Source organism: Trichomycterus rosablanca, chromosome 20, assembly GCF_030014385.1.
Source record: "Trichomycterus rosablanca isolate fTriRos1 chromosome 20, fTriRos1.hap1, whole genome shotgun sequence".
NCBI lineage: Eukaryota > Metazoa > Chordata > Actinopteri > Siluriformes > Trichomycteridae > Trichomycterus > Trichomycterus rosablanca.
The window spans coordinates 23,815,730-23,872,136 of record NC_086007.1 but is presented as its reverse complement, the minus strand read 5'-3'; the positions used below and the strand labels follow the sequence as shown (position 1 = coordinate 23,872,136).

At 38.4% G+C, this 56,407-nt stretch overlaps 2 protein-coding genes across 7 annotated transcripts; one reads left to right on the top strand and one right to left on the bottom strand.

Annotated features, from left to right (window-relative positions):
- The first annotated feature begins 680 nt into the window (after positions 1-680).
- Positions 681-18,193, top strand: picalmb (phosphatidylinositol binding clathrin assembly protein b). Of its 6 annotated transcripts, XM_063016384.1 has the most exons (23): positions 682-1,177; positions 4,412-4,554; positions 4,665-4,740; positions 5,199-5,301; positions 5,904-5,997; positions 6,104-6,215; positions 7,261-7,367; positions 7,456-7,497; positions 9,223-9,308; positions 10,977-11,100; positions 11,845-11,978; positions 12,596-12,687; positions 12,852-13,001; positions 13,723-13,806; positions 14,051-14,134; positions 14,910-15,020; positions 15,160-15,267; positions 15,408-15,438; positions 15,519-15,618; positions 15,699-15,758; positions 16,135-16,239; positions 16,380-16,488; positions 16,925-18,193. In XM_063016384.1, exons 1-22 carry the CDS (start codon positions 1,048-1,050, stop codon positions 16,470-16,472), a joined length of 2,169 nt encoding a protein of 722 aa, XP_062872454.1. In that variant the 5' UTR covers positions 682-1,047; the 3' UTR covers positions 16,473-16,488; positions 16,925-18,193. The 6 variants fall into 6 exon arrangements, with proteins under 6 accessions (XP_062872453.1, XP_062872454.1, XP_062872450.1 ...); XM_063016380.1 differs by lacking the exon at positions 13,723-13,806 and having other exon boundaries at positions 683-1,177; positions 11,851-11,978; XM_063016379.1 differs by lacking the exon at positions 13,723-13,806 and having other exon boundaries at positions 683-1,177.
- Positions 18,194-37,428: 19,235 nt separating this feature from the next.
- On the bottom strand, positions 37,429-41,871 carry si:dkey-4p15.5 (zona pellucida-like domain-containing protein 1). The gene is made up of 9 exons (XM_063017113.1): positions 41,769-41,871; positions 41,269-41,495; positions 40,688-40,872; positions 40,523-40,595; positions 40,329-40,426; positions 40,133-40,213; positions 39,584-39,755; positions 38,297-38,396; positions 37,429-37,588 (listed from the first exon to the last, which is right to left on the bottom strand). The coding sequence occupies exons 1-9, from the start codon at positions 41,869-41,871 to the stop codon at positions 37,452-37,454; spliced, it is 1,176 nt and encodes a 391-aa protein (XP_062873183.1). The 3' UTR covers positions 37,429-37,451.
- Positions 41,872-56,407: the final 14,536 nt, after the last annotated feature.

Here is a 56,407-nt window from a genome sequence, read left to right as displayed (position 1 = left end):
TATCTGGGGTCACTTCAGGAAAGGTCAAATCTCAGGTTAAAACAAGACTGAGGGGATCTTATCTGGGCAGTTGTAGCCTAGTGGTTAAAGTACTGGACTGGTAATTGAAAGGTCACTGGTTCAAACCCCACTACTGCCAGGCTGTTACTGTTGGGCCCTTGAGCAAAGTCCTTAACCCTCAATTGTTTAGATTATATAGTGTCACAGTACTGTAAGTCACTTTGGATAAAAGTGTCTGCTAAATGCTGAAAATGTAAATCTGCTAATAATTATATTTGTGGGTCTTTTTTGACCAGCAACACAAGGGTTAATTTTAAACCCATCTACAATCAACTAATGTTTAAAATGTTTTGTATGAGAGCTAAAATAAGTTGTTGGGCAGTCTGGAGGAATTGAGGGTAACAATATATTGTGATGAATGCTAAGAGCAAGTGCATTAATGATTTCCTTCCTGGATAAGGTGTGGACGTTAGATACCGCGACCGGTTTCCAAATACGTCCATGTGTAGGATTTAGTGGACCACATAGGCTGCACGAGCCATTATCCCTGTCATAAAGTAGTGCACCTTTGTTACAGCCATGGAGTGATTTGGGATGCGGCCACAGCCTGATCCAGGATCAGCTTGAAGCGCAGTATCTGTGTGTGTGTCCTATATTAAAGGCCCGCCATTTCACTGAACGCTTTTTGGTCATTTAACACGCCTGTAAGGGTGGCGAAGAAAGAGGAGGAGGAGACGGCCGGATTTCGGGAAGAGAAAGCGGATGAGAGATGAATCAACCAAGTGGTGAAGCGTTTTCTGGTGGATTTATTTAACGATGTAACGGTTTAGGAGTAGATCTTTATCGTATCAGTTCGGGATTCATCGTGTCGGCTTCGGCTTGGCTGCTCCTGACACGGCTCTATTTCTCGCTTTTTCCTTTAACGTAGACTGTTCTACGAGAACACGTCGAGAACGGACTGCTATCCAACAACACGAAATATCAGTGTTGTTGTTTTCAGAAAACAAATCCGACATTTTCCCCTGATATCGCCTGTAAGAGCTGAAGATGTCGGGCCAGAGCATAACGGACAGAATCACAGCCGCTCAGCACAGCGTTACCGGCTCAGCTGTGTCCAAAACCGTGTGTAAAGCCACCACACATGAAATCATGGGTCCCAAAAAGAAACACTTGGACTGTAAGTATGTGCTTGGATTGACATGTCATTATGGGGTGCATTCGCTATATGAAGATGCTCTCGATTCCCGGTTTGACTCGTATTGTTATGGCGGCGTCAACGCAGCCCGTAATAGAAGCCCAGCAGCCTAATCTAATAGTAACGATTGTGATTCTGGCTTTAGTTCAACATTGATCTACACGCTTACCAAGGGCAGACAAAGAAACACCCCCTCCAGATCAGCTTCTATTTAGGGCTGGGCGATATGATCAAACATTTGTATCGCGGTATTTTTTTAATATTCTGACGGTTTCACGGTATATCACGGTATGTTTCTTTTTTTGTATGACTGGGACTTTTTATATGTTGGGCAGTTGTAGCCTAGTGGTTAAGGTATTGGACTAGTAATCAGAAGGTTGCCGGTTCAAGCCTCACCTCTGCCAGGTTGCAGCTGTTGGGCCCTTGAGCAAGGCCCTTAACCCTCAATTGCTTAGATTGTATACTGTCACAACTGTTAGTCGCTTTGGATGAAAGCGTCTGCTAAATGCCGAAAATGTGAATATAGAATATAAAGAAGTTTTAATTTCACCATGAACATATTTATGTATTAGGATCTTAACGTCATGTTTTACATTTCATTTCATTTTCATTTTCATTTTTAGCAGACGCCTTTATCCAAAGCCACTTACATTACAGTTACAGTATACAGTCTGAGCAATTGAGGGTTAAGGGCCTTGCTCAAGGGCCCAACAGCGACAACCTGGCAGTGGTGGGGCTTGAACCAGCGACTTTCTGGTTACTAGTCCAGTACCTTAACCACTAGGCTACGGCTTGTCCTACACACTTTTAGGGAGCACGGTGGCTAAGCGGGTAGCACTGTCGCCTCACAGCGAGAAGGTCCTGGGTTCGATCCCCAGGTGGGGCGGTCCGGGTCCTTTCTGTGTGGAGTCGGCATGTTCTCCCCGTGTCTGCGTGGGTTTACTCCGGGTGCTCCGGTTTCCTCCTACAGTCCAAAGACATGCATATAAGGCGAATTGGAGATACTAGATTGTCCATGAGTGTTTCGATATAACCTTGTGTAACTACCGTTTCCTGTCATGAATGTAACCAAAGTCTAAAACATGACGTTAAAATCCTAATAAACAAACAAACAAACACACTTTGGTAACATACATGACAGGATAGATTGTTACTCATTACACATGATTCAGATCAGTTCACAAGTTTAATATCGAACACAGTCATGGACAATCTAGTATCTCCAATTCACCTGTGGGAGGAAACCGGAGCTCCCGGAGAAAACCCACACAGACACGGGGAGAACATGCAAACTCCACACAGAAACGACCCAGACCACCCCACCTGCCGACAATTAACAACATTGGCATTGCAGGAGGGCACGATACTGAATCCCTTGCCCCCATGCCTAGCTAGACAGGACCTGTTAAAATTAGTACTTTGTTGCAGCACAGTTGTTAGAGCAAATCCTCCATGTGTTTCTAAGAGGATTGAAGTCATGAGACCATCTTGGCCATGAAAGTGCATTAACCTTCCTCTCTAGGATCCAGCTGCAAGTTATCATAACTTTATGTTTGGGTTGGGGTCGGTTCTCGTTTAAATGTCCAGATTTAGCTTCCTGGCCAATGAGATTAAATTCTCCCTTAGCATGTCTCGCACAGTGTTCCAGTTTGGTTTCCTTTGTAATTGACGCGTAATGCCCAAATGAGAAGCACACTCACATCAAGGTGCTTCCACCACCATACTTTACTGTGGGTATGCTGTACTTGGGGTCATTTATTCAAGTCTTTTTTCTCCTTTTGTTCTGATCATTGGTGGAAGTTGGAAATCTGTTGGAAAATTCTTCTCTAAAGAATCAAGATGATGTATTATTGATAGGATTTATTGTTGTTTATTGCTGTTTGTTTGCTTATTGTTCTCTGTATAACTGTTGCTCCTGCTGTTTTCAGGTCGTCTTGCAACTCTTTTAGAGTGACTGATTCTCTCTTGCCTTATTCTTGGTAGAAATTTTGAGAGCATGTTGCAAAACCTGACTAGTGACGATCACCTTCAATAAATCTTAAAGCTTATTTTACATTTCTGCTAATGCATATTCTCATATAAGAAAATAAACAAGGCAGAAGCAAAGAACTTCACATTGCAAAGGGAATCTCAGTATTTTTGAACAGGACAGTGTAGCTGCTGTTACTTTACTCACGGCTTGATCACTTTTTGTTTCCTCTAGCTGAATGGTACTCCCTTTACCCGTTACCATCTTTTACCTTGCTATGGTTACATATCAACAGCTTTAAAATGCTGGTTTAGGTTGCATTTCGTTTTTATACCCTGTAGCCTAGAAATGATCATTTCATGTGTAATTAACATTAATAGCGGTTGTTTTGATTTATCAGTGCTGCTCCACTGGCCTATATCCATTCCAGGCTTTAAACAGAATAAATCTGACATTTAATCCATGACATTTATTTCTTATTAATTTTCTTTAGCAGCTCTAAAGCAGATTGTAATTACAGGTCTACTATAAAGCATAATAACCATTATAATGTTTCTATGCAAACATTGTTATGTTCCACCGTGTGCAATTTAGAACGGGATTAAACTTTTGACCGGATCTACATATGAGCTGTCCCGTTATATAAATTGTGTACACACCTGCCAGATAATCAGAAACTAGGATTTTCAGAGCCCATGATATAACACAGTATGGCACCATAAGTTTCAGTGATAGTGTAGTGATTGTCTGATATGTTTCTTTTTTAACTGTTCATTTTTGTGGGACTTTTCAGTCAGCATTCCAAGTATTTGTTTGCGCTGTTTATTTGTAACGGGGTGTGTTGCACCTCGCCATTAAGGCTCCAGTTGTAGCAGGATACTTAACCATGGTAGAACAATACTGTGGCTAAAAAGGGGTAAAGGGGAAATAGGGGGGGGAGGGGAAATAAAAAAGGGTGGCCCTTTCCGGAAAGACCCGATGATGGCCGAAAAGTGCCTCCACGCCCCCTTTGCTAGCCATATTTGGCAAGGCAAAATGACATGATTCTACAACTAAGCCCAATTGCTGATCTCCACAGCAGGAGGGCCCATTATATTATATATTATCCTACCACATAGGGCATGTATTGGTGTATAGTAATAGTTAGTAGTAGAATTTGCAATGCTTTTAGTACTACATATATATTGACCTAGCAGATTATTATTATCTCTTAATGACTGTTTACCTTTGTTCTGTCTGTTTTGTAGATCTCATCCACTGCACCAATGAGATGAACGTAAACATTCCTCAACTGGCTGACTCGCTGTTTGAAAGGACCACCAACACCAGCTGGGTGGTCGTCTTCAAATCCCTCATCACAACACACCACCTCATGGTCTATGGCAATGAGGTGAGTCCTAATCAAAACCACTACCATAATTCAGCTTTGTTTATTGAAATGTTTATTCAGTGTGTGAGGGAACACTGGGATGCTGAACTCTGTTTTATGTTGTTTCGCAGCGCTTTGTTCAGTACTTGGCCTCCAGGAATACGTTATTCAACCTCAGTAACTTTTTGGACAAAAGTGGGCTGCAAGGTACAGTGTGACTATTCTAAATCAAAATTTCTAAAACAAAATTTACAGTCAGTTTTGGACCCTGGATATAAATGGAAAAAGTACAAAAATATTGTGGTTAATTAGCTTAATCTAATTAAAATAAAAGATATATATAATCAAATTAATTTAAGCAAAATAAATAAATTAAATATTTTGTTAGGTCAGGTCAGGTGGTGCTGTGTTCTACTATGAGAATCAGGTTTGAAATTTAGCAAGTGCTATCGACTGGGCACCCATGCAGACATGATTGGCTATGTCTAGGTGGGGGGTGGTGACGGCTGTAGCCCTGCGATAGATAGATGGGCGGGCGGGCGGACGGACGGACGGAAGGACGGACAGACAGACAGACAGATAGATAGATTAGATAAGGTGGTGGTAAAAAATAAAAATAAATAAATAAATGTGGTATTAATATGTCTTTATCTGTTGTCTTTTAGGCTATGACATGTCAACATTTATCCGGAGGTACAGCCGGTACCTGAATGAAAAAGCAGTGTCATATCGACAGGTGGCTTTTGATTTTACAAAAGTAAAGCGTGGGTAAGAAATTCAATCATTTTTTTGCAATCTTGCTTTAAAAACATGGGCTGTTTTATATAGTTTATATATATTACGAAAGCTTGCTTTAGAATTATAAGTTCAGTAGACTTGTGTGGTGGTCATGAGTTCAAATCTCAGGTGTGTTATCAACCAGCCAGGCACCCACTAGACATGATTGGCAGTGTCTGATGTAAGGGGGAGGTGCTCGTGCTCGGAGGTGCTGGTTCCTGATTGCGGGTGCAATTGTCCGATTACGGTCTCTGCTGGCTGGTCATGAGTTCGAATCTCTCATGAGTTCACTTCATCTCAGTCATTTGGCTGTGAATTTTTGGGCCCTATCAGAGTCACTCAGGTGTCTTACCCAAGTCTGCTGCATTCAACACGACTTGTGTAATACGAGTAACTACCATCAACTAAAGATTTAATATTTAATCCCGGACTGTGACATGCACAGTTGGGGTGTCCACATACTTGTTCTTGGGCTTGTAGTGTATCTGCTTAATAGACCAATAGGTCCTGACTGAAACCTGCACCCAAACATTTGAGCTGGTCAGCAGTCCTGGTGCAATGTCAAATACCATTTTTGTTTAATATGTTTTTAGGGTTGATGGAGTGATGCGAACTATGAACACTGAGAAACTTCTGAAAACCATTCCAATCATCCAGAATCAGATGGACGCCCTTCTCGACTTCAATGTGAGTTTCAACTTTGCTCTTTGGTTTCTGTCCGGAAATGTGTGACTTGAGCTTTTTAACATCAGTGTTACTGTCCGTTTGAAAATTTGAAATGTTCTATGTCCAGGTCAATGCCAACGAGCTCACCAATGGGGTCATCAATGCAGCCTTCATGCTTCTTTTCAAAGATTCCATCAGGCTTTTTGCAGCTTATAATGAGGGGATAATCAACCTGCTGGGTAAAATTTATTACACATTCACAAACGTCATCATTTTCATTTTTTTATTTCATTTTCAGCAACCGCTTTATCCTGGTAGGAGTCGCAATGGGTCAGGTTCTGGTCGGCTCACTGATCCTAAGCGAAAAATGAATGTACACAGAAGAGTGAGGATCAGAGATGGAATTTTAATAGACATTTACATATTACATTTTTCATGAAGAGAGCTGTCTAGATGTATTAGCAAAGCGACCTTCTACCTTACCAGCTGTGTCTAACTCAGGCAATGACTCAGCAACATACTGACCTCCGGGCTTTGCTTAAATACCGGCTGTGGATGATTAGTGCTAATAAGTGCTACGCTCTTGGGGTTTGTAGTTCTACTACAAATACTACTACTAGGACCGGTTTCAAGATATAATGTCACGGACCAGCGGGGGAGGGAGGATTTAAAATAAAATTATACGACAAGCATAATGAAAAACACAAAGTGCATATAATACTACTTACCAGTGATGGAAAATTAGTGGAAAACCTAAACTTTTTTCGCTGCAATGAGACGCTCCCACCTAGGGGTGATAGGAGACAATAACACCTGAAGTTTGTTCCTTATGTCCAGTCTACTCTGTAACTTTGTTTTGGTTGCCGTCACTGCAGAAAATCCCTCTTCACAAAGATAGGATGTTGGAAATAAGCAGTGTTTTCATTGCTTGTGTAGCGATGCCTAATTATTTATTCTTTCTGTGCGGCCCGGTAATAAATGAACCACGTACTGGTACTGGTCCGTGGCCCAGTGGTTGGGGACTACTGGTTTACAAGATGTAATGTAAAGCCTCTACAAGGGGGCAATTGCATACAAGTTAATTTTGTGAATATTTGCCTGTTAAAATTCATTTACTTAATTATTATTGTTCATTTACTTAATTATTATTATTCATTTACTTAATTATTATTATTCCGAACTGCAGCTTTAACTTTACATATTGCTTACTTAAACTTTGCTGCTTTGAGTCCAGATATGAAGTTTGATAAAGACACTAACAAAGTTATTGCCTTACATCTACAGAAAAGTATTTTGACATGAAGAAAGTCCAGTGCAAAGAGGGCCTGGATATTTACAAGAAGTTCCTCACCAGAATGACCCGTATCTCCGAGTTCCTCAAAGTAGCAGAGGTGACTTTCTTCTGCTGTAGTAGGATTAATGAATCATTGTTAAATGGGATCAGTGTCGTAACACTCATCTTTTTCTTTCTCCCAACAGCAGGTGGGGATAGACCGAGGGGACATTCCTGACCTCTCCCAGGTAAATCCAGGGGTTTGTTTTCTGTTCTATAAAAACAGAAATTTAGAACTGGAGTGCTCAGTCTTTAAGGGTCAAACAGAGTCGGACACAGATCTTCTGAATCTGGGCTGGATTCTGGACCGCACTGGTTTTCCTGACTGTTCTGGGGCTTCTGTACTTTGCATTTCCTCCCAGATACTTTTATTTAATTTAATGATTTCTGTAATGCTAGTCAATGACACTGGTATTTTTTCAACCTTTGCTCTTTTTCTTCTTTGTGCCGTTACATGCATGAGGCTTCTAAAGGCATGAGACTGAAAGTTCCTCACTTTGCTTTCTTAACTTTTTACAGCAAATAAAGGTGTTTGGTTGCAGATTTTATTAAGTGATTGGAAAACTAATTAATTAAAGGCATTTTGTCATTTCATTCATAAGCCCTATTCGGATTAGATAGATCAGGGATATTGAGTTTCCTACAAGTCTCCTAGTGATCATAGTCATATGTTCAGACAGGAAAAGAATGATCACATGAGGAGCGAGTCTGGGTCTGGGTGGTGTTCCTACGAATCTGGATGTTTGGTCACATGACCGTATTTGACACAATTACAACATGAAACATTAATAGCATGTTACATTATGCTTTATTTTCATCAACTACTTTATACTAAGCAGGGTCATTTAGTCATCTCCAAAACCCAGTTACATGTACACTTATGGCATTTATCGGGGCTCTATAGTGGCAGCTTGGTGGTGTTGGGGCTTGAACCAGCTACCTTTCGATTACTAGGCCAGTGGCCTGTACTTTAACCACTAAAACAACCACCAGGCTGGCTGAGGAGAGCTGCAGACTAGCACCCGCCCCCTTTGACACATGTGACGCTCTCGCTCACTTCTTTACACCAGCCAGCAGTGGATTTTCACAGAGAGCCACAACCGCTGTCTCAACCAGACAGCAAAATCGCACTTGCAGGGTCAGTCAGGAGAAACCCTATCCAACCCGGCCTTCCACAGACCCAGCCAGTTGAGCGCCTGGTCAGGCCGGTAGCACTCAAATTTGAGAATTACTTAAAAGTTTTCTGTGTACAAAGCATCTAGATACAGTTCTATAAACCAGATCATGAAAAAGATGGACAGTTCCAAACTTAACATCTTATGTTTTGGAAGCTGTTTACTAAGGATACACTTGATATGTGATTCCCAAACACATGTGATTGTAGATACTAAATTCATCAAATCGCCCCTGAGTTTGCCAAAAAAGCTGTTAGTAATTATCCAAGTGGAGGAGAGAGAAATGCTCTGACCGACTGATTTAGACAGAATGAAATCAAAACTTGGTCCTACTTAATAAACGACTCTAATCCGAATAGGTCTAAAGTGGAATATTTAGTTATGATGCAGTTATAACCCTCTAATCAGACACTAATACTAAACTATTATAGTCATATTAAGAATTACAGTATTACTGTATGGGCTCTGTAGAAATGTGTCTGAATATAAGAGATGAAGTTCTTATTATGGATTTCTGATCAATACCACCTTTATATTCTGTATCTATCCTCTATCTTTCCACCTCCTGTCCACCTTCAGTTTACAGTATGTGTAAGTACTCCTTTACTTACTATTTCCTGCACTTTGGCGGATTTCTCGTCTTTTTCATGTTTCCTGATATTTTCGGTGCCCTTTTGTTGTCTGGTTGATGGATGCTTAACACACCATTTAACCGGATAATTGCTTGCTTTGCCTCAGGCTCCCAGCAGTCTTCTGGATGCTTTAGAGCAGCACTTGGCTTCTCTGGAAGGCAAGAAGGTCAAAGACTCTACTGCAGCCAGCAGGTAGGCTCTGTGTCCATGATGCTCAGGATCAGGGCCTTATACACTGATAAGTCTGTACTTAATTGACGTCTGTGAAAATTACATCATGGACCGTGGAATGAGCCATTTTCCGTGCAATATGCAATTTGCTCCAGCGTCGAGATTCTGAACTCCTCGGTTCAAAACTCGACGTTGCCACCGGTCGGCTGGGCGCCATCTAGCGGGCATAATTGGCAGTGCCTGCAGCAGACACGGTTCTGCTAGGGCGGGATGACCGGACTGTGTGGGTGGGGTGTTCAAACGCTGTGTAAGGACCCTGATTAGCAGTTAAAGAGGCGCCTGGGCAGAATGCATGGGTGAAAAGGAGGAGGGTCGGAGGAGGCGTGAGCAGCAATTTAGCCACCTCGACTGCAGTCAGGGATCCCCCAGCAGCAGAAGACAAATTGACTACACTAAATTGGGACAAAATGGGAGAAAATGTATAAATAAAATAGAAAAAAATATGTAATTTGCTGTGAAATTAAAAATTTACATTATGTATTTAGTGATTTAACATTTTTCATTCGTATAGCATTCAAGTGTCTCACATTTACTGGTTAATTTGCACTGTGGGCGGTTCTAGCAATCCTAGGGCAATTCAATTAGCACTCGGTTAGTAAAAAAAGTGTAAAGCAGCTCAAAACACTCAGGGAACTGAGTTTGGAAAACTCCCAACCAATTCTGGGGCGTGTCAAAACACGGTACACGTATTTGAGACAGAGCCTCGCACTGTTGCTAAATGTTCTAGGTTTACATTCCAGTAATTAAGGTAGGCTGTGCTGTGTATTGTAGCTTCAGTTCATTCTGTCATTCAATTTATGAGTGTAATTTAATGACTGCTGTGAAATGTGGCACTTTTCTTTAAAAATATTGAACAAGGTCCGTGATATTAAGCACATTTTCCCGTGAATTTAGTAGGACCCTAATGATAGGTCTAACTAGCCACAGCTTGTCAAGTGCAGCTTCTTTGCTTCACGGTTGTAAAATAATGTTTGCATAATATTTACATTGTACATTGGTGTTTGGATCTGTGCAGAAGGATGGGAATAATCAGTCAGTTGCCATGGTGATTTTGCTGTGCTCTTACATCAACCACTGACTGACTGAACCATGCCAGAGTCTGGGAACTGTAAAGCTAAAGGAAAATGTGCAGCATTGAACCCTTGTTAACCTTTGGGTCAAACTATGTGTGGGAATCATTTTTTCTACCATGAAACATGAGAAAATGTCTTTGTATAGCCTCAACTGTATACATACCAACAACAAGCGAGTCAAACTGAGTCCCACTGAGTCAAACGCAGCTACGTCAGGTAGAAAAAAGAAGGTTGAACTCTGTGTTCTGCCATTATAAGTAATAAAAAGATTCTGTTTCTATTGCTGTACTTCTTCATGTATCAGTGCATTTTTGTGGCTCATTAAATTGATTGAGTATTTTTATCTGGCTATTGGTGTAGCCACACCTTAAGTTTTGTTTAAGAAAATAATAGAAGCCAATAGGTTTTGAAATATTTCTGAAGGGTTTGGCTGGACTGTAACTATTTATAGCCTTTTATAGGTGTTGATGTGCATATATTCCATAACATGAGAAAATGACTCAGTTAAAGTAAACACTATACATAGAGGCTCATTTGAACTGTTTGGTTATCACAGGGCAAGCACGCTCTCCAATGCTGTGTCGTCACTGGCCAACACTGGCATGTCCTTTACCAAAGTGGATGAGAGGGAAAAACAGGCCGCCTTAGAGGAGGAGCAGGCACGACTGAAGGCACTTAAGGTAATATAACAAAAATATACAGTTAAAGCTCCATGTATGATGAGCCCAAATATTAGGACTTGAGTGACTTCACTGAGGCCCGGATTGAAGCATTTCAGAAACATCAAGGAGGGGTTGGTTAAAGGCAGTTGTGGTGTGAGTACCTACTGAAAGTGGTGCGAGGATGGACAACCCACACACCACCAGCAGGTTGTTGGCAGGCCAAGACTCGTTGATGCCAGAGGACATGAGGGACATGAAGGCTGTGGTATCTGGTATGGACCAAAATAGCTACAAAGCTACTTTGGCTCAAATTGTAGTTCATTTTAATACTGGTGATGAAGTAAACATGCCAAAACACAGTGCATCAAAGCCTTCTGTGTATGGGACAGTGCAGTAGCAAGTCAGTCAATGGGCATGCAGGCTTCAGAACTGGAGCAATGGAAAAAGGTCTGGTCATGTGGACTGCCAGGTAGATGTGCATCATTTGGAAGGTCATGGAAGGTCAAATATAATCAGAGAACCACCAAAAGCAACCCTTACACTGCCATGCCACAAGGAATCGCTGCTCCAACATCGGCTTATTATATCTCGACTAAAGATTGTTCAGTTAAGCATGCTTGACTGTCGACAGTCTTACATATTCCAGCAGCCTCTGATTCTGTGTATCTAAACTTTTGACTTTTAGTCTAGCTAAGTGTACAGCTTAAATGATCTGAAATGAATGCATTGCTGCAGTATCTAAACTATCTTGCTTTGATCTAGGAGCAGAGGTTGAAGGAGCTTTCTAAGAGGCCCTCGTTTTCTACCACTGACACGTCTCCGGTCTCCACCACAGCAGCCTGCATCAGTACAGCACCTGCCATCGACCTGTTCTCCACCCCTAGCTGCTCAAATGGGTAAGCCCTGTGAGAACATCTCCAGACAATTATTTTATTATTTTATTACCATAAAGACACAAAACCACTCAGTTCTTTATTTGTAACATGTCTCACTTGTACTGTTTTTTTAGCTGTTTCCACAATAAAGACACTGGCAACATTAATAACTGCTGCAATTTTAAATCATATTATTAAACATTATTAAACCCAATTAAGTATTTTGTCCTAGTATTCATTACATTTTGTCAATTTGCTGTAATATGAGAAGCACAGAACCAGCAATCCACATTTTCATTTATAAATTTTCAAACAGGTTTGACTAATTGGTCTGTATTTTCACAGAAACAGAAGTACTAAGTTAATAAAAATGATTGGTTTTATGTTTCATCAGCAGCTGAAATGATTATATTCTGTGGCCCTACAAACAGTTGCATGTACAGTACATGAAGGATAGGCAGGCTAACAATGAAAGCACTGTGTAAATGTCTGGCTCCATCTGCTGGTAAGGCAGTGGAATAGCATAGCAATTCTGCAGTGATTTCTTCTAAATCCATCACAAAAGTTGATTTTAGTGCATTTTAATATTTCAGGTTTTTAGTAATTAATAGTTTAATTATGTTTCCTTTTATTGTCAGTGCTTTGAAGATGGAAAGTGACCTGTTTGATCTGAACAGCACCTTCAAGCCGCCCATGCAGGCCGGCCTCTCAGGATCCACACCATGGGGAGGTAGATCTCATGTCCCTGCGTCTCTGTGTGTGCTGGTGTCTGAGATTCTGCCTGATCCAGTCTTTTCAATGTTTTTCAGTCAGTCTAACGTCCTTTCTGTTCGACTATATTTTTCTTTTTTCTTTTCCTTCTTGTTTCTCTGTCTTTCCTCTCTGCCTGCTCAGATCCTTTCTCTTCTTCTGAAGCTGTCGATGACTCCATTCCAAACCTAAACCCTTTTCTAACCAAACATGTCGATCCTGCTCATCTACCCGCTGTATCGTCTGACGGTGTTAGTTTTCCCTCTAGGACGTCTGGTCATGAGCTGTTCAGTGGTAAACACACTTTGCTCTCCTCTTTCTGTTACTGTTAGTTATTTTCACCCACTGGATTTTCTTTTGCTGTTAAGCGCATAGTGGTATTATATTATCACAAAAATTACTGGCTAAAATAATTTTTTCTATATACTGTAACACCAGTGTTGAAATAATTACCTGTTTATTTCAAAAATACTGTAACAATATGTTCAGCTAATGAGCATATATACCACACAGCCAAAGGTTTTTGGACACCTAAGTTTAACATTCTGTTCCCTCAACAGAGGGTTAAAGACTTGCACACCTGCTGGCGCCACTTCTTTTCACTTTAATAGTAGCTTTAATATGAATGGACGACCACTCTATTGTCTCTGTATTCATCTACCTCTTATGGTGGGACCTCAACAACAAAGTAGGCATCGTTGTTGCACCGCCAAGGAGATGCCTCCCTCTCTAGCTTTTCTTCCCTCAGACACAGTGTTTGCCTACCATAAATACATAGCTTAATGAGTTTGCTGTGAAAAAACGTAAACAGAGCCCTGACCTCAACCCAACTGAGCACATTTAGGGGGGCTTATGATCAGGTGTCCACATACGTTTGGCTATAAAGTGTATTTTGTCTCATCTCCACAATAATGCCATGATGCCAACACGTGCCCATTGGATCATTTATTGATAAGCATCTGATTATGAGGCAAAAAGTGATGAGTAAATGATTCTCTTTCCTTTTCTACTGTAGATCAATACAATCCCTTTATTGATCCAAGCTCATCCGTATCAACCAATTACAAACGAACCGTGCGGATAGAACCCTTAATCTCAGGTACTATGATGCCAAACCATCCCCGACTATGTTCCTCAGGAAACATAGCTCACTGAGTCAGTGCTGAAGGGATGATGACGCACATGAAAAGCATACAGTCATCTTTGCTAGATATCATTTGATAATCGGTGTGCTGCTGCATCCATATTTTGACCGCTTATACATTTAAAATCACTCATTTCAAGCACTTTGATGTTTTTAATGTCTGATGTGCTTTTTCTCATTTTCTCCGCCTGTGTCTTAGACTCTTTTGGTCAAGCGTCGATGATCCAGCATCACCCCTCTCCCTTCCAGCATGAGTCCTCCACTGTACCAGGCATATTTCGAGGTAGGGAGCATGTTATTGTAACTTTTTTGGTCAGTGTTGACATTGTTTCACTGTACTTTGTGTTTTTAAACATCTGACTGACCAGACGCCCTATGCTTTACAACTAGCTTAACTTAAGCATGTCCTCAGGAGATAAGCATCAAGCTCTCTATGGAAAAAACACAAATGCCCTAAAAGGAAGAACAGTTACAGGGCATCCATAAGTGGATTTACAATATGCCTTTTATATAATTTTAGCATATTTTATAATTGTTTTATTATTTTGTTGTTATTACGGGCTCAACAATGGAAGCTTGGCAGAAATGGGATTCAAACCCACAGCCTTCTTTTTAATAGCCCTGTGCCCTAAACTCTGAACTACCATTGCTCTTAGATAGCTTACAGCCCTGCTTAGCCTCCGATATCAGATAAGATCGGCTATTCTGTGACCACGATACATGTTTGCATTTTATTTTCAATTGTCATCTAGTAACTGGTAGCCCAAAGCCTAATTTGAGGTACTGGACTAGTAACCAAAAGGTAGTAACCACTACTGTCAAGCTGCCACTGTTGGGCCCCTGAGCAAGGCCCTTAACCCTCAATTGCTCGAATTGTATCCATAATATGTATGTCATAATAAGTAAGTCTTTTTGGATCAAAGTGTCTGCTAAATGCCACAAATGTTAATGTGGGTTTAATGTTGGATGTGCTTTTTAAAAGATTATATAATCATAAATTAGGTCTGACAGAAATGGACCACGTATTAAAACAATGTTTTTTGTTTGTTTTTTATAAGGCTATGGGCCACCGCAGGTTCCTCTACCACAGAACACAGGGGAGCTTAATGTTGACTTTGAGTCTGTTTTTGGAAACAAGGCTGCCTCATCAGGCGACCTGGACACCGATGGTAAAGCAAATTTGAATCCATATACACACATCACCTAAAGTAAATGTAATTTCTTTTATGATATTTCATTATAAATTATTATAATTATTATGAGTATTGCTAGTATTGTCGTCATACATTTTTCTCATTGTTCTTCCAGGTGGAATTTTAAAGCCCATGGTGGCCGGCTCTAATCAGCTTTCCACGCTGCACCAAGATAAGCTCATGTCAAATGATCTGGACTCCTCCCTTGCAAATCTGGTTGGAAGTAAGTATGATTTTATAGAATATGTTCATAGATTTGTATTAAACATCAATTTAATGAAAGCAGTTAATGAAAATGAAATGAATAACATAATAACAGGTTACTGATGTAAACATGCAATGATCTTCTGTGATCACTTTTAGATCTGGGAATTGGAAATGGCACTACAAAAAAGTAAGTCAATTATATTTTAAATCAGTTAAAAGCAATGCACTTAGATTTGGGAGATGCACTTACAGACTCCTGTTTTGCAGTGATATCCATTGGAACCAGCCAGGAGAGAAAAAACTGACTGGAGGAATGAACTGGCAACCCAAAGCGGCTCCTTCCACTACTTGGAATCCTGTCTCAATGGTGGGTTTGCAGTTTAGTGATGTTATAGGCTGTATAAAGGTAATGCACAGTGCACTTATTGGTCCATTTGTGTCTAATAGCAACCGTCAGTTATGGCCTTTCCTGCAACAACACCTACAGGCATGATAGGATATGGCATGGTGAGTGGCTGGAATTTTGTATTTGGTAGAATTTTGGCTGTAATCGTTTTGCAGGATAAACTATGAAAACATTTGTTTGTTTTCTGATCCTATGTTCCATCCATAAGTGTGCATGAAGCATCGCCTCCCAAAGGTTGCATTTGTATAATTATTGAGTAACCCTGTCAACTGCCCTCCCTCAGGCACGTCCAGTTATGTCTGTTAGATGCCTGGCCAGGTGGAAACTACAGCTTAGATTTAAACTCCAGGCCTCAAAATGAATGGACAGTTAGGACTACTGTCTATACCCCCATGGAAACGAACTACTGATAGAGACTACATGTAAACTCTGTTAGCAGGATTAGTGTGTTTCTAATATCATCATTTTTTTCTGTAGACTCCACAGTTGCCCTCCATGGCCATGATGACCCAGCCCACAGTGATGTACACTCAGCCTGTCATGAGACCGTCCAACCCATTCGGATCCGTGTCCAGTGCACAGGTAGTGAATTTATACTGTCGTGGGTGAGACTACGAGTCAGCCACTCCAAACTGCAGGCCTCTTTCCTTCTGTTTGTGTGCCCCTCTTTACCTATCCCACTTCTTCCTTTTTCTGTCTCTCTGTCATTCTGTCTGCACCAGCCTTCTGCTGCCTCTAGTCCCTCCAGTCAGAGTCCTCTCCGGGCCCCAGGACAAGACCCCTTTGCACAGCTCTCTCTCAAGGATTTCCTGTAGATCTTCTCTTGTCTAGGTACTGCATGCCCTCTTGTGCTTTCCTCTAGGTTCTGCATGCTCGCTGTGACTCATGTCGTAGGTGTACAACTTCTGTTCTTTTGTGCATTTTTTTCCTTTTCTCCCAATGTAGTCCGAGTACGGCAGACACTTTTATCCAAAGACACTTTCATCCAAAGCAACTTACAGTTGTGACCAAATACAAGGCGAGCAATTGAGGGCTCCTGCTCAGGGGCCCAACAGTGGGTTTATTACTAGTCCAGCACCTTAACCACTGAGCTACCACTGTCCAGATATTATCGGCCATAAAATAGGGTATTTTCTTTGAAGTGTCTGTAGTTAATCCCTACTGTTAACAAAAACTCCAGGTTCAGCCTTTCAATATTCACAAGCTTATATTAATTGTATGTATTTGATCTGCAAGAAAACTAACGTTTCTAGTTTTTTGCTTTCAGATGCAGTTTATGTAACACCAGATGAATTCACTCCCGGAAGTCGATGCACCATGCAGCAAACCTCTTGTTCTGCTGCCATGCTCGTCAGAGGAACCAACCACGTTTAAAACACCAACCCTGCAGGAACCGAAGGTGTAATAAGACCGAGAGCTTATTACAATCATGTTTGTAATCTTCAAAATGAAACGATGCTGCTGTTCTGCCCTGATAGGGATTCCTCATGTATTTTATATTCTGTAAAGAAAGCTGAAGGAAACAGAGAGAGTTTCATACTTGAGAAAAACCTCTTGTTTATTCTTCCCTTTTTGCTGTTTAAGTTAGGGGTGTTTTTGTTATTAAAGAGGAGTAAATGTCAGTAAACTCCTATACTCAATGTTAGAAAAAAACAGTTAGGATAGTTAACCTCTTCCTTTAGTTTGTCTTTTTAATTGTGTTCACAAATAGACCTCACTTCAGTGTTGTTTGTATTTATTTATGGGTTTGCCTCAAAAAAGTGAACATGTATGTACATGTATGCATCGGAAAAACGATAAATATTTTAGCATAACATGTGGGTTGGATTGTATAAGGCGTGCAGTTAGAGATTTTAAATAGCTATGTGAAAAATACACAGTAAGCTGAATGATATAGCACTAAATATTCTCTAAGTTTTATGTCTAGATATAATATTTGTAGACCAAGCATACACAATCCAAAAATATTTGATGGATAAGATTTGGAGATTTCGAGTCGATCACAGTGCCTAGCGTTATTGGGTAGTCACTATCTGTGAGATGTTGCACTTGGGAAGGAATTTGTTTCTGCATTATGCATGGCATGCCATCGTTTCTCATACACTGGTCCACATGGCTGCCTCCGAGCTGAATCTCTTGAATGTGAAGATTTGCAAAGATCACGTTGCAGATCTGGATCAAGCGAGCCACCTCACACAGGACCGTCGGCTGGGAGGACCCGGTTCCCTCACTGGATATTGGTCGTGGATTAGGGTCGTATTTATCACTGTATATTTATCATGTAAAATTCAAAGTCTTGATGAAGAGTAACATGAAGCACTGTTGATCAGTGTTTTTTGTATATACTGAATTCAGGGCAGTTAGCTAAGGTCAGAGACTGACAGATAAAAGGAATTCAGTTGAGTCTGACTTACCTGAAGTTCTACTGAATATTCTTGTCCTCACAGATTTGTTTTTTTGTTACTTATTTAAAAAATGTAAGAAGAAAAATAGTGGCGTTTTTTTTCTTTTCCAAATAAAGTGCAGCTTCCACAAAGCATGTGAACTTTTTTTTTTTACTTGTCACTGTAGCATCATATTTATGACCTAATATCATGCAAAAATCAAAAGTCATTCCACCCCGGATGCATCTAAGCTGCATTGCAGAAACAAGGATCTTTACTTGGTACCAGCGGTAATTTTAGTCACTTTTTTGTGCAGCCACTGTTCCACAGACTCCACAGGACCTCTGAATGTGCTCTGTGGTATCAGGAACCAGATCATTACCAGCAGGTCCTTGAACTCTGGTATATTGTGTGGTGTATATATATGGATTGGCTGCAGTTTGATCATTAACATCCTGCACAATCCCACAAATACATGATTGGATTAAGATCTGGTGAATTTAAAGGCCCGATCAACACCTTGAGCTCCTCATCATGTTCCTTAAAGCATTTCTAATCAATTCGTACATATGTGGAAGGGTGCATAATCCTGCTGAAAGAAGCCAACTTGAAGAACATTGGAAAAGACTGTTGCCATAATGAGGTGTACCTGATCTGTTACAATCTTTAGTTAAGTGGTACCTGTCAAACTACGGTCTACATGAAGGTCAAAATGCTCTTTACTTGGTAAAGGATATTAAAAATGATCACTGATCAGTGAAGCCGCCCTCTACCAACCACATCTACAATCGCTGTTCTAGGCCTGAAGCACTGCTGAGACTCGGAACTCGAAAGCTCAGACTCTACTCGTTGGCAAGCCACCCAAGAACCCTACTGTGGATCTTTGCAGCTATAAATGGGTTTACTTTACTAACAAGACTTTCTTTCCATAAGCTTAGTGGTTATCTGTGTGTCTGTGGTTATCTGTGGCCATTCATTCACAAGAGTGTGTTTGAGGTCAGGTACTGAAACTGGATAAGAAGTACTGGTTTCGGTTCTGTACAGACCACTAGAGCTCTTTATGGACCTTACATTGTACACAGGGTCATATGCTGGAATAGGGAATTACATACCCTAAACTGCTAACACAACTTTAAAAGCATATAATTTGTCGTACATAATTGCCAAGACTTTATTCACCTCACCTAAACCAAATAACTAGGGGTTATCATTTAGCAAACTCTTTTATCCAAAGCGACTTACAGTTATACACAATTCGAGCAATTGAGGGTTTAGGGCCTTGCTCAGGGACCCAACTGTGGGAACTTGGTGGTGGCGGTGCTTGAACTGGCAACCTTTTGATTACAAGTCCAAGTACCTTAACCACTGAGCTACCACTGTCCAGATATTATCGGCCATAAACTAGGGTATTTTCATTGAAGTAAAATGTTAATGCTTCTCTGTAAACACACACACACACACACTTCTCTGTACACACACACACACACACACACACACACACACCTCAGTAAACACACAGCAGGATGTTGTTCACCAAGCTGACTGCTGTAATGATGAAGCTCGAGTTTCAGGTTAGTTCATTAATTTCGCTGATATTTGAAGAAGCACCGCGTTTATTTTGTTGGACTTAAACTTCTGTAAACATTAATATTAAATGTAACGAATTTTAAACGCTCTATGTTTCGCCATTGTACCTCAAGTTCTCTGTTCTGACTCTTCAGTCTGTGAGAAACAGGTAAGAACTTCTTCACGCTTTGTACACAGAATGTATCGAGTCTGTCAGGGCTGGATGATACGATGATACTGTTTATACCGACATATGACCGATACTTTTATACAGATAAGTGCTTACTGATAGAGGTTTGACTTGACCGTGGTATAGATAGTGTGTTAGAAATATGTTGTAAACTGTTAAAACTAGACAAAAAGTGTACACCATTTGCTTTTCAATGTAAAAAGTAATAAGCACAATTTAAAATAGAATAGGCTAAATATTTCTTTTATTTTATGTATTTATTTATTTATTTGCGAATTTTTAAGTGCACTTTTTAGTTAATTGCAGAATTTAACATGCTATAAAACATCTTATAACTAATGTGCAAATACTTTTGCCACATTTGTTCCATCCAGTGGTCCTGAGGTGAATTAAGCTAAAAACAGTAAATGTTAATTAAAATGTGTAGACATTTATTTCTTGCACAGAATGTATTAACTTATTTACATTTAGAAAATCAACAAACCTGCTATTCTTTCTCATTTTTATGTGGAAGAGATGGTGATGCATGATTAGGGTTCGTGGAATATTTGCTAAATCTGATAACCTGAACCTGAATTGAATTTGCATTATTATAATGAATGTTGTGGTAAACATTTTGTTAGACAATTAATCTTTGGAATCTTTTTAATTGACTAACAAATAATAAAAGTGCGTATTTCACCCAACTGTAACTGAGATTGTTGTGATATTTTAATTTTTCCCCCTTTGAGATTAATGGGAGAGATAATTATTGAAAAGTCACACACAGTCAAACTGAAGCAGAAAATGCCATCCTCAAACATCTAAAACACCTGAGTGTAATAACTGTGAGATTTGTCCACATAGTTTTGGCTATAAAGTGTATATAATAAACAAAGGCAAAATAATAGTGAAAAGCTCATCAAATATTAAAGTTACAGCCTTCCACAATAAGCAGGTAAATTGGTAACAGCTGAGGGTATCATGGTTTGAAATAAGGAGGATCCACCAAAGCACCAGTCTTTACAAATTAGACACTTGCCAGTTAGTTCAAAAAATGTAATCACCATCTACTGTTTATAATACTGTGGAAAGATCCAGAGAGATCTGAGTCTGTGTGTCTGTGGTGTGGGGCACAGTAAGCTCTATTTCTTTCTTCATTCATGATGTTCTCTTTTAAACTAAACTATATAGGCATGTTCTTCTAATTCCCAACTCTCACATGATTTGATCTGTTCTTAATGCACTCTGGTGACTTCACAGATGTAAAAAGAAAATCACATTTCACCATGATTGACTAACGATTCAATAAACAAAATTAGATTTATCCAATCCACAATCAAGGTCAAATGTTTGCATATTTCTGTAAGACACATGTTTGTCATAACAGTCTTAAGATTCCAATTATTTTTGGAATAACATTTTTCTCTGACAAAAGTTTGGTTTGAACACTGACCTCTGGCAATACTTTACTTTACTAATACTTTACCTCTCCAGCTCTTAGAACAGTTTTTATCCATTAGAGCAAGGCGTAATCACAATATATTGTATAAATAATATATATACCCCCCATTATACTAATGTAAACTTATACATAAACATATTCCACTAGCTTTGCATAAAGGATTAATTGGTGTGCCTATCAGTTGTTGATATGGCAGGAATGTTTTAGATCCCCCAAAGTGTTCCATTCATGGCTACGGCCTTGCATTAGAGCACCTTTGAGAAGTGTTAGAACAGGAGATTCACAGCAATGTGTTGTAGTTATGTAAAGCAATCATGTAAACATCTATCGACATATTTGATTTTACACCAGCTGCCCTTCCTGAGCAACCCTCCAATTTATCCGGGCCTGCACAAATGCCAAGCTTGGCTGCATAATGCCAAGGTTTACGAATGCACCCTTTTTTTTTATCATTTATTCATTGCTGTTCTAAGAGCACAGGGATGGAGGGTATCCTATTAGTATCAGTATATTGGACAGTTTTACATAATATTTGTTTTATTATGCATTATAACACTGCAATAATTAATTTCAGGGGGATTTAGTACTGTGCTGCATTGGTATCTAATGTAGTTTTGTTGTTTTGCAGGTACAGAGTGGCTGCTGAGGCTTTATAGTAGATGTTATGAAGATTATTGGAGCCATTACTAGGTGAGGTGAATCAGCTGCAGACAAACTTTATCTGTTTATTTACACTTGAAATTCAGCTTTTTACTGTTTCCTAGATTAAAAGACTTCAAATAACCTGAAGAACATTTGGAATGTCTCTTTAGCAGACACAGTACTGAACTGAAAAAGAACTGAACAGATCATCATGATAGACCTAAGCTACCTGACTGAGGAAGAGCATGGGGTGATTATGGAGGTGTTAAAGAGAGATGCAGAGCTGAAGAAGGCAGAAGTGGAGCGGGTCAAGTAAGTTCTCTTAAGATCTACTGATATTGAACCAACACTACAGTATATGGCCTAATATTTATGGACACTCCATCCAATTATAAACACACAACTGCTAACAGTTGCAGATAACTGCAGCAGATAAGGGCCTTCCTCAAACTGTTTTTTTGTATTGTTTTAAACCAGTTAGCAAGGAGTGTGGCTGAGAGGTGTCCACATTTTTCTGACCCTATTCTTTAAAGGGATACATACAGCACTTATTCACACAGTTACACTAATTAATCTTGTGAAAAACCTTCCCAGAAAAATAGAGACAGTGGAGTGGAGGTCTACTCCATATTAATACCCAAGATTTTGGAACAAGCCTATGTTTAGGTGACTACATACAGTATGTTTAACTGTATTGTGTAATGCAGTTGGAAAATGTTTTCCTGGGTAGTACAAAAAAAATACAACTCCAGCAGACCAGTTCCTCTTATCACTCACCGGCTCCTGCAGGGTTGGTCAGATAATTACATTACAGTTGGCTTCAGCTTTGCATGAAAAACATTCAAATACATGCCAGTAGGTGCCCGACATAAATGCTTTCTTTATCTTGCTACTATGAACAGTGAAGCGTAATGAACAGGCGGTACATGAACTTTAAAGAAAGAATGCAGAAACTGGCCACAACTGGGTGATTCCCTTGCTCTGTTCAACCGTGTATAACAGGATTAAGTCTACCCTTGTGAAATAATTGTCCTGCCCTTCACATGATCAGCATAGTTTTTTTCCTTGGAACTAAATGTGATCCATTGGCAAATACCTGCTGCATGATTTTCATCAAATAGTTTAGATTTACTGCTCACTCACAGTGCTTCCATTAACCATTTGTGAGTGTTCCAACCTTTTTAATATCTCTATTAAAAAGAGATATTTTACAAGGATTCTGAAGTGTACAGTATACCCTGATCAGCTAAAACATTAGGACCATCTTCCAAAAATGGGCCTGATAATATCTATTTTGTAACAAATATAATATGTTTTGAAGGTAGTGATGGCTGATGGTAGTTATTCCTAGTCCACGTGTTAAATGCAGCAGATGTGGGCAGCATAAAGACCCGAGTGACTTTGATTAGGGTCAAATCGTTATGGTGAGATGACTGAATGGGGTGCTCATAGGCAGATGTGATGACAGTGGTCAGAGGAGGGACAAGCCACAAACCGCTGTCAGGTTGTTGGGCCATCAAGACTCAGTGATGGATTCATAGATTCATAGAGGACATAAAGGCTATTACTATGGGATAAACAATAGGCTGACTAACTGCTCATATAGTTCTACAATGTCCAGAGTTGACAGCAACTTTAATGGGCTTGAACTCATGGGGTTGAAATTCATGCACAGTTAAAACATGCGTTGTGGCTCAAAAGTCAGTTTTTCATGTTGTTACTAGCAAACGGTTTAAAAGCATGGCATAAACTCGATAGAACTCTCATCCCTCCTCTGTACATGCTCAAACCATCTCAGTCTCTTCCTTTTAACATTGTCTTCAAAACATCCTACCTGCCCCGTCAATCATAATACTCATCAATCCCAACAAGAATCTTAGCATCCTCATCTCTGCCATCTTCCCACCAGTTCCACCTTGTGCTGCTGCTGTTGCACTCTCAGAACCACCAGGTCCCAGATCTGGTTATAATATTTAAACCATTTTCTTTTACCTTTTAACGCTATTTTGTACATTAGGCATTTACATGATCCTGAGGAGGGTAAACTGAAGCATATCACGGGAGAGTGGTTTTATGAAATGAAGTCTCAGAGACACCAGGACAGAATTCACGGCTCTGACCTCATCATGGCGTCCATAAATCAGAAGAAACCCATGACAGTGGGTAAGTTTAATAACATTATATACACATTAATAACATTATATATAAAAAAATTTGATTCAAAAGATACAGTATTTTAATTATATCTCCTGTTTCTGTTTTAGAGTCTTTGACTCAGTTACGGAAAGAGCGATCCATTAAAAGTATCACTGATATGCCACCGAAACCAGAGACATCAGACAGTCTGACGGACAGGTGATCCACAGTGTTTCCACAATATTTGATCAGTATCCTGTCTTTGTAACTTATCCGACTTTGTGTAAAACTGCATTAGGGATATACTGTTGTAATCAATACAGGTTTAAACATTTCTGCAGAGATTAGTGGAGATCATGCGAATGTTAATGTACTTCAGTCAAGCTGGAGGATTATTATTATTATTATTACTCTGTGGATTTGCCAGAATCCCTTGTGCTGTGTTGAAAATTGCTGTTTGAGCAGTTTCCTCCTCTCCCACTTTGTCCACCGTGTTCAAAACACTATGTGTTTTTTTAAGGTGTGGATATCTTATGATCCGACGTGCCTAATGACTCAAACAAGAGTCAACAGAGGTGTTTGCTTAGCACGGTCTCAGTAGACCTTGGTCTGAAGACATTGTTTTATTATTATAAATAAATAAAACGCCACTTCAGTGAGTGTAATGATATTTCATTTTTGCATTTTAATATGTTTACAGGCAAAAATATTTGAATTTGCTGAAAAAACCAACATAAACTGCATAAAGTTATTTAATCTTAATTAGTATACTTACAGTATAGATACGTGTCTTATATACTCGAATATAAATAAGACAATGACACCAAACATAAACCAAATCAACAAAGTGAAAGTGCTTGCATGGCCTAACCAATCTCCGGGCCTAAAAACCATTCGAAATAAACATATATTTAGTTATGCTTATTACTACACACAGTTTTTGTTCATATTTATAAGTGCAAAGTGAAAAAACAATATGTGTGTACAATTGAAGTGGGTATATGCACTGGAAGTATATAATAACAGCTCAGCTCTTTTTTCACTGCTCCTGTATTTATGGTCCTTCTGGTCCACATGCCTGAACTGGCTCAGTTTTTACATCAGATGCTCTACCTGACGCAATTTTCCTTATTTTTATCTGAGCGTGGGACCGGTACTGAGAGCACTCTGACAAGTGCACATGTTTGGCCACCCCCTTCAGACATAGCTAATCATGTCTGTACAGATGCCCGACCAATCGCTGTAGTGGGCTAGAGCATTTTACCGCTATGCCACCCGAGCACCCTAGGATTACATAACATCAGACAAAATTAAACTGGTTATGTACTTGATGTCAGAACTCTGCACTGACGTGGTAGCTGTGATGAGAAACTCGTGAGTTCTGTCAGAGTTTAATAAGCTGAAGTTCCTGACCAGCCTCCTCCCGACTTCACTGGCTTTATTTGTTCTAACTCTTGCTTGCACAGTTCCACCCTGCTCTCGCCTGCAGAATGCATTTCATACAAAACATACAAACCTCAAACTTTTATTGCTCTGCTCTATCTTTTGTAGACTCGGAGAAGCGTAATTTCCATGTACTTCACATTTCTTCATCAGAGTGTAACTGCTTCCTCTTGCACACAAATAGAATTGACTAATTTAAACATGCACATGTTCTAAGAGTACATTTCTTTTATAGTAGTGAGAGTAAAACTATTTAAACAATAAGTACGAGGGATCTTCAAAAAGTTTCTGCACTTTTATATTTTGGTTGGAAACAGTGAGGGTGTGAGGAGAGACTGGGAGAGCGTATAGTCCAGAATTAGCACCATCTGATTTCCATCTTTTGGATGGATGGATTTGGGTGCTGTTTGTTTTGTTGGTTGGTATATTAACTTATTATCAGAATATTGAGCTACATGTAAGTGTATTTTATCATTACATGACAGGGGACTATCAAAGGCTCAGCAGGATCAACTGAATTGGAGCATACGCTCACAGTCCAGGGTATGGGATTTAAATAATCTGTTTTTTTTGTCATTTCTTTTTTAATGTAGTGTTTATATAAATCTAGCTTGTTTATTAAGCATGATTTTTGTTCTCTTTGTTTTAGCCCAGACACAATCCATTTAATGCTCTACCGATGGATGTAGACCTGGATTTCACCGATGACGTCTCAGAACCAGCCAGAGGTTAAACACAATATTGTTTAATAAGTGAAACATACAGACTTGTCGACTTATTAATGATCTAATTAGTGCAGGAAAAAGTCAAAGTGCAGGAAAAAGTCAAAGAACTGTTGGGAAAAGAATTAAAATGTAATTTCTATACAAATAAATTTGACTTGACCAGGCCGAGCATCCAATAAAACCAATTGGTGGTGCCTGAGGGAGGGTGGGTGCAGCACAGTGAATACATGTAGCTATAAAGATGAATTTATAGATCCACGGTTCGATAAATTCTATAAAGAATTTTTTTCTTTAGGTGCTTAGTTTACTAATATTTACTTATTGACTCCTCCAGCAGGCAGGCTTCCATCCTTAAACATGTCTGAGGCTGCAGATACTGATACAAAGACTAAAGTCTTTGACACTCTACAGGAAACTGCTCTTCATCCAAAGCCTGTGCCAAAAAGAAGAACCAAACTCTACAATCTGCAGGACTCAGTTGGAGAGAGCACCAGTTCTGCATCTACCCAAAGCATGTCCACAGACTCCAGCACCAGGTCTCCTGAGTCCACGCCAAGTGTATCTGCAAGCTCAGAAAGTAGATCTACTGTATCCAACCCAGGCATGTCTACAAACTCAGGTATCAGGTCCCCTCCACCAAGAGGAATACTCAAACACAGTTCTAGTGGCAGCTCCAGTGACTTCAAAATCAAAAGCCAACTGCCTCAACCTCTGAAACAGCTTAACACGGTTCCCACCAACACCAGCCCAGAGCAATTTCTAGAAGAGAATACGATATCCAACAAAAAGACAGAGGAGTCATCGGACAGTTTAAAAGATCGAGAACTACTGATGTCTACCTCACCACCAAAGTCTACCTTGCCAAAATCACGATTGCCATTGCCAGTGAAATATCTTGAACAGACAGAACTAGAGAAGCCAGCAATTCAGCCGCGATTGAGTCTAAAGTCCAAAAATTATCAGCACAAAACCACAGGCGTACTGCAGTCTGAAAATGACAGTAGCCTAAATTCTTCAACATCTGCTAAGACAGAGGACCAAAAGATCTTTAATAAAACAACAAAAGAGCTTCAGTCAATTCCCAGAATAAGGGCCAGCTCACCATTTGAAGCTCTGTTGGACAAACCATTAAGTGAGACGCCAAAGCAACAAATTCCACCAAAGAAATTGGACACTTCAGGATATCTGAAGGAAAATGAAAACAAAACAAAGCAAGAAGACCATCCTCAAACCTCTACTGGTATGTCTAATTATTTTCTGTCTATTGTTATCATTAATATATGGATATAATATATGGATGAACATAATAATAAAATTAAGTATAATATTTAAAAACACGTTAACATTTTACAAGACATTTATAAAAGCTGGGATGGGGCAAAATAAGAGTGAAAACTTACACCATTTGAAACATTCCACAATAAGCAGGTGTTTTGGTAACAAGTAAGGGAATCATGATTGGGTGTAAATTGAGGCTCAGTCTTTGCAAGCAAAGATGGGTCATTGCTACACCTTTCTGCTAACATTTGTTAGAATTAAAAAAGAACATTTCTCGATGCATAAGAAGTGTCTAGAGACGTTCTTTTACCATCTACCATGCATAATAGAGTAAAAATAATAAAGATATCCAGAGAATCTCAGTCTGTCTTGGATGTGCATTACATTTGAGCCTTAAGACTGTATTGCATGAGAAACCATTATGCTGCTGTGGTAACTATAGCCACACATTCTGGAGTATTTTGAAAAAATATTGTCAACACAGTTTGCTAATCAATAAATACAAACTAAAACTCTATTATGCAAAGAGAAAGCCATACATTAATTCTATACATGGATGGCAATGCGTGGCTTCTCACAATTGGCATATTGGAGGGGGCACATGACAGCCTCAACCCTCTTCGAACAGCGGTGGCGGCAGTGAAGAGAGATTATATTTTTAATACATTTGTTATATTTGTTTATTTATCTATAAATTGTTGTCTTTATAAACAACATTATAACAAAAACTCTTTATTTTATTCTGCATTCAAAATACTTAATCTTTTTTATTCAAATTGATTTAACACAATCAACACCTGGACACACTGTATGACACTCTCTCCAAATAATAGCCCATTATGTACTCACACACAAGCTGTGGTCTATTTGTCAGTGTTCTAGGACACAGACATGAACAAAAATTGTTATCCACTTGTGTTATTTAATATTCTATTATATTCTTACAGCACGGCTTGGTTACAAAGCCAACAACAAAGAAAACTCTTCCCAAAAACCTCTTCCCAGTCCACTTACTTTTGATAAAAAGACAACTGAACAGGCCATTATGAAAGCAGAGGACTCCAAACAGCCGGTCATAGTAGATTCTCAGTGTTCCAAATCCCCTGAAAAAGGAGAATCTATTGCTAAGGTTCTAGAGTGGTTTAGCAAGAGCACAGACAGCAGTGATTTCCTGGACTATGAGGATGACAAAGATAATGAAAATGATACCAACATTGAAGATCTTGACTTTGAGGAGGAAATAAATCCGAAGCCCAAACCAGAGAACAATGTTTACTTGATAATCCCAAAACAAAGGGATGGAAAAACTGCTACTGATTCATTCTTAAATGATTCAGAATTAGAAACAGATCTGAGTGTGAATGAGCAAGATCCGTTTATGGAATCTCAATATGTTGAGGAATCGCCAAGTCCGTCTAAGTCATTGAACGTGGAAGCGCTGTCTGATGTGGGATTTTCTACTGTCGAGTCTGTTCATCCACAGAATGCAAGTCCAAAAGACCAAGTGCCAGAGAAGGCTAGCAAAAACGAAAGCACTAGGAATTCAGACATGGTAGAAAGTACAGATAACAAGATCTATAAGCAGGAAATGAAAAAGAAAATGAGCAACGAAGGGAGAAAGCCACCAAAACTTGCTAATTTGAGATCATTCTGGGAGAAAGGCACCACTGAGGCACCGAGGATACTAGTCAGCAGAACAAACGTAAATTCTGAAACAGAAGAATCTCTCAACCAAAACAATGTTGAAATAAAAGTGATAGATAATCAAGAAGAACCTTCCAAAGTGTCCACTGGTTCATTTAATCTACCTGATTTAAAGAAGCAAACCATTTTAAAAGATGATAAAGTTGAAGATACACAACCACTTTGGAGTGGAACCAATGAAATAAAAGATATGCCGTCTCAAAACCCTACCTCAGACACAGATGTTAGCAAGATTTTTCAACGTAAATCATCTTTATCTTTACAAGATAATAAATCTGTGGAAGAAAGCCAGAGAGAAATTATTAAAGAAAATGTGAGTGTTGACAATATTAATGGAGCACAGACGAGCCCTGCACCACCTGAGTTGAAAGAAGGAACAAAGACTAAAGAAAAAGAGTCGCAAATTAAATCCCCATTAAAGTCTGACGTGCAAACCCAGTTAAACTCAGTTCCCTTACCAAAGCAGACCGACCAGCAGCAGGACAACATGACAGAGAGGATTAAAGACCTCAAATCATTCTGGGAACAAGAGAAATGTCAACCAAGGATATACGTGAAACCAGCAGCAGCAAATGGGACTAAATCTTCAAATCTGAGTAAAAGGTTTACTAAATCAGAGTATGATCTTAGTTCCATTGGCACAGAGTTAGAAGAAGATGAAAGAGGGTATCCAAATTTTACTGTTCTTCCACTACAAAATAAAGTCACAACAGAAAGCATGAATAGTTCACAGTTTAAGTCCCTCCTTGACTTTTGGGCAGGGTCTTCCAACAAGCCCACCCCTGCCTTTAAAAGCAAGATCCAAAGACCACTGAGTCAGGAAGATAAACATGCCAAAGATAATAACTACAAACAGTTTCTGAAGCAATCATCCGAGGATTCAAAGCCTTACATAAACCAGAATTTGAACCAAAATCAGTTGGACAAGATCAATTTTAAGGGGGTTGAAAATGACAGTAACAGTGAAAGTACTAAACCCTTAAATACAGAGAGAACTGTTCCCACAAACACTGAGTCTGGTACCAAATTTATCTCTTATAATCCAGAAGAACCTGATCTTCTAAAATCATCCCCTTTCACGCTGTCACAAAAAAGCTCAGACTCAAAGGATTCAGTGCCTCCTAATTCTCCTGGGATGCCAAATAAAGAATCACACCAGAAGACTAGAAGAAGCATAAAAGGAGTAGAAAGAGACCTTTCTCTTCGACGTGCCAGAAGCATGTTTGCAATAAACATAAATAATGAAGATGAAGCTTCAGATGTACACGTGCAACTCGATAAAGTTCCTGATACAAGTTTCCCACAGGCTGAAAAGACAAAAGAAAGTAGCACATCATCATCGAGAAAAACCACCAAGTCTCCAGAAATAAACAAGAATAGGCAGAAAAGTCCTTCGCACACTTCCGAGGACTCGATTTCCCAACCTCTCGCCAGGTCTTTTGTTCCTCGAGATTACCAGCATTACCTGGGAATCACAGAAAAAACAGACAAGTATGTTTCACCACAAGACACAGATGAACAGACTGAATTTGTCTGCACCCCATTTACATCATCTGAAGAGACAGGTAGTCTGAGGTGTTCTCCTGGGAAAGTCAGTTCTCCCCTAGACTCCCCAAGCACCTGGGGAGGGAGCCTGGGACCACAACTCAGTGCACCTAATACAGAAGATGTGGACTATGAAAGCTCCATCCCGGAAAGCATCTGGTCCCAGTCTCGGGCGAGTCCAGACAGTAAGACATTTATGTTTTTTCAATGCTGTTTTTATTTGTTACTTGGCAGTGGCTACTTTTTATAAACACTGTGCTTGTAAAGCTAACCTTTTCTACATACATTTTTTAAAAGCCAATATCTGCTATATATTTATTGCATGATATGATAATTAGTTGACATTTGATGAATGTATTCAGAGTTGAGCGATGTACACATAATAAGATTATGCCCAAATAGTTTTCTGTGGAGGAACTTGTGCCCAAACCTTAAGCCCATTAAACACCTTAAATTGGAGCATTTGTTGTGAACTTGGGATGAATTGGAACGTCGATTCTGATCTTTAGATGAATTGGAACGTTGATCATGCGGAAACCTTTAAAGAAGAGTTAATAGCTGTTATAGCTGCAAAGGCAGGGTGGGTCAATTCCATATACGTAAATGCCCATGGTGGGCGGCATGGTGGCTCGGTGGGTAGCACTGTTGCCTCACAGCAAGAAGGTCCTGGGATCGATCCTCAGGCGGGGCGGTCCAGGTCCTTTCTGTGTGGAGTTTGCATGTTCTTCCCGTGTCTGTGTGGGTTTCCTCCAGGAGCTCAGATTTCCTCCCACAGTCCAAAAACATGCAGTCAGGTTAACTGGAGACACTGAATTGCCCTATAGGTGAATGGGTGTGTGTATGTGTGTGCGTATGTCTGTCTGCCCTGCGATGGACTGGCGCCCCGTCCAGGGTGTTACTGTGTGCCTTGCGCCCATTGAAAAGCTAGGATAGGCTCCAGCACCCCCCTGCGACCCTAATTGGATAAGCGGTAAAGAAAGTGAGTGAGTAAGAGTGAGTAAATGCCCATGGTTTTAAATTGGGATGCCCAACAAGTTTCTGGCCCGGTGTTTAGGTATTTAAACCGTATAGTGTATGTCTCCTAAAAGTGTATGTAGACTTTTGACTTCAATTTTATCTACTCAGTACTTCTTAATTCTCTGTTCTGATTCTTGTGCAGCAGCCACTCTGGAGAACCCTGTTCAGGTCGCACTAGAACGAGCTTCTACTAAAACAGCGTACCATAAAAGCCTTGAAGACATCACTGCAATACCAAGTGAGCATTCTTCTCACTCACTGCGGCAGAGACAAGACTTGAGTCATGTGGGAATTATTTAATAGCATAATCATGATAAGCCTTTAAATGCTACTGCAATTGCCAAAGGTTTACAACACAACTTCTGTAGTCTGCTCATCAATCTTTACCTACATTCAGCTCTTCACAGTACTAGACATGTCTACACTTTTTGTAATTGTATACCTTTTTGTCTGTGTTCTGGGTGAAAAGTCTCATTGTCCAGCACTGTGCTCTATTTTTAATGTTTCTTGATTTGGTTCAATCTTTCCTAGGGCAACCTAGAAAAATCAACCAAGCAGATGAATCCTGGCCCGAGTGCTATGAGAGTAAGCAAATTTGTGGTTTCTACTCCTAAATAAGACTTAAAGTGCCCTGGAACCCCCAATGAGTAAATTAAATGTGCTTCATAGTTTCCAGCACACCATCGCCACCTTCATCCTTCTTAGATCGGGAGCGCATGAAGAAACTCAGCAAATCAGTTCCTTCTTTTCTGGATCAGGAGGTACGATTCTATGTATATTTTATCACATAGGGTCTGAATACTTTTGTTAATAATAGATTTCGGTTTTTGATTTTTTCTTGTTTTTAATTATTTTCGAAAGCTCTGTTTGTGAAAACATGTTTTCTGTTACGTAGGATGAGGAAGGGGGAAGTGACAGTTCCCATAGTGGCGTGAGCTGGAGAAACAGCAGTAGTCACACTAACCTTAGCAGTAATTCGGGCATGGCCTCGTCTGTAAGTTCATGTTTCTTTAATTATTGTCACAGTCATCACGATGCTTTGCAACTCTCGGCATATTTTCGCCTCTCACTGACTCAGCATGTATCTCTGAGACCCACAGGTTAGTGGAAGTGTAACGAGTGTTTCCAGTGGAGACTTTCAAAGTGTCAAAGTTCAAGGAATCATCCAGTTCTCGCTCAACTATGTACAGAAGTTGAGGGAGTTCCACATCTTTGTGGTTCAGTGCAAAAATCTAGCCGCAGTTGATGCCAAAAGGAATCGATCTGACCCGTACGTACCCAAGAACTTTCTTTACCACCTACTTCTAATTTACTCACATAATGTCTTTATAGAGGAGAATTCAATCACATCTGCCAAGAAACTAAATCTCTAAAAGGTGCTTTCATGGCTCAGCCAATCTCCTAAATCATAATAATAAGGGTTTTAAAGTTTTAGGTCCATTAAAGGGACCCTCGTAACATTGGGTTATTAAAGACAATATGCCACCAGGAATTGATCCACAGTGCTGGAAAAAGCTTTTTATTTATTACAGTAAACGTCTCAAAGCTGTAATTGCCAACAATGGCTTTGCCTCAAGCTAGTAATGTTAGCAATTTGTGGCGTCTGAAAGCTTCTTATTTTTTTAACATATGTTTATACTTATACATACATTTTGTACATAAAAATGGGTTTTAAACAAATAATGATTTGATTATCATACCATATTCATTACACTGAATAATCTCAGATTATAAAATGAAACTTGATATTTACCAAGGGAATCTAAATAAAGGAACACCTTGTTAAACATGCTTTCATAAAGAGCGCTCGGGTGGTGCAGCAGGAAATTACACTATCCCATTACGTCTGGGATCCCCCTGTCGGCTAGTCAGGTGTCTACATACAGACACAATTGGCTGTGTCTAAGGGGGAATGGCTGAGGCCCCACAATGGATTGGCACCCATATGTGATGTGTTACTGCATTGTGTCCAGTGATGTTGTTCCAGTGATGTTGATGTTGTATAAAGTAATTCATTTAGCTGTGTGTACTAACTTGCTACTGTTGCAGGTATGTTAAAAGTTACCTAATGCCTGACTCAGCCAGTTTGGGAAAAAGAAAAACTTCAGTGAAAAAGAAGACCTTGAACCCAATGTACAATGAGATCCTTAGGGTAAGGAAATTCTCAAATTTTAAATGAGTTATACGTGCAATGCATACATAAAATGCACCATAATTGTTTTGTTTTTACTCATGTAGTATAGAGTTCCAATGGAGAACCTAAAAACCCAGACTCTTAACCTCTCCGTCTGGCACAATGACACATTTGGACGCAACAGCTTCCTGGGTGAGACAGAGGTTGACCTTTCCACTTGGGACTTTGAAAACACCAAGATTAACAACCTGTCCCTGAAACCAAGGGTATGTTATTACACTTGTTAGGATTGTTTACCTTTTCATACAGTTGTAAGAAAGTTAGTTCAATATAAATAATAATTAGATAAAAACTAGACAATTGAATGTACAAAACATTCTACCATGGGAGAAAACAGATCCTTCTTAAATAGAGCAGACTAAGAATTTATGTGGATCTTTTATATGGCAGGGCATTAACATTTACAATCCACAAAACCTGTCTTATCTGTTTGATTATAAACAGCTGGCTTATAAAGAATTTGTTAACCCTCAGGTTCTTCCACATCTTTCATCCTGAACTGTGAATGATTACTTAATGTGTTCAAGGAACACAAGAGTTACAGTTATCTGTGTGTTGTTTGATTCAGAGTTAAGGTGTTTTTATGACACTGATAAAAAAATCATACCAGATACTTTGATCTTTTTTAGATCGTTCAGTATTTCGAGCCCAGAAGCAGCACAGCAGTGCCAATCTATGTTTCATCACATGCTATACTGTACAATAATGTAGATATTAAGGTTCATAAATGTAGATAAAGGTTCATAAAATTGTTCTTGCAGCTGTATGTGTGCAGCTTTTTTGTGTACCTATACTATGAGGCCAAAAGTATGTGGACACATGAGCATGAGCTTGATGGACATTCTAATTTAAAACCATAGGTATTAATATAGAGTTCCCATTTCTTGCGAATGTGAATGATGTAAATCCTTAACCTTGAAAGTAGGGCATCAATGATCACATGATTATCTGTGCATGGGGATGAAGATGTAAATTCTTTTGTCTTAACTTTAACATCTTTATTCAGGTCACAAAGAGCATCCAGCCTGCAGATATCAGAGGCGAGATGAGACTGGCCATACGGTTCTTACCTCAGATTTCCCACTGTAAGAGTCAATGGTTTTCTACATAATATAACAATTCACTCCTCTCACTTAATCTCTAAACATGCATTAGTAGCTCTGAAGCTCTAACATGGTCTAATTGTGTGGCACATATCTAGCATTGTGTTTCTATTAAACTGGCAGGTAGATGTAAAGGGCTTTTTCCTTTTTGTCTCTCAGATATACCAACCAAGGATCTCGGCTCAGGGGAAGTGCACATCTGGGTTAAAGACTGCAATAATCTCCCCCTGCTCCGAGGTACAACTGTCGACCCATATGTGAAATGGTAATGTTTTTAAACATTGACTGCTTAAATTGTGTTTTTCTGTTGATGATTACTTGGGAAAATGGGATTTTTGACAAAGACAGAACCTGAGTAGACACAATCTACAGTTATTAAAGATCGTTTTATTTATCAAAGAAGAAAATTAGAAATGAATTTTTCCTATGCAAAAAAGTGATTAACTCATGGTTACTCGTAGCTTGGTTACTTAAAATATAACTTTGCAAGGTGATAACTACTGCTAACCAATAGTAATGTAAAGGTTTGTCTCACAACTGCCAAAAACACCTTGGTCACCTCCAAAACATTAAACTTTTTACAATAAGTGTAAAGCTACATCATACTTAAAGTCTAAAGAAGCAATAGTCAGACAGGGTGTGGGGACAAAATGTTGGTTTGGGGCCTGGGTGATTTTTCATGATTACTGAAACCATAGATTTTTTTATCTCAAAGTCTTAAAGGAGAATGTCTGGTCATGAATCTGTGATCTGAGAATCAGATGCACTTGGGTTATGCAAAAAGAGAAGGATTCAGTGTACAAATCCTTTGTATCAATTTATAATGTAATATTAAATTTCAACAGATTTTTAATTAAAATGTTTATTACATTGGTAGCTGTAATATAGATGTTATTTTATTACAACTGTTTTTATTTACACCCCTTACTAGCCATTTACCATGTAAATTATAACCGATCTGATTTATTCATCCTGTTTAATATCTGTCTATAAAAGTGCACTTTATGTTTGCGTGTTCTGCTCTATAGTTTTGTGCTCCCCGACACCAGCAAAAAGAGCCGTCAGAAGACAAGGGTGTTGAAGAGGACAGCAAACCCAGTGTTTAATCACACCATGGTGTACGACGGCTTCAGAGCTGAGGACCTGAAGGAGGCTTGTGTGGAGCTTACTGTGTGGGACCGAGACAGGCTGGGTGATCACCTGATAGGAGGGATCAGACTCGGCCTAGGAAAAGGTATAAATACACTATATGGTCAAAAGTAATTATTGAGTTCAGGTGTATCAGCCTCATGCCTTGATAACTGCTGTGTAAAAATTATTAACAGAAATGTATTTTATGCTGTATGTATTTTGTGGTACAGAAATTCGTCAAAATCAAATCTTTGTGGGCCTTGCTTTTTTGCACAAGGGGAACAGTTTGGGGAAGGCCACAAAGTTAGAGGGATGTCCTTTATTTTATATAATTGATTTGACCACCTGAACTTGGGGTGGGGGGTATCCGCATACATTTGGCCAGATGTCAGCAGATCTTCTGACTCATGTTGTTACTTCATCTGATCTTAGGAATTGTCTCCACTTTGTTTCACTGTCTCCTTCATAGGTCAGAGCTATGGTGTAAAGGTGGACTGGATGGACTCATGTGCGGAGGAGGTAGCTTTATGGCAAAGAATGATGGACTCACCAAATAACTGGGTGGAAGACGTTTTGGCCTTGAGAGTGCTGACAACATCAAAAAATATGTTAAAATAATCAGGCTTTAAATGCAGTACTATATAGTATAGGAAAACAAGTATTCAAACACTTTTGTTTTTGTTTTTATAAACTTTCAGTGCATATTTCAACAAAACATGCATCCTTTTTAAAATCAATAGGTGGTATGACAGAAGATTATAATTTGTTTATGTTGCTCTCTCCCATAAACCCCAATAGTTAGAAAAAAAGGGGAACTTGCTGGCTTTTTATAAGGGTTCTTTACTTGTATGTACATTTATTAGCCAATTTATGTGCTACACCTGCCATAAAGATGCACTTTCGGGGTATACAATAACTGATGAAATTGTCCACTGGTAAAAGGCTAATGTATTTAATAAATTAGGTGTATTTTAACAGTATTTTAAAACCCCAGACTCCTGCTGCACTTGATGCAATAATACCAGTAACACACACCACCATGTTAGTGTTCATTCAGTACTGAGAATGGTCCAAAACCCAAGTAATATTTGCTCTGTGGTTCTCCTATGGGGCTTTAATTCTATTCTAGTACAGAACAACAGATTGTGTACATACAAAGGGCTTCAAAATAAAGCTGGTGAGTGTATAAACAGAATTTAAATACTTTAATTCAAGAAATGTATTTCTTGAAAAGTAAATATTAAGGTGTTTAATCATATACAGTTGCAAAAACAATTCTTTAACAGAGATGGTCACCTACTAATAACACATCTGTGACGCATGTACATTTTAATGAGCACTATCAGTCCAGCACAGCAGAAACCCAACAAACATGAAAGTATGGCAGCTCCTTCCACACATTTACTACATTCAGCAAGTGAGAAGCCATCTGAAAAAAATATATAAGATAGAATAAGATATTTTGTCATTTAAATATTTTATATAGTTATATTAATATAGTATGTATAGATGTAAGTATACACTGATAAGCCAAAAACAAAGGACAACCCTCCTAACATATTGTCAAAACAGCTCTGACCCACTGAGGCATGGACATAACAAGACAGGAAGGAGTTGTAGTAGTAGTAGTAGTAGAAGTGTGGTATCTGAAACCAGCAGGTCCTTCAACTTCTGTATGTTACAAGATTGATTGTTGTACTTGTTCTATGTCTAATTGTTGTTTGTGCTTTTACTGGTGAACAGGAGGTAGCATAGCCACTTTGACTGGCCTGTGACTACAAAGCTCTGTTTTGTGGCATGTTCACCATTTCACCAGCTCTTCTGTTGGTCTGTACCAGACATCATAGCATTCATGTCCTCTGCCCTCAATAAGTCTGCCTTCAATAAACACACCAGTGGTTCCTGGATAGTCCCTTACCAGACCACTGTCAGTGGGTACTCACCATGGCTGTCTGTTTCTAAGATACCAACCCAGTTGTCTGGCCACAAAGATCTGGCTTGTTTTAACATCATTCAGGTCACTTGTATGCGAATCCCACCACACACACGACACATACATTGGCCGAATAGGGCTGACTTCCTCGTTCCTCCTATATAAAGCAATTACAATAACAAATATAAACAATTATTAACATACCACTGTTACGTCTTGTCTTGATTGGGCCTGAGGAAATAGTTTCCACATTTTCTGAATATTGGCTGGTTTGGAGTGCCATTTTCGCCGGCTTTATACACTTCTGAGAAAACAAAACAAAAAAAATATCAGGTTACAGACATAACAGAATTATTAGAAGAACACTTGCTCTTGTAAAAGTACAAGCTATTGTAGGTTCATACTACACATCAGACTTCATATTAACATGCACAACAATACTTAACCCTGAGGTGGTTCAGTTACGAGCAGACTAGTATAGTGCTTATCTTTTGTGCAATTACATGTATGCGGTTAGTTCATTCTTCTTGCATTACATAACAGGTCGTTTATCTGTCATTACACTAGGTGATGTTTCAAAGATTTCCTGATACACTATCCACTGAGTGTTGAATGATGATGTCCTTAAGGTTCTCATGTAGCTGTGGTACCACCAAATGTTTAGCCTCAGAAGAAGGAGATTTAACTTTGGAAGAAGATGAGAAAAAAACAGTATTTACATTCACCAGCGGGACTATATACATTAGTTAACAAACTTAGTCATTAACTAGCATTTTCGGACCGAACGTTCCGCAGTAAAGTAGTGGACATCCTCTTGGTGGCTTTAAACCAATTAAATACAAGTCAAGATTTTTGACATGTGGACACCCTGGTGGGTCTTTAGGCAGCTTTTAAAAACTGCAGGAGAATCAGCTGTTGAAAGAGACAACAGTTAATTCCACCACCTGGACGATGGTACAAAGAGGAGCCCTGATACTTGTCTTCCTGGACTGATAGGTGGATCAAAACAAACCTTGTGGCTAAAAAGGTATGAAGTGCAGAACAGGGTCCTGAAGGGTCCTTTTTGGCTTTGTAGCAATCATCACTGTTTATAATCAATTCACTGGTGAATGTAAGTAGCTTTCCTCCTTTTAGGGAGGGTTTTTTTCTCAGCACTGTCTCCTCTGGCTTTAGAGTTTCAACCAGGTTTTAATATAAACCTCTATTGTCCAAAGCTTTATATAAATACAATTGAAGATAAAGTGTATGAACACTGATGTGAGTCAATTCTGTCATGAGAACGCATTTAACACCATCCTAAAATAACTTATTAGGTGCTTGATGGGGATTTGAATTACCAACCTTCTGGCAAATATTATAGAGCCCAAACCACTAAGCTACTACTGTTCCAGTTGTGTAAATGCTATCTGTAAAACAATCTCAGATGTGCATATCCTGGTCTGTACAAAACAGCCTCAGGGTTGGTGTCTATGTGGTCATTCTCATAATTACCGGGAGCATAGAGATACAGGTGGTGTTCTCACAGAGTCGGGTAACACAATGCAGGTAGTATGTGCTGATGGTCAAATTCTGGTGCTCCAAAAAGTGGAAGGCCTCGAAAGAGAAGCGGGCTTCTTGAGACACCCCGTTTAAATACAGGACTGTCTGCCCATCACGTTTGCACCTGAATTAAAAAGTATCTGTTACAAGGTGAATTATAAAATGACCCCATGATGCTGATGACTTTTCTAAAAATGTGACTGACATGAGAAATGTTTGATTTAATTAAACTATTTCCATAAATTCATTTTTTCAGATATTTCCACCAATACACTTTATGACAAAGTATGTAGATAACCCTCTCAACTATCATGTTCAGGCTTTCAGGAACACATTGAAGTTATAGAAAATAAATTTTTTAAGCTACTGGATTCAGATCTGGTGACTGGAAAGGCTATTGAAGTACACTGAAACCATTGTCATGTTTTTTGAAGTGTGTAATATAATGCATTATCATGCTGGAGTTAGCCATCATGGGATGACCCAATAAAAAGAACTCACCCAACAAAAAGATCGTAGTAGATCTTGCTTGTAGGATAAGGACTCGTTGTTGTGTAGCAGCGATCGAGCAGCACATTAAACCTTGAAACAAAGAGGTAAAAAAAGAAAAGAAGTTAGAAGAAAATCACATAACAATCTGCAAACTATAACCTACCGTGTGATTGTTACACAGCAATTAACTTAAACTTAAAATTACCTGTTAGTAAGATGTGCTGCTTTGACCTGGACATAAATTCGGGTTTTCAGTTTCAGTCCATTCTGTGGAATCTTAAGAGGTGTTGTGTATTGACGATTCTTTAAAATAAAAAATAAAATAAAAAACAATTATTTACTTAGTGCTGTTGTAATCATTTGTGCCAATCAAGGCAAAAAACAAAGTCCAGTTCTTACAGTGAAGAGATTTATGTTGAGGGCACTAACGAAGCTTCCTTTGTTTTTTCTGACAGGGAGGCTTGTACCAAACCTATTGAGACAAAATTTGTTTTTGACAGAACAGCAGGATGAGTTTGGGAAACTTAAAATGTACATGACCTGCAGCAGTTAAACTGTACTCACATGCTTACTTCAGTGTTGTTGACCAAATACTGCGATGGGTAGAGGCAGGAGAACTGATAAACAAGAGGTTCGCGCTGTAGGGTGACATTATTACTTGGTTTCCAAGAGTTGATGCTTCCAGAAATGTTGACAAATTGGAGTTTAGAGGTATTTGAGTACTGGTCTGCGTCCACTTGGTCTGAAAGCTAATCGAATAAAATGTTTAACCAGGTGTATACAGTATAACCCATATAGATAATAAAGACATTTTGAGTGTAAATTAAAAATGGATATAAGTACTGGAAGTGGGTGCTTGGGTGGCACAGTGGCAAAAATACCCTAGACCACTACTGCTGAGATCTGTGGTTCAAATCTCAGCAGTGCTATCGGTCAGTCGAGTGTCTATACAGTTATAATTGACTAAGTCTGGAAAAGAGGTGAAAACATGCCACTATCCATACTGTCAAGAACCTGAGATTTGACCTGACTCTGTAAAGCCGTAGGTGTCATTATTGTTAGAAGAAAATTTAACCTCTTTCATTGTTTTCGTAGCTTTTACTATGAGATTTTTTATACAGAGAGGAACAATCTTTACTTCTTACCTCTAAAGAGCTTCCACACAGTGACATTTCTTCCCTAAAGATTGAGAAATTAAATTTCAGGATAGGGGTGCTGGCTTCCAAGTTTGTAACTCCATAACAGACTGGAATGTTAAATTTAGCATTGAGGGCCATGAGAGATTCATTGAAGCCTTCATAGTAGATCGAACAAAGCACAATGCTTAGACAGATATTATCAGCTCCACATGTCACGCTGAAATCCGAATCATCTGGAAGAGACAGAAAATCTTGAATTACACAAGAGCCCAAATCCAAAGTCTGTAAAGCTACTAAAGTGAGAAAGTTTTTCATCTAAAATCATAATTATTTTCTAGACCTGCACCACTTTACTAGTAGCCGTAATTCAGTACAAATTACTGTTGCAAAGACAACATAGCTTAGGTATGTGACTATTTCAGCAGCACATAAGTATAACTTTAACAAGCATCAAATAAATGAAAGAAAAGCAGATTTTCAACAAACTGTAAAAATAAAGTACATACCTGCTTTTCTGTAGGTGGAGTGACCTCTGCATATACCCAAGCCTGTACGATCCTCACAATGTACAATCAGGACATTTACGCACACCAGCAGTGTCCACCACATTATCCTAAAAACCCAGCAAACTGGACAAGCCAACAGCTGACCCACCTGAACCTGAGTGATGATTATAGTCTGTTCCAGTAATATGCTGTCAGTTTGCCCTAGTGGAATCAATAAGATCTTTGCTGGGTGTCATTCATGTTGAATATGTTACCTTCTTAGAGAGGTGTTGGTCCTCGTCTTCCTTTATGACTGGCTCATTTACTGTGTGACCTTATTTATTAGCCCTGTTTTTGAGTAAAAGGGCGTGAGAAGCAAATGAACAAAAGCAAAAGCAATGTGAAACCTTTAGGGCTATTCTCTGATCCAGAGACCATTCAGCCTGAGGGGAAAAAAACATTTTAGGCAACATTATATCATACTCAGGTTTAAGGAAGCTTCCAGTAAAAACTATACATAACCACAAGTATAATGATAGGTTATTAGTATGTCTATAGTCACAGATGAAAAGTAACAAAGATTAACTGATCTGTCACTGGACCTGAGGGGAAATTTTATGTAATAGTATCTCCCCTGGTCTTTTTACTTACTTATATGTAGAGTTTTAATTAGACTTAAGTCAGAATATTGACCAGGCACGTGGGCTTCTTTTTTAGAATTTTTTTTAGAAATCTTGAGTTATTTTTGTTACACTGTTTGTTATAGGTTGTACATAGCTGAAACATTAATCTTTTCTGATATCTCATGCTTCTTAAACCATCTTTAATTTAACACATAGTAGAATCTTGGCAGCTTCTTAGGACCCAGGCCAGCCAGAACAGATTTATTATCATTTATTTATTTAGAATGTTTTGATGTGTATTACTAATTATTAACCATAAAGTGTCTTTATTAACCTAAAGATATTAAAAGTAACTTTTAAAGCAGTGTCCTACACCATCTTAGTTCAAAGCTAATATTTATATAATATGATCTTTACCCGTTGAAATTTATTTTCAGTGTCCTGAGATTATTATACTGCAGTTAAAGTGACAACAGTACTAATCACATTTTGTAAAATACAATAACAAAAAAATGTTTTGATTTGTTTTTGAAGCTTTATTTAATGAACAAAAGAACAAAGAAATAACTTTTAATGTTTCGAATGACCAACTTGATTGTCGCCACTGTTAGCCATCTGCGTCTCTGTGGCCCATGCCAGGCAGATGGACATGATTCTGTAACCTGTACTCTGTAACCTGTCTCTATGGCACGCGGCCCTCTTACAACAATTTTCTAAAGGGATAGTAATTAAATCAAAGAATAACTAATAAATAATTACATTGTAAATATTTTGGAAAACCATTACCATCACTACATCAAGAAATACAACCTGAAACTCATGCTAAGAGAAATCCATACATCAATTCTATACTATATACTAGGGGTGAGCAGATCAATCCAAATATCGATAGCATCGATATCAACGTTGGTATTGGAATCAGATCGATACTAGTCTAATGGGATCGATACTTCAGTGTAAGGATATTTTATGGCAGTAAATGAAAAAAATTTAATAAAGAAGTTTTAAAACATTTGTTCTCCAGTAATAATGTCGTGTACTTTAATTTTTGTCAGCCAGAGAAGTGCAGTGAAAGGAGGAAATTTAGTTATTGTATTATTGTATATGATTGTATGAAAAACCGAAACTGAAAATGAATTTAATAATTTTGTGTATTTTATTTTACAAAAAGCCAGGAAAGTGCAATAAAGGGACTTAGTTCATTATAGTAATAAAAGTACTTCTTATTTCCCTAAAAGCTTTGCTGTCCTGGGTTTTAACATGCACATGATTAACTAATTAACAGTAGAAAGTAAAAATCACAGAATCATTTAGTGGTCATAGCATATTGATGATACATTTACTATATAAATCATGACACACTGCTCTCCCTTACATGAAAGTAAAAAAAAAACTTCGGCGATACTGGCCCTGTATTTACTTGGTATCGGATCGATAACAGATTTTGCAGTATCGCACCCACACCACTACTCATTACTAGATGCTCATACAGCAGTCAGTCACGTGTATATGTGACGTCACCGTAGCAGCAGGGACATGTGCATGACTTTTTTACTCTTTTGTAGCAGTGCAAGGTTGGAGAAGCAGAAGCGAAATTTTCATTTCACATTAACACAGGTGTGAAAAGTGAGTGAAAATCTTAGGTGCATAGTCCCTCACAGTTGTGTTACACACTGAATACTAAAAATATTCACATTAACTTACATAAACCAGCACCATCTGTTGTATTTATGTGCAGATGTACAAAAATTAAAATGGGAAATATAAATATAAGATTTGAAATAATTATTATATAGTCCAGATACAGTTATTGTACAATATATGAATTTACATAGAATGTGTACAGGTGTGGTGGATAAAAGTGATTAGGATAACTCCCTGATTACCCAGCTAACAGGGAACGTTCCCACAACTTTCACTAACGTTATGTAAAAGTTCTCCTAATGAGCAAACGTGATCACAATAACGTTAATAGAACGTTCTATAAACGTTACGTGACCTTGATAAATATTCTGTTCAATGTGTAACGTTACATGAACGTTCTTTTAACGTTTTTTGTTAAAACAGAAATTTAAAGGAGTATGTGTGTGATATTCTTTAGACGCATATTAGGAAAAATAGTCAACTGATTTACATTGATTTGAAGAGGTCATAAGATGCACCACTGTTAGACTGAATTCATTGCTTCCTACTGAACAGTTTTGCTTTATATAATATTTGATTTAATAATATATTTAAGATAAACCATTATTTTTCCAAAATGTCCTCGGTAACTGCGGTTATCAGAACCCATCCATACAGGACAAATATTACATTACATATCATTCAGTTAAATTACTTTATAACGCTTTATTATGTCTATTCTGCACAAAGCTCTCTTCTTTACACAGCACGTCAGTCTCCATCTACGGACGGTCGGACACCTTGTTCTGCACATGCGCACATCCGCACTGGACTTGAGAGCGTTATTTTAACCAACCGTCTCTGCCTCGACACAGAACTTTAAGCGAAATACAAATGTCGTGTTTTCACGTGTTATTTTACATAATAAAAACAGATTTTTATTCATAACTTCAATAGCATTGAAAGTATTCAGCATATTAATAACTTATAACAATAGCTTTTAAAATATTCATCAAATTGCTCCAAAACAAGTTGTATTTTATCAAGTGTAACCCACAACCCACAACCCACAACTCTTATACTGACACTTTTACCCTTTATTACATAATAAAAAACAGATTTTTATTCATAACTTCAATAGCATTTAAAGTATTCTGCATATTAATATCTTCTTTTATAATAAAATTAACATTATCTGTAGTTATTTTAAAAGTATGTTAAAGTAACATTTAAAACATTTAAAAATGTTTTTGGGTATGTTCTTTAACTTGTATTAAATATCTTGAGAATATTGAGAAAACTGACAAAAAACTGACAAAATAACGTTGAAGGAACGTAAGGGAACGTTCAGAGGACCTTATTTAAAATCTTCTTAGAACATTCCAAGACAACGTTTCCAGAACGTTAAATTGTGGTTGCAAATGAGGTTTAGGTGACGTTCTATGAACGTTTTCATAACTTAAAAACAACGTTCTGAGAACATCAAGAAAACTGGACAAAATAACGTTGAGGGAATGTTCTAATAAAACATTCATACAACCAAAATGGAACATTAAGGGAACGTTCAGAGGATCTTATTTTAAATGTTCTTAGAACATTCCAAGACAATGTTCCCAGAACGTTAAATTATGGTTACAAATGAGGTTTAGGTAACGTTCTATGAACATTTTCATAACTTTAGAAAAAACTTTCTGAGAACATCAAGAAAACTGGACAAAATAACGTTGAGGGAACATTCCAATGCCACATTCCCGCAACCAAAATGGAACTTTTGGGGAACGTTCTCAGAACATAATTTTGTTAGCTGGGTAAACTTTATCTTTGAAATAATAATTTAATAATAAAATAAAATAATTTTTCTTTAATTTTTGACAGAAGATTGTAAGTTTTTAAATAGTTTGCATTTTACATACAGGAATAGGAGCAAGTTTATGGAAATGATAGTGTAAATTATATGCACGTAAAGTAAGAACGCACTTTACGTAAATTCACTACGCTAAACGTAGGTCAGTTTCGTAAATCTGCGCATGCGTACTCGTACTAAGGCGCTCATTCCGCCTGTTTTGATGAATAAGAGCTCTTTTCTTTTGACTTTGTGCTTATAAATGTAAAGAGAATAGCATGTATTTTTTACATTTACATGAACAAGGACTGAGAGACCAAACACATGTAGCAGTGAGTGACAGAATGGCTGACAGAGAGAGGATGGAAGGGATAAATTATGTTTTGTTATTATATAATTGGTTCTGAACAAAAACCTCAGACTAAGTTCATTATAGTAATAAATACCTCACTCATAGATCATGACACACTGCTCTCCCCTACATGAAAGTAAAGAAAGAGCTATTTCGGTTTTATTTTCCTCTCGGAACTGCTAATGCTACCGCTAATGTTCTGTTATCATCAGGGAAGAGTGAAACGGCTTTAGCTGTAATAAGCGGGTGGCGGCGCTAGATGGCGGTACTGAGCCTCGATGACGACCAGCTCAGTTTGGGCAGTGGCTGTGTAGAAACTGAGAGTTTATTATTAAACTACTACTATTAATGATAATGTCATTTATTCAACGTATTAAAAGTTACTCAACTTCAACCGAACATTTGTAAAAACATATTTGGTCTAGTACCTAAATCAACCAGTAAGTTTATTGATAATTGAGTTAGATAACACTGAACACACTCAGGCTTTATTACTGCCAGCAAAAATAAATGTAAACATTAGTTAAACAGATGGGAAAGTCAGAATATTTCAGTCTGGACAAGGTACCAATTTCTTTCTGAAGCTCTGGGACTCTACAGTAAGTGTAGTCACTATCGTGGTGGTAGTTTGATGGTGTGAGGATGCTATGCTGCTTCAAACCCTGAGCAAATACTACTAAAATCAGAAGGATAAGGATGTCTGGTCATTAATTCATGATCTAAAACTTACTCCAACATGAAATTAAAATTGTTTTGAAGGAAAAAGTGGCACAAAATCTTCTGACAGTGAATTGCGTTTGGTTGCAGTTGTTGCATCAAACGATGGTCTAAACCTGGTGATATGGTGTTCCATAACGTCTTTATTTGAATAAATGTAACAAACATTTTAAAACTATGTTTATTTATGTTTTTCCCTGTCATATTACACCTCGTATGAAAATTGGAAACTTATTTCACATGACAAATATGTAAAATTAGAAAGAAAATAATATCAGAAGGGTACAATACTTTTTTTACAATACTGTCAATATAAGTAGCATTTAAAGAGAGGAGAGTTTAAGTTATTGACTATTTTTGACAGAAAACTAGTTACACTAGATGAACAAAGTGCTTTGAAACCATGCAGTGACGATGCTCTTAAGTAGCTTAATAATTAATATTGACTGGTTTGTGAGATGGTTTTATGAAAACAATGAATGGTTTACTCTCCAGCAGTGAAAATATGCACTCATCTCATTATGAACAGCTCAGGAAGAAAGAGCGCCTCAGTTCCCATTAATAATTTATAAACGTCTGAAATGTCTTTCAGTTCACTTTAGAAAAGGGGAAATGGGTACATCGTTAGTGCAGTAATACAGTTTCTGGCAGGAACATTTTAAATGGTTTAAATTTAGGGTTGTTGTAAAATTGATTAAAAAAACAGTATGTCTACTAATCACTTCCTTGCTATTAATTAGTGCTTATTTTTTTTCTATTAATAAATGGCAGAACAGTTCTGATATGATGTTAAAGCATAAACGGGCCTTCCCAAGCTGTCGCCATACATTTAGAAGCATATGATTTATTTGATATAATTTATTTTGACTTTATACTGTATAATAAAATAAAACATTTGTTTCCAAATCATTTGAGGACAGAGTTTTAAAGTTTTGGTCCAGTTTTTAAAGGATTTTTTTATTATTATTATGCAAGTGTTCAGTTGGGTTAATGTACAGGGCCTTAGTTGTCTTATTTTGCATTTTATAGTGTGTCAAAAATTTTCAGTGAAAGACAGGACCAGACTGCAAGCAGGGCAATGTAGCACCACTCCACATTTTCTTTGCCCATAAGTCTTTAACTACACATGTTATAAAGTACATGGACCAGTGCTATCCTGACTAGGTCAGAATGTTGACCTGTAGCTAACAGGAGATTAGTTTGGATGGCAGATGTAATCCAAGCAAAGAAAACCCAAGGATGGATCTGTCATATGAACTTCAGTCTGCCTGAGCATTGATGACATTGTCTACATTCAAGAAAGCTTTACATGGGGCTTAGGGGCCATGCAAGAAAAAAGCCCATGACCCTCTTTGTCTCTTTCTTTATGTGAAGCCTGTAAGAACATGGGGGGTATAAAGCTTGACTACTAACAGTGTCACTCATTCTCAGCAGCTACTAGTTTTCTGCGTTTCTGTGATTCTGGACTAATCTTCTCTCAGCAAAAGGTATTGACCTTGGCAAGAGTCCACTGTTCCATGTAGTTTTTAATATGTTCAGGTAAACCTGCCTGTGGTCACAGTCAATCTGAAAATAGTTTCTGGAAGGCCGTACAGCAAATTAAATGACATTATAGAATTTTCTACATCACCTTTGAATATATAAGTTGCTAATGGTATCTTTTTTACATGGTTTATTTTTTTTATTACATTTAAAACCCACATTAAACTTAAATTTGTTAAACTTTTTTGATTTAGAAAGACAATCATTTAGTCACATAGAAAAAACAGTTTTAAAATATGTTGAAACCCCAAAACTATCATACCATTCCAAACCTTTAAAGGTGTATGTAAACCTTTGACTGTACATCACAAATACTATGTCAAAATTCACCCAGCTTTTGGGGGTACTTAGAGCAGCCCAGGAATACCCTTCCCTACACTTTTTTTTTAATTTAAAATACTTTGTTAATTAAAGGTAGGAAAATACAAAGTAAACACATGAATGATTTTGCAAAATAGCAGAGTAACAAGCTCCATGCGCAGTGTTGACTGACAAAACATAAAAAACAGCTGCAGCAAATGAAACCCAGGTGAGACTAATAATCAAGGGATCGAGTGTCCATAAAAACAGGAAGCCCACAGGAGGACATTTTGACAATGGTGTATGTGTGGTGCGCCGCTCCAGACGAACATGCAGCCCGTGGTGAGCGGAGGGTTTGAGGAGCCTGTGGCAGAGTTGCAGCTGTTACTGGTCTGTGTGCATCTAGAGTGCTCGGCCCTCGCCACATGCCCGACGCCTGGGGAGAACACTCCTTTAATAATTCAGAACAAGAAGTAGACATCCTATCCCAAAACCTAACACAGACTCCCCTCAGGCTGTGCTAAGGGTAAGACTCAGCGTTACATTATGCATGGTACACATTATGGCCGTCGAAGCAAAGGTCTGCCCTTTGAGTGTTCAAGCAAAAAGAGGCTAAACTGCACCCTGTCCTGGGGTGATCGAACATTTCTTCTCACTTTGCCAATAATGTTGTGTAGGGAAACTGAGATTTAATCCTGATATTTAACAAATGTGAGACAAATGTATTTATTTGAAGTAGACTAGAGGTCAGGTAGGCCACATTATTCAATTAAAGGAGTAGGAAGTGTTGCTCAGAGGAAGACAACAGGACTGAATTAAGGCAGTATTTTGACTAGGGGGAAAACCTTAGACCCTCACCAAATCTGACATTTGACATATGCAGGTGCATAGGAACTGGTGAGAGGGGGGTTTAATTAGCTTACCGTGTCCCTTTTAATAAAATAGTCCCTGTCATGTTTGAATCAATTCTTTCAATGTATTATTGTAGCTGTGTGTGATTTATTAGTTTTTAAGGGCTATAATCTTGTTTAGTTGTAAGCCTGCTAAACAGCATTAGGCAGCATTAGGGCTGTATTAATTATTATGCCAGGGTAGTAAGCTCCAGAGTCTTAATGGATCTCGACATTCTGTCTATTTTTGTGTGTATTCGTTCAATGTGTTTATCTGTTATGGCTTTAAGATGAATAATTAATGAAATAATTATGTAATTATTCAAAAAATTGTTTCCAGTTTTTGAAAAATGTAAATTTTCATTTATTATTAGTACCTTCTTTAGCCTGGTCAGGGTTGTGTTTGGTTCCCGTGCCACATATGGAGCATCTACACACATCACTTAATCACTCACTTATACCACATCACAGTTTAAAGCAGTCCATCTACCCATATGTTTTCAAAAGTTTGGTGGCTACTAGAGTACACAAAGGAAAACCCACATAAAGACGAAGGGTGAACATGCCAAACAAAGTTACCTGGGAGTTGTGCAGCACTGTTTTTCCCCCTGTGCCAGTTCTTGTAACTTTAAAACCACATGCCAAACAAAGTTAGCCGGGAGTTGTGCAGCACTGACTTCCCCCTGTACAATAGCCAGACAAAACCTTGGTCTTAAAATATGCTTGTCAGAATTTTCCAGACTCATTTAAGTTTTAATCAGATGTAACTTTAAAAACAAGTTGCTCACTGATTTTATAAATATAAAATATTCATAAGACTGCTCCTAAAAGTAAGCTGGAGTTATAATGGGCGTAAGATTAATTTAACACTAATGCATTGGAGGAAATCTATACCAGGCAGTACAAAATGTGCCTGCGCTGAATCCAGTAATCAATCCTGAGAACAACTTAAGAGCATCATAAAAAATATTTACCTTATTATGATACAGTAGTTTTCTTTGTTTACTGTGTGTGTGTGTTATCTGCAGCTTTTGCACTTTTTCCCCTAAGCTGGACATTTAATTCCCCATTGATCTCGCGATTTCCAACTTATCAAGACAACCTTGCTGACAAGAGAAGGCTGCATGCTAGTACATGCCTCCTCTAACACGATGCTGTAACAACAGTAAAGAGGTGGAAGCTCCCAATCCAGCCTTTCCACCCTCATACACATCCAACTGTCTGTGAAGTGCCAGACCAGACAAGGGGTGAGACTAAAAGCTGTTTCTTAGCCCTTATAGCCTGGTTTTGATCATTACCTATGCGGATCGTTTGTAAGGAATTTTGCATGGTATCTCCCAGTGTCTGTGTGGGGTTTCTTTGTGTTCTCTGGTTGCCTCCCACCTCCCAAAAAGATAAGTTACTTAAAGTTGTGAGTGTCAGCGAATGTTTGATGCCTTGTGAAGGATTGATGTGTTGTGCAGGATGCATAAAAAATAAATGAGCAGTCTATTAAGGTGGAAAATTAGCAGAGTTTCATCAGCAGTGTTATAAAAGGCAAAGGAAAGAAGGGTGGGTGAGAGAGGGCGTGTGTGTCTTTTTTATTGGTGGTGTTGGGGGTGTGAGATCTTTGGATAAGAACTTGTTTGGACTTTTGGGGAGGTTGGGTATTGACCTCTGTTTGGAATGTGACCATCTTTGGGAAGGGCAAAGGCGCATTTTTGTCTCTCGGAAACTGCCAGGGGGCATATGAAAATCATATAATAGTAGGATGGCATTTTGAACAGTCCTCTATGGAACTACAACAAAGCTTTTAGAAGATTTGCATTAGTCATCACTATCACACTTTTTATCAGTGTTTAAAATCACTTTCAGTGGATGTTGTAAACGATATTATGTATTAAAAGTTTACATGAGCCAAATCTACCCAACTAGTTTGTTCTTGCACCCCCATGTACACCACAAGATCTCTGAAGGGGTCATGTGATCTGGTACCAGTACATTCTAGTACCAGCAGATTCTGTTTGTCCAGGACATTCCACAGATGCTCGACTGAATTTCTCATCATGTTCCTCGAGCACTACAGTGATCCAAAGTGCATCCTGAACAAGTTTCTAAGTGAAATATTGGGCCTCGACAAGGCACAAGAACAGCACCCATGGGCTGTGATTCTCTGGAACTTCCGCTCCGTATTCTCTGGAACTTTACTGGAGGGATGGAACACCATTCTTCTAAAAGATTATCCCTCAGGAGGTGTTTTGACTATGGTGCTGATGAGCGCTGTGTAACTCATCATTAAAAATCTCCTGTAAGCATTTAATTAGATTTGAATTCGATTCGGTGGTCCATAGCAAGTCATTTTTATACTCATTAAACCATTCAGAAGGCCTTGTTCTCTTGTTAGAATACCACTCCTATAAGAAGACAAGTGTTCCGTCATATTGATCCGGTAATCAATCAGAATAGCTTCGCAGCGACCCTTTATGTGGACAAGTGGACTCAAACTACTCACTATTGAGTAAGTCAGTCTTAAATAATTTGATATACCCAGAAATCCCCAGAAATCAATGGATCTAACCCCATTCTGTTGCAAATGATCTCCTTCAGTATCTAAGGTGGAGTCTTCACATCTGCTCTCTATTGTTGGTTGCCTGTCTCATCTTTTTCGCTCCAAACAGGTTTTGGTCCTGTTTTTGGTTTTTGTCTGAATCTCAGTGGAGGCTGTAAATCTTGACAAAGGACACGAATAAAAATAATCAGATCAGTTCTGTCATGTTTATGTTTTGGATTTCATTATTGTGGTATCATCTGTTTAGGGACACACATTTAATTTAAAGACACGCTGTACATCTTTTGGTTCATCTTTATCTTTATTACGTTTTAGAGCTACCTGTGAAGTTTGGTGAAGGATTACTTATGGTCTAAAAATGTTTGCATGGTTTGAGCTGCTCTAATTTGATTCCAGTTCAGGGAAATTTACTTACACAACATACAGCATTTATGCATGAAATTTCATGGCAACAGTTTGAGAAAGGCAGTTTCAGCATAGCAATGCTCCATGTATAAAAAACAGTCCATAAATTAGTTTGGAAAGATTCATGTGGAAGAACTTTATCTGCACAGAGCACTCATTTAAGAAACTTTAATAGTAATCCAACGGTTCTGGTTTAAGCCCCATATCTGCCAGGTTACCACGACTGGACCCTTGAACACCATGGTCACAATTGTAAGTCACTTTGGGTAAAAGCATCTACTTAATGTAAAATCTTAACATTATTTTAAAAACTGACTATAAGTGAGGATTTTGCATCTATTATTAGTGCCCGACCTCACAGCTGCTCTTATGGTAAAAAAAAATACATGCAAATGATTTTTAAAAGAGGAAACAGACAGATATGAAACATTGATCCTTAATTATAAAGCATGTAAACCATTCCCTTTTTCTTGTAAACATGCATGTAAACCATTTTCCAAGTTTCTTTAGGGGAAGCATTGTGTCTCCTGCTTTGTGAACATGATTAGCAGTTTAGCCAAAAGAATCTACAGTATAGTAAAAACAGCTGTATTAACCCTTGACAGTACCTGAAAGCCTTTTGGCTTCGAAATTTAAAAAATAAATCTAAATTAAAGGGACACCTCATTTTGAGCATGCAGTGTTTGTTATACAGCATGCAGTAGAATGTATTCCTCCTCCAACAGTTCACATCGTAGGTCGATTCCTATTTTGTCTTGTACCTCACCTGCTGTGCAAGAACAAGTCAGAACAAGTGATTTCCGTTTGATCTGTGAGATCTACTCAAGCACACAAAGTCAAACCTACTTCATAGAAAGCAGTCATTCATTTCATCTTAGTGCTGAAAGGTGTCTGAGAAAAATCTTAAATAAGCAGAGATTAAGAAAGAACTTGTTGTATCTTACTGTAAAAGTGGAAGTGCAATAAATAAAAGCAGAGCCATGAATGAGAACTACGCAAAGGGACACAGGGAGAAGATATCAAATTACTAACAAACTGTGACCAGAGACAAGCTTTGAACCCTGGGCCCCAATTCCCAGGACTTACAAAATAACAAAATAGTAGTATTTAGAATATGTATTGAAAATATAAAATAAAGTAATTGTATTGAGTCCAACATGCATGAGTCTGACATGCAGCCACTGTTGGGCCCTTGAGCAAGGCTCTTTACCCTTTCAGCTCCAGGGATGCCGTACACTCTGACCCCAGCTTCCAAACAAGATGAGATATGCAGAAAAATGAATTCTGTTGTACTGCACACAAGCATATGTATATGTTACAAATAAAGGCATTCTTTACTCTCATGTAAGTCTGAGCTACATTTATTGTCGGCTGCATAACTCACTGACACCTCAGAGTCAGCTCATGGACTAATAATCTTAAATTTTTCTTAATAATCTTCTAATAATGAGTTTAATTCATTGTCCCATTAATAACAGCAAGTCAGTCAAGTCCTGACAGAGCAAAGCCCCCCCAACACCATCATAATTCCAATCACATATTTGATTATGTGTAGTACATAACATGTGAAGTACATGTGTTTTATTTTCCTTAATGACAGATAAGAACTGATGTTTCTCTTTGTTAGCTGTGCTTTCCTCTTTGCTACCATCCTATAAATCCCATTTTGTCTCTTTTAGATTGTGGAGTCATTAACACTGACCCTTTATGAGGTAGAGAAATCAGTTATTTTGTACTTTATTTATGGGTGAGTTGTCACTAAGCCATCACTTGGTAATTTTACATTTTCCCTATTTAGAGCCCTGACTCTTGAACAGTATATTCTAGTGACAATAATCGTAACCCATCCATACTGTAGGTGTGTCTGAATTATGTTATAACCAGAAGACTGGATTGTGTATGAATTAATAATAAGTGAACTCATCATCAGTGCAGACGATCATTTATTGTCTGCTACGCCTGAGTCTCAGAACAAAGTGCTCATTAAAATCTCACTGTAATTTACAACATAAAGAACCGAATAAGCTCCCAATAACTATTAATATGAATTCGACAGGCAGTGTTGAGCGTGCTACCTTAAAAGTGAAAAAAGTTACTCCATAAAAATGTAGCTCAGCTGTAATACTGTACTTCTGAGAAATGACATTAGCGACACCACCATGACTTCATGCAATAAAGATTTGTATTTACCAAAGACGTGGCATTAATAAGAAAAAGCAGAGACTTTTATCCAAAGCACCTTACAACTGTCACTGAATACAATTCAAACAACTGAAGGTTAGAGGACTTGCTCAGGGGCCCAACAGTGTCAACTTGGAGGGATATGGCTTGAACCGGCAACCTTTCAGTCAAGAGTCCAGTACTTTACCCACTATACTGTATGTTACATATAATCATGGCAGTATATATTATCAGACAGTCATTTGTGGTAGGAGAATATCATGAAGTGCTTAAATTGTGTTCGTCCTTGCAGCTATACCAGCCTCCACTCTTCTGGGAAGGCTTTCTCAAAGATTTTGTTAGAGTGTTTCTGGGATTTTGTACCTATTCTTGCAATCAACATTCTAATTCTTCCCAATACTGTTTGATGAGGTTGAGGTCTCTGTGCAGGCCAAAAGACCACACCAAACTCATCAAACCATACCACTGACCTCAATTTGTGCACAGATGCAATGTGCTGGAAGAGGAAATTGTCTTGGCCAAACTGTTGAAACAAATTTGAAAGCTTATAAATAAATAAAGTTGTGTATTAATTTCATACACCTGTTACCAGAAGTGGCTGAAACCCCTGGTAATGGGAAGGGGTGTCCACATACTTTTAGCTTTAAAGTGTAAGTATAAATCTAGTATTAATTAACAGTAAACATTTACAGTGTGCAAATATAGTGAGTTGTTAGTAACCCATCCATACTGTAGGTGTGTCTGAATTCTGTTATAACCAGAAGACTGGATTGTGTATGAATTAATAATAAGTGAACTCATCATCAGTGCAGACGATCATTTATTGTCTGCTACGCCTGAGTCTCAGAACAAAGTGCTCATTAAAATCTCACTGTAATTTACAACATAAAGAACAGAATAAGATCCCAATAGTGATTAACAATGGTGGACAGGTGTTAATAGTGTTAAGTATGCTACTTAAAAAATATATTTAGCTAAGCTACATGTTACTCTGAAACTACAGGTATGTAGCTTTAGCAAAATTATCCTTCTGAGAAATTAAGTTAGCTGTACTAAATAGTCTACATAGCAAAGGAAGCTTAGGCTACGTGTTCACCCACTGTGCAGATTTGCTCACACAAGCTCAAGAAGATCATTATGAGGTCTAACTCATCCTCCTGTCGATTTGATCCTGTAATCTCAGTCTATATTTCCCAATAAGCTCATTTGCATCTGCAGCTGTTCCTCTGGGGTTAAAATTGCTGTGGTGACCACAATTCTGAAAAAAAAAAACTGGCCTAGATCTATTTGCGCTAAACAGCTACAAACCAGTCAAGTCATGGTGGACCCAGCTCCACCAGGAAACACTGGCTATGTTTTTTTTTTCGGGAAGTTCAAGGTATTTCTGACTTGCGCCCAATCATGTATGTGTAGACGGGCTGGCTGATAGCACAGCTGAGATTCGAACTTGTATCTTAGCGGTGGTGGCTTAGTGTAAAAGAATGTTGCATCACCTGAAAGCCAGTTGAAGAGTTACAGAAACAATATGCATCTTGAGGTCACCAAGTCTTCAAAACTACCATCAGACAGCTTTCCCAACAAAATGACATCATATTGGAGAGACAAGAGTTTCATGAAGATTTAACAACAATAATAA

Bases quoted from the DNA above. Each gene is read 5' to 3' on its own strand.
- si:dkey-4p15.5 (XM_063017113.1), bottom strand. From the start codon at position 41,871: ATGTGGTGGACACTGCTGGTGTGCGTAAATGTCCTGATTGTACATTGT. The intron at 40,596-40,687 runs GTGAGTACAGTT...TTGTCTCAATAG, and splicing joins AACAACACTGAAGTAAGCAT to GTTTGGTACAAGCCTCCCTG. The intron at 40,427-40,522 runs GTAAGAACTGGA...TTTATTTTAAAG, and splicing joins TCAACATAAATCTCTTCACT to AATCGTCAATACACAACACC.
- picalmb (XM_063016384.1), top strand. From the start codon at position 1,048: ATGTCGGGCCAGAGCATAACGGACAGAATCACAGCCGCTCAGCACAGC. The intron at 7,498-9,222 runs GTAAATCCAGGG...GCTTTGCCTCAG, and splicing joins ACATTCCTGACCTCTCCCAG to GCTCCCAGCAGTCTTCTGGA. The intron at 13,002-13,722 runs GTAAACACACTT...TTTCTACTGTAG, and splicing joins TGGTCATGAGCTGTTCAGTG to ATCAATACAATCCCTTTATT.